Raw genomic sequence first — 72089 nt, forward strand, 5'->3', positions numbered from 1 at the left:
ATCATTTATTTGAAAAAAGTTTTCTCCCAAGATATATTGTTTGAACTTGGCATGATGAGACTGACTCTAAATCTACATTTACAAAGTGTTAAGACCATTCACATAGTCAAAGATTTAGATGTCATGATTATAGTAACATAATTGACATGGTCGAAGATGCTTACGAGCATTGTGATAGAGATCCTAGTTCTTTTAAGAATATGCTTGAAGATGCTAAAAAGCCTTTGTACCCGGGTGCAAGACATTCAAAGTTATCTAGTTTAATGAGACTTTACAATGTGAAAGGGAACTATGGGTGGTCCGATAAAGGTTTTTCTGCTTTGTTAGAAGTTCTTGCTGATATTTTGCTAAATAATAATACTCTACCTAAGTCAATGTACGAGGTTAAGAAAACAATGAAAGTGCTAGGCTTATAGTATGAAAAATATATGCATGTCCAAATGACTGCATTTTGTATAGGAATGAATTTGCTGATCTTGCTGAATGCCCAAATTGTGGAGCATCTAGGTATCAAAGAAAAAAAGATAGCTAAAAAAAATTTAGGAAAGGGGTTCCTAAAAAGGTATTATAGTATTTTCCACCTATTCCTAGGTTGAAAAGATTGTTTCAATCACCATAAACAGCTCAAAATTTAATATGGCATGCTAATAAAAGAATTAGAGATGGCAAAGTTCGCCACCTAGCAGACTCACCAGCTTGGCAACTAATTGAAAATAAGTGGCCAAAATTTGCACAAGAACCTAGAAATCTTTGTTTAGCTATCTCAACTGATGGGGTTAACCCACATAGTACACTTACCACTACTTAGAGTTGTTGGCCTGTTATGTTAATAACATATAATCTTCCTCCAAGGTTGTGTATGAAGAGAAAGTTTTTGATGTTGTCTCTTTTGATATCTGGCCCTAAACAACCTGAAAATGATCTAGATATATACCTAGCACCTTTGATTAAGGACTTAAAAACTCTATGGGATGTAGGTATTGATGTTTATGATGCGTATAGAAAAGAAACCTTTAATTTACGGGCTGTCTTGATGTGGACAATCAGTGACTTTCTAGCATACGGAAACCTTTCTGGTTATACTGTTAAGGGCTATTATGCTTACCCAATTTGTGGGATAGACACTTGTGGATGTTGGCTGCCACATAGTAGGAAAATGTCATATATGGGCCATCACCGCTTTCTACCACTTGGTCACCTATTTCAGAAATTGAAAAAGGTTTTTAATGGGAAGCAAGAGTGGAATGAGCCTCCTAAAACTTTGTCTGGTGAGGAAATCTTTAACATGGTGGAAGATATTGATATTAAATTTGGGAAAAAGAAGGCCAAAAAGCGGAAACATGATGACGGTGGCAGCGGTGATGGTGATGAGAACATAACTAAAAAATTGTACAAAAAAAAGTCAATCTTGTTTTACTTAGAATATTGGAAGCATTTATTAGTTCGCCATCAATTAGATGTGATGCACATTGAAAAAAATGTGTGCGAGAACATATATGGCACATTACTTCATCAACCAAGCAAAACAAAATATGGGATTAATGTTAGAAAAGATCTTGAGTCTTTGAAGATCAGGAGAAAACTAGTTCTTGATGAAACAAACAAAAAAAGACAAAGTCCTACTTCCAGCTCCATACACTTTGAGTAAAAAAGAAAAAAAAATTTATAAAACCTTGCTGAGTGTGAAAGTCCTTGATTGGTATTTTTCCAATGTCCAAAACCTTGTTTCAATAGATGATTGTCGGCTTCAAGGCCTTAAGTCTCATGACTGTCATACTTTGATGCAATAATTTCTACCATTAGCCATTCGAAACTGTTTGTCTATAAATGTGAGAAGGACCATAATTAGGATGTGCTTTGTTTTTAATACATTGTGTTGTAAAGTGGTAGATCCTAATACCCTTGACCAATTGCAAGAGGAACTTGTAATCACTTTATGCTTACTGCAGCAGTACTTCCCACCTAGCTTTTTTGACATAATGATCCATTTAACAGTCCACTTAGTTGAACAAGTTAGGTTATGTGGGCCTATTTATCTTCAATGGATGTATTCTTTTGAGAGAGAAGTGAAAACTCTCAAGGATTATGTTCGTAATCGCTACCGCCCTGAGGGTTGTATTGTAGAAAGTTATATTGCAGAAGAAGCACTTGCATTTTGTGCTGAGTATCTCTCAAATTGTGATGTTATTGGGCTGCCAACTGGTTGTCCAATTGATTTATCTGTCGAAAGGCCTTTGGGAGGTGCAAACATAAAGGTGGTTGATGATCCTTTGTTGGCACAAGCACACCGGTGTGTTCTAATGAACACCCCTGAAATCCAAATATAGATCGAGTAAGTTGTTAATTTTTCCAAAAAAATATTACTATTGTATTACAAGATTACTATACTAGTTTTTAAATCTTAATATGGTCTCACTGTAGAGAGCATATGCATTATTTAACATCAAGAAACCCCTATAAGGCAAAACAAAAATTTGTGGTTGCAAAATGAACACATACGTACATTTTCTAGTTGGTTACAAGCAAAGGTCAGAATTAGTTAACTAAATACAATATAGGATATAAAATTTAACAAGATTTTTCTACATGTAACTAATTACTATACTTGTTAATTTAAATTATAGGTAGCACATGATAAAGCAAATAATGTGCTGATTGACGAAATAATGTAGTGGTTGGCAAACAAACCACGCTCAAGCTGAAATATAAGTGTGCAACCCAAGAGGGGGGTGAATTGGAAATTTAAAAATTATCCTAGCAAATCCACACAACAAGCAATCTAATGTCTTAACAATAATTGAAAACAATAAGTTCAATAATAGCACAATAATTAAAGAGTAAGGGAGAAGAGAAACAAACACACGAATTTTTACGTGGTTCGGCAATCCCCGCCTACGTCCACGCCTCCAAGCGATCCAAGCTCGAGAATTTCACTATCCAAGCCTTTCCAAGGCTTCAACGATTACAATTGACTTCGAGGTGTCAATAAACCTTTACAACAAAGAGATTATCTCTCAATCTCTTCACTCAAGTGTCTCACACACTCAAACTCTTACAAATGAATTGAAGAAATGAAAGTTACAATCAAACTCACTCAATGAGTAGATATTCAAAGATGAAGAACAATGAATGATTCAATGATTTGTGTTTTGCAAGTTGTAAGCTCAAGATATCACGTATGCTTTTTGTTTTTGCTTGTTAGAGAACTTCAAAATGAGTTGGATTTGAGTTCTTATAGTTTGAGCTCAAAAACTAGCCGTTACTCACATACCAGGCGTATCCGGTTTGCCGTTTATGGAATCCAGTAAGCCGGATTTATGTTACCGTTAAGGAAAAATTCAAAATTTTGCCTAACTGGCTTGCCGGATTTGGAATCCAGTAAGCCGTTTTCGTTCTGGATGCTTACTGCCCCGTATCCGGTTTTTCAGTTTTTGATATCCGGTAAGCCACTTGGTACAGTAACTTGCTACAGTGAAATTTTTCCCATATTTTCAGTTTGATCCCAAAACTTTATAAAATTATAGTATGGCCCAAAAGGTTATGAGACTTTGCAAATAGGTTCAATTTCAGAATTTCTAAGTAATGTTTCGTTAATTCCAAAACTTTCTGAAATTATGATTTTGCCCAAACTTTGTGAAATTACAAAATGACCCAAAAATATTTAAATAGTTTCAAATAGGTCCAAATCCGAAATTTAAAGCATTATCAAAGATTTTGAAATTACTTTCATTTTAGTCCAAAATGCCTTAATTCCATAACATCATTTTCTTATTATAAAAGCACAATTCATAAATCTTTACTTAATAAATACATGTGGTTTGTTATCATCAAAATCAATATTTATAGCCATATAGGCTAACAATCTCCCCCTTTTTTATGATGACAAAGCACATTCAAAATTTAATCTTGTTATGAAAAAGCTCCCCCTTAATCAATGCAAGTTAAAAAATGATTTGAAAATTGTTTGACTAAAAACTCCCCCTGCATACATGCTCCCCCCAGATATATGCATATTTTCATAACACTTATTAAATCATTCTCCCCCTTCATCATAAAAAAGAATAAAATCTCCCCCTATCAATCATCAAAATAGCAACACAAGCACATTAGTAAAAAAAAAATCCATAAGCATAAAGAAATCCATATAATCCATAATGATCAACCAAAACAAATCCATAACATCAAACATAAATAGTCACAACAAATCCATATCATCCAAAACAAAGACATAAACCGAAAACCATAATAACCATCCATAGATTCGAAAATAAACGAACACACAATGCAGTAAATGAAATGTAGATGTGTCCAAGTACGAGCATAAGAACGGATGGGGATAAGGATTTATGGATTGATTTGCATCAAAAGCGAGTAGAAAAGGTGGATTTGGGAGTGAAAAATGAGAGAGAAAACGACTTCTAGTGAGAGAACAAGAAACGGTTTGCCGAAAGAGGAGAAGATGATGAACAACAAAAATAAACCACGAATCCGGCTTGCCGGATTTACTAACCGGCTTGCTGGTTAATGGGCAGCAACTCACAATTCTACAAACGGCTTGCCGGTTAGCTCGGGAAACAAGAAATCCGGAACTCCGGTTCTTGGGCAGAAACTTGAAAGCCGAAAACGGCTTTCCGAAAAAGAAATCTGGTAGACCGAATATGGACCCGAGAGCTATAACCATGAATTCGGCTTGCCGGTTTCCTTAACCGGCTGGCCGGTTTTGAGATCCTTCAAAAACAATCAGTTTTTCGGATGTCTTGAACCGGAAATCCGGTTTTGTTCCAGCAAAGCATGCACGCGAATTCGGTTTTCCGGTTTAGATAACCGGTAGACCGGTTATGAGGCAGAGATGAAGCTTAGCAAATCCGGTTATCCGAATGTTGTCCCGAGAGCAACCAAAGCTAATCCGGTTATCCGAATTGAGAATCCGGTTATCTGGAATTTGTCCCGAGAGAAATCAATAAGGAAAAATAATTTTCCGGATGAATGGAAAGTGAATATTTGCTAGCTCTTATACTTGTACTACACACACCATTTTATTTCCGGCCTTAAAAATTGATTAATTTTAAATCATTTTGAGAATTAAAATTTTTCAATAAGCCATTTAATGCATGAAACACAAAATCATAAAATCATAAATTTACAAGCATATCAAGTTATCTAATTCATAAAGCATAAATCCATATGATAACAAACATATCAAGCCATGTAGTAAAACATGAATTAAGATTCAACATTCATCATTCCATGCTCATGTCTTATCTTTATAAAATGCTCTTCTCTAAGAGGTTTTGTAAAGATATCCGCAAGCTGATTTTTAGTAGAAACAAATTTGATTACAACATCTCCTTTTTGAACATGATCTCTAAGGAAATGATGTCTAATTTCTATATGCTTAGTCCTAGAATGTTGAATGGGATTCTTGGAAAGATTTATAGCACTAGTATTGTCACATAAGATAGGAATTTGATCAAGCTTAATACCATAGTCTCTAAGGGTTTGTTTCATCCAAAGAATTTGTGCACAACAACTACCTGCGACAATATATTCTGCCTCGGTGGTTGAAAGCGCAACCGAGTTTTGTTTCTTACTAAACCAAGAGACAAGAGAATGACCTAGAAAGTGACATGTTCCACTCGTACTTTTTCTATCAACCTTATACCCAGCAAAATCGGCATCCGAATAACAAGTTAAATCAATATGAGTTCCTCTAGGATACCAAAGGCCAAGATTAATGGTGCCAATTAAATATCGAAAAATGCGTTTGACAGCAAGCATGTGAGACTCTTTAGGACAAGATTGAAATCTAGCACACAAGCATACACTAAACATAATATCAGGCCTACTAGCAATCAAGTAGAGTAAGGATCCGATCATACCTTGATAAGTCTTGATATCAACTTCCTTACCTTTCTCATCTTTGTCTAGCTTGATGGTAGTACTCATAGGAGTGCTTTTTGCCGTTCCATTATCATAGCCAAATCTTTTGAGTAGATCTTTCACGTACTTGGCTTGGTTTATGAAAATTCCTTCCTCGTTTTGTTTGATTTGAAGTCCAAGGAAGTACTTCAACTCTCCTATCATACTCATCTCAAACTCTTTACTCATACATGATGAAAAATCTTTACATAACAACTCATTAGTAGAACCAAAAATAATATCATCAACATAAATTTGAACAATAAGTATATCATACCAAGCTCTAGGAGCTTGTTTTAAACCATACAAAGCCTTGGATAACTTATACACATGATCTGGAAATTTTTCATTTTCAAAACCAGGAGGTTGTTTCACATAAACTTCCTCCATAATGTATCCATTTAAGAAAGCACTCTTGACATCCATTTGATACAAAATAAAGTCCTTATGACATGCATATGCTAACAACATCCTAATGGATTCTAGCCTTGCTACAGGTGCAAAAGTCTCATCAAAATCAATTCCTTCTTCTTGGTTGTAACCTTGAGTCACTAATCTAGCTTTATTTCTTACAACCACCCCGGATTCATCCATTTTGTTTCTAAATACCCATTTAGTACCTCTAATGGATTGATGTTCCGGATTAGGAACTAACTCCCATACATTATTTCTCTCAAATTGATTCAACTCCTCTTGCATCGCCATAATCCAAGATTCATCATTTTCCGCATCCGCAAAGGATTTTGGTTCAATTTGAGAAATAAATGCAGCATGCTCACATGTGTTCCTAAGAGATGATCTAGTGGTAACACCTCGTGAGGGATCTCCTAAAATTACATCCTTAGGGTGAGAAAATACATACCTCCACTCCTTGGGGAGTGTTTGTGAAGTACCTTCATTTTGCTCTGCATTTGTTTCCTCATGATGTTCTTCTTGAATTCCATGTGGCGCGTCTTCTTGGTTGTCATTCGATGCTTCTTCTTGTTGTTCTTCTTCTGCATTATCATCAACAACAACTTTCTCCGTAGAGGAGGGGTTAGACTCATCAAATGTAACATGCATAGATTCTTCCACAACTAAAGTTTTTTTGTTATAAACTCTATAAGCTTTGCTTGAATTTGAATAACCAAGAAAGATACCAACATCAGATTTTGGATCAAATTTACCAAGATTATCTTTTGTGTTCAAAACAAAACATTTGCATCCAAAAACTTTAAAATAACCAATGTTGGGTTTTATATCTTTCCAAAGCTCATATGGAGTTTTATTAAGATTAGGTCTAATCAACACCCGATTTAAAACATAACAAGCGGTGTTGACAGCTTCGGCCCAAAAATACTTAGGCAAAGAGTTTTCATTCAACATGGTCCTAGCCATTTCTTGAATAGACCTATTCTTTCTCTCTACTACTCTATTTTGTTGTGGAGTCCTAGGTGATGAAAATTGATGTTCAATGCCAAGGTCATTACAAAAATTTTCAAATGCATGATTTTCAAATTCTCCACCATGATCACTTCTAATACAAGTAATAGAATAACCTTTTCATTTTGAACCTTTTTATAGAAAATTCGAAATACATCAATGGCATCATCCTTATTCGCTAAGAACAATACCCATGTGTATCTAGAATAATCATCCATAATTACAAATGCATAATATTTGCCATTTAAACTAGCATACCTAGAAGGTCCAAACAAATCTATATGAAGCATTGAAGTGGTTTTGAAGTAGAGACATGATTCTTGCTTTTGAAGGAAGTTTTGATTTGTTTTCCAAATTGGCAAGCTTCACAGATTCTATCTTTTTGAAAACTGATTTTTGGAAGACCTTTAACTAAATCATTTTTCACGATTTTTGAAATTAAATCCATGCTTGCATGACCTAATCTTCTATGCCACAACCAACCATCATCATGCAATGCGAAGAGACATTTTTCATGTATAGATGCACAATCTATATTAATGGTATAGACATTAACACATCTATTTCCTACAAACAAGACTTTCCCATCACATGCATTCTCAATAACACATTTTGATTCATCAAAGATAACTCTATATCCTTTATCACATAATTGACTAATACTAAGCAAATTGTGTTTCAAGTTTTCAACCAAACATACATTCTCAATGAGAGTAGAGGATACATTACCGACATTTCCAATTCCAATGATTTTTCCTTTTGAATTATCCCCAAACGATACATCTCCACCATTTTCGATCTTGGTAAAGCTTGAAAACCAAGAATAATTCCCTGTCATGTGTCTTGAACAACCGCTGTCCAAGTACCACTTATTCTTCTTCTTCTTTGAGCCCTGTAGAAAAAATCTCAAGTTTTAGGTACCCAAACCTTTTTGGGTCCTTGAGAGTTAGCAATGGTTCCTTTCGGAACCCAAACACATTTCATACCATAATATGCATTTCTCTTCACTGCACATCTATTTTTCATATGACCATCTTGATTGCAATAATGACATACAATTTGATTGTTAATAGATGTATTCTTCACAAAATAACTCTTGTAAAATTTTTGTTTCAAATTAGGTTTATAACCTATGCCACTTTTGTCAAATACACATTTTTGTGAGTTTAGCAAGTTGTCCAACATCTTTTGCGCATTTGTGAATTTTAGCACGATTTCATTTAGTTCATTACTCTTCTTTCTAAGCATTTCATTCTCATTTTTCAAGTCATTCATGTGTGACTCTAAGTGCCCATGTGAAGTGCTAGAATTCTCAAATAATGCAATACTATCATGCAATGTTTTTTTTTTCTATTTCTAGGCATGTGATCTTTGCACTAAATGAATCATTTTCATTCTTAAGCTCTATCATTTCTTTTTAAGACATATATTCTTTTTACCAATCTTCATTAGCTCATCATGCAAATCCTTAAAAGCATCATGCAATTCATCATATGTAGGAAGAATACTTACCTCATCAAGTTCATCACATGATTCTTCCCCAACGGCCATGAGAGCTAAGTTTGTCATTTCTTGTTGCTCATCCTCATCACTTGTTTCCTCATCGCTATCATCCCATGTGGCCACCATAGCTTTCTTCTTGAGTTTGTTGAGAAGAGGACATTCCGGTCGTATGTGTCCGGGCTTCTTGCATTCATAACAAGTGATTGGCTCATTCTTCTCCTTCTTATTCTTGTAGCCTCTGAACTTTCTCTGCTCATTATTCTTCTTGTAAAATTTTCTGAATCTTCTAGCCAACATAGCCAACTCCTCATCATCCATTTCGCTTTCCTCATCACTCTCACGTTTTGAAGCCTTGAGAGCAATGTTTTTCTTCTTTTCCTCATGCCCTTTTTCAGCTGCCAAATCTTCTTCATATGAAATGAGAGAGCCAATTAAATCATCAATAGGTAACACATTTAAATCCTTGGCTTCCTCAATGGCAGTCCTTTTTGGTCTCCATTCCTTAGGTAGAGACCTAATGATTTTCTTGACTTTTTTGCTATTTGAAAAAGTCTTTCCTAGGGCTCCTAGAGTGTTCACTATGTCCGTGAATCTAGTATACATAGAGTACACATTTTCATTTTGTTCCATTTGGAACAATTCATATTGTCGAGTGTACCTACTTATTTTAGATTCTTTCACTTGGTTCGTACCTTCATAGACAACCTCAAGTTTATGCCAAATTTCATTAGCACTTTCGCAACTAGACACTCTATGAAACTCTTTCTTATCTAGTGCACAAAATTTAAGGCATTCATGGCCTTGGAATTTAGAGAAGCTTTTCTCTTTTTGAATTCATTCCAATCCCGTGAAGGTTTTGGAATATCTTCTCCTACTTCGTTTTTAGTTAAAGGCATGAATGGACCATCATTAACAATTTCCCAAATCTCATAATCTAAGGCTTGCAAGTAAATTCTCATCATAGTTTTCCAATATGGGTAATCGTTTCCATCAAAGTAAGGTGGTCTAGTGGTGGACTGCCCTTCCCTAAATGTGGAATCATTTTAAGTTGCCATTGATCTTTAACTCTAGATGGTTAAATCTAAATAAGAGCACCTCGTTCTGATACCAAATGAAATATAAGTGTGCAACCCAAGAGGGGGGTGAATTGGAAATTTAAAAATTATCCTAGCAAATCCACACAACAAGCAATCTAATGTCTTAACAATAATTGAAAACAATAAGTTCAATAATAGCAAAATAATTAAAGAGCAAAGGAGAAGAGAAACAAACACACGAATTTTTACGTGGTTCGGCAATCCTCGCCTACGTCCACGCCTCCAAGCAATCCAAGCTCGAGGATTTCACTATCCAAGCCTTTCCAAGGCTTCAACGATTACAATTGACTTCGAGGTGTCAATAAACCTTTACAACAAAGAGATTATCTCCCAATCTCTTCACTCAAGTGTCTCACACACTCAAACTCTTACAAATGAATTGAAGAAATGAAAGTTACAATCAAACTCACTCAATGAGTAGATATTCAAAGATGAAGAACAATGAATGATTCAATGATTTATGTTTTGCAAGTTGTAAGCTCAAGATATCACGTGTGCTTTTTGTTTTTGCTTGTTAGAGAACTTCAAAATGAGTTGGATTTGAGTTCTTATAGTTTGAGCTCGAAAACTAGCCGTTACTCACATTCCAGGCGTATCCGGTTTGCCGTTTATGGAATCCGGTAAGCCGAATTTATGTTACCGTTAAGGCAAAATTCAAAATTTTACCTAACCGGCTTGCCAGATTTGGAATCTGATAAGCCGTTTTCGTTCTGGATGCTTACTGCCCCGTATCTGATTTTTCAGTTTTTGATATCCGGTAAGCCGCTTGCTACAGTAACCTGCTACAGTGAAATGTTTCCCATATTTTTAGTTTGACCCCAAAACTTTATAAAACTGTAGTATGGCCCAAAATGTTATGAGACTTTGCAAATAGGTCCAATTTCAGAATTTCTAAGTAATGTTTCGTTAATCCCAAAACTTTTTGAAATTATGATTTTGCCCAAACTTTGTGAAATTAAAAAATGGCCCAAAAATATTTAAATAGTTTCAAATAGGTCCAAATCCGAAATTTAAAGCACTATCAAAGATTTTGAAATTACGTTCATTTTAGTCCAAAATGCCTTAATTCCATAACATCATTTTCTTATTATAAAAGCACAATTCATAAATCTTTACTTAATAAATACATGTAGTTTGTTATCATCAAAATCAAAATTTATAGCCATATAGGCTAACACAAGCGTGGTGACCTTCTCTGGCTATAAGATCAATGGCTTCAATTTTACAACGAGGGACCGGGACAATAATCGTGTGACCCAAAATAGTGGTGTTAGGGTTGTCGCTAACACTCTACAAATTTCAAGCTGAAAAGATAAAAGTCCTCATTCTGGAGACATGACGTTTTATGGAGTCATTGATGAGATTTGGCAGCTTGATTATCTAATGGTTAAAAAAACACTTTTCAAGTGTGATTGGGTAGATGATAGAGGGGTTTGCACTGACAATTTAGGTTTCACTGTAGTTGATTTAAATTGCTTTATTCTAGCTTGTCATGCAAAGTAAGTATTTTATGTAAAGGATCAGCTAGATAATAATAAATCAATAGTTTGTTCAGTGACTGACAAAGCTTATAAGTTAAATGGGGAAAGATGTGAAGACATGGATGTATTTTCTTCATTATCTAACAAACTTCCAGTATGTGAGTTGGATGAGAAAGATGACAAAGGAATTTATGACAGAAAAGATTGTGATGCTATTCCAATAGATATTGATTTAGAAAATCAGTGAATGCATTATTGTAGCTAGTTTCCAGCTCCAATTTTCACAGTTTTCCAGTAAGTGATTTATTTATTTCATTATATGCTATTACTCTTGTATTAAATTATTAATCTAAATGATGTACTTATTTATGTTAATCATTTTCAGGATTGTAGGAAATGGCTGAAGGTGTTGATTTCACTCTTCCGAAGCTCGAGGGAAGACCAAGGAGAAGAAAACAAACAAAAAAAAAGGCTTGCAAAAAGAAGAAGTTATTCATGAAGCTGTAATTAAGTACAATTCTTATGGTGTTCCAGTTGGAAAGGGAAGAAATGATCTTAGGAGTTACATTGGAGTCATTGTATGTGAAACAATTTCAATTTTACTTGATGATTGGAGGCGTGTGCCACTGATGATGAAGGAAACTTTGTGGCTTCATTTTTAGGTTTTATTTACTTGTTTCATAATATGTTTAAAGATTTTATATAACTTCCAGATTTTTTTAAAGCTGTTTCTAATCCATGTTATTGGTTTATAGAAAAAATTCAAATTGAGCTTGAAATGCAAAACCCAAGTGTTAAAGTGGATGGGGGTTGCATCAAGAAACTTTCGAAGTGAACTGGCAACTAAATTCGTTCTACCTAACAAAGATGATCGAAAGTCACTAAGGTTGCCTCGTATTGAATATCCGAGCATTAAAAAAGAAGATTGAAAACTTTTTGCTGACAAAGTTTTGTCTTAACAATTTCAGGTGTGTTGTTTGTTAATATTACCTGATTTATTTGTTGCTAGTTACTAATAATCAGTGGTAACCTTTTGTTCTTCGTCGTACTGTTTGTGCAGGAAAAACATAAGAAGGCAAAAGACAAAAGAGCAAAGAATGTCTACAACCATCGCTTGGGTCACACAGGATATGGTGGCATGTTGTATAGAAAAGTATGTGTACTAAATAATCTAATATGTGTAGCAAGTAATCTAATACATATAATTTAATAGAATCAATTATTTATGTTTTATGTCACCTTGTAACAGAAAAAGGAGAGTGGAGTTTCTGAGCAGGAGATTGACCGTAGTGAAGCTTGGTTAATGGCACGAGCAGACCGAGATGGCAAATATTCTGATGTGATGCCAATTGTTGAGAAAATAGTAAGTCACTTGTATACTTAATTCTTATGAATTTTCTTTATAACGTGTGTGTGTGTGTGGGTAGATATTTACGTACTTATATAATGCTTTTTGTATTAATTGTATGGTAACATTTACAAGTGACAGAAGCTCAGTAATACTTTATCAGAACTTATTTCTTCGCATATAAAAAGGTTAAAACTTGTGTGCATGTGTGTTTGTATGTGTAATGAAAGAGATGTCCAGGAGATTAAGCGCTTGTGTGAGGTGCTGTCTTGTAATATTTTCTGTAGTTTCAATTTGAACTGTTTATGGACTTGCTCTGTGTTGAAGATTCAAGAAGGATATTAGTTTAGTTTAGCTGATGTCTTGTACTCGTAATTGCAGATATACAATTTTTTTTTAGAATAAGCTAAAGAGCCAAGTTGAACAAGGAACATTCCAATCATAAGGGTCACATGACATTCTAGGTCAAGCTCTTCAGAAGCAGCCAAATGGAAGCAGGGTGCAAGCAGTGGGACAATTCATTACCCCATCTATGTACTTTCATGTTCCTGATGCCACTGAGTTAGCAAGAGAAAGAAAGATGTATCAAGAGAGTTTCCAATTCATGTCTGCTCAACTAAAACGCACGAATGCAAGGTTAAATGCGTACAGCAATACTGAAGTTGGAAGTTCTAACTTTCCTTAGCCCAAAACTTCCATTGGTGTTCAGATTGACAATGATGAACAATCCCCTAAAACTCTTGGAAAACAAAAGGTTAGTAGATGGCCTGTTACATGTCATTATTTTATTTCTACTGTATATGCATGTATTACTACTAATGGCATGTATTTTGACTATTGGATAGGCTGATTTCCCATCGGGTAAGTCGACTCTAAAATCTGTGAAGAGTAAAATGAAGGACACTCCCACCATAATTTCCTAACCAACTCCTCAACAAACTCCTAAAAAAGTAGAGTGTGAAATTACTTCAAAGCCCACACCGAGAAGATCTCCTAGACTAACTCCTAAAGTACTAGATGTGCAGTTCTCCTGTCATGACAAAGTACCCAAAAAAGAACCACTAGTCATCAGACTAGCAGAAGTATCAAAAAAAAAACCACTGGTCATCAGACCAGCAACAAAAGACCTCAAGGTACGTGTGAAGAATACACGGGCAACAGAACAATCAAGAAAGAATGATAGGAGTGAATATATGAACATGTTTACCATGTTTATCGAGAATTCTTTACCTCGGTTGATCAAGATTTCGCATGACACAGCAACCTTTGGTGAAATTTTGAAAACACACTTGGACAAAATGATTTGTGCTGAAATCATCGAGTTTAAAGAGATCTCAAACTGCATTATTAACATATGGATCAAGTACGGTAAATCATTGCTTATTTTTTAGTAAACTTGGAGCTATTCTTTTGTTTCCTTTATTCAAACTTACTTCGTTATATATGTTTGTTTCTTCTTAGACACTTGGATGAGGAGATAGAGAGCAATGGAAGTACTAAGCCGGTTCAGTTTGGGCTTTTTAAGAAGCTATATACAAGGGCCAGCTTCAAAGACAGAACTCAATACATTTCAAAACTTTTAGGCTTGGCAGAATTGGGACAAGTCATCGTATTCCCATATAACCCTGGGTATAACCTTTTTTATTTGCTAGCCATATTCTTTATTTAGTAGATTAATCACGAAGTTAAAAACTTTTACTTGTAATTTATGTGTGAGAACAATTTTTACTTTGTTTAGTGGCCATTGGGTGTTATTGGCAATTGACATGGTGAGACGTATGTTGTGCAAATTTTATTGAACTCGCAAATGCACGAATCTATTGTAATATAGATCAATGGTGACAAGTGTCGATCCCACGAGGAGGTGGATTTTAATTGTGGGTAGAATTAATTTTGTAAATGGGTGATTGGATTTGTGGTGAAAATGATTTGGAATATGCTAAAACTTAAATTAAAATGGCGAGAATAAATTGAAGAGAATTCTATTGAAATGACGTACTTGGGTATCTGGATCTGTATCAACATGCACCATGGGCTAAATATTCCTTATTAATGCCAATTAAATCATGAGGGGGGAATCCACACCTCATGAACCACGCTCTAATCAATATGGTGCTAAGGGCTTATCGTGCCAAATAATAATAACCTTGTACTAGAGAGCCGGTGTAACCAATGCGGTATCTAGACAAGATTATTATTATTTGTCGACGAAAAGTCAAATCATCCACAAAAATTACAGGGGAAAAGAATAATAACACGGTTTGACCACGTGGATGAATAGTAATACGGTTTGACCCGGGTTGAACAGTAACGCGGTTTGGTTGAAAATAATCCTGTGTGATGCATGTACCGTACGCGAGATTTTTGGTCCACTGATATGCTGCCACGTCACTATCAACAGTACATAAGAATTTTAGTCCAACAGGATCGTGACGCCTCATCAGTCAATGCCACATCATCGGTCAATGCCACGTCATCGTCCGTCTATGTGAACAGTAACGTATACAGTACCGTACACGTGAATAGTATCGTATATGTGAACAGTGCCATTTTTCCTTTTATGCTCCTCCTAAGGTTTTCGACCGTCCTGAGTTCAAAAGTGATGTCCGTTTTGCCATCTGATCTCTCGTTTATTGTGAAATGACTATGATGCCCCTAAAATACATAAAATACCTAATTAAAATAAAACAAACAGAATTAAATCAAAAGAAAGTTAAATTCATAAAAGTAAAGGTGTTAGTAAAACTTGTAGTGTAAAATGACGATTTTCTCCTTTATAAATATACATTTTCTAACACTCAACACACACCCCAACCAGCTTATTGCTAGTCCCTAGCAAATAAAGCGAAAACAAAATTCAAAACCAAAATGATTTTTTTTATTATTTAGAAACACTCGTGTTTATTCAATCAGATTAATGATAGCAATCAAATAAAAGTATAAGCATTATTTCCAGTCTAAAGCAACATCACACCCACATCAACCATCCACGTGAATCAGGCCAGTAGACTTTCTTATAGCTACTTTCAAGAATGACATGTCAAACCCCAAAATCTCATTGGAAGTAGTGACACTCTCACAAAGAAATTAAACCCAATAAAAATAGTCACTCCAATGAATGGTAATTGAGAGAAAATAATAAAGAAGTGATATCACATGCTCTCACCAAGATGAAATAAATATGCCCTCAGTTTAGAAATAATACGATCTCAAGTCAAATAAAAAAAATGTTAGTCAACCCAATTTATTTATTTTTTATATGCACCACTACATCTTTTCAGCCCATATAACTAACTTCTACTTCAGACTATAGTTCCCTAAAATCAAGAAAGACTTTTATTAGGATGTAATGTAGGTTAGGGACATGGCTAACAAAGAAGGGAAATAAGGAAAATAAAATGTATGTTTGAGAAAAATGTAGAGAATTTTTTTTTTTTTGTGGAAGTTGCAAGGTGGATTTCACCTATTACTGTTATTATTATTATTTTTTCTTTTTTTTAAACAATTTTTTTTTTGCTTTTGCTTGGCACAACGTCACTAAATAAAATAATTATTTACATTTTTCTCAAACATGAATAGGTGATGGAACTTATAAAACATTGGATAATACTCCAAATCGGAGTGGGTCAAGATGATAAGTTTGACAAAGAAAAGTTTTTTTTTTTTTAAAGGCTCAAAAGGGTTAACTATGGATATTTGATAAAAGGGATGGCTAGAAAGGCTCAAACGGATCAAAGATGGCATTTCCATCGTCTTTTAGGGCTCTAAATAATCTTCCATATCTACTAGTTAGATGGGCTTCCAAATGTAGCAACACACATTTTTTTCTTTTTTTTTTTTTACAATTTTTTTTTTAGGGTTAACTCAAAAGAAATCTAGAGATCGTGTATAAAATAGTAAACTGCTAAGCTGTATAAAGAATGGGCAAAAGGGTTACTCTCCAAGAAAAATGATAGGCTCAAAAACTCACTTGGCACTTATTTATGACATGTTCATTCCTTCAAGCAACTCATATTTGTCTCCGACATCAACATGTAGAGTAGCAAACATAATGTAACATCACTTAAGACCAAAGATAATACAAATACGAAAATTTGAAATTAATCATGTCATCTAATGTTAAAACAAATCACACAATTTTTTTTTAAACAACATTCTACCCCCCAACCTATTATAAACATGAAAGGAAAATATGCATGCAGAAATGTGAAAATGATGCATAAAAACTAATTAGAAAAGTTACACTTAAAATGATAGAAAACGAAAATTGTTTTTTTTTTTTTACTTAGAAGATGCGTTTCTAGAGGCACTACACTCCATATTCAGCCATCTTCGACTCAAAAATTTGAAAATATATATTTATAAGGAGAAATTAAAAAGAAGAGGAAAAAATGAACATCAAAACATAATAAAGAAAAAGAAAATGTCTGAATTTTTTTTTGTTTTTTAATTTTTTTTTAAACGATGAAGATACGTTTCTAGAGTCACTACACTCTATAGTCAGCCATCTTCAACACAAAAAGTTAGCAACAGTTAGTTTCTACAACAAAAAATTAGTAAAAACTTAACCAAAATTCTACAATTGTCGACTATTCCCTCCCCCCAACCAGAACGAAACATTGTCCTCAATGTTTGAAAGGAAAGAAATAGAGTTTAGAAGACATCACCTGGGTGGTGCAACACAGAAGAAAATATTTACAAGCGGAGAGTTAAATCTAATTTGTACTTCTTACTGCGGCTACTGTTACTATCATTATTTGGGCGCTCCAACACAAAGGTCCAGGGGTCTGGCTTCGGTTTATAAGCTTGTAACAGATCAAGTAGCTCATTAGCAGTGTGAGCACAAATAAAAAGTTTTTTTCACATTAGAAGGAATGAAATAGTTTTTTATTGCATGGTTAAGAAATGCGATAAAGCCATTATAAAAGTTATTGACATTTAACAAACCGATGGGTTTCTAGTGAATGTGCAGATGGGCTCAAGATGCTAGTGTGATAAATGCCTCTAGTGTTGCAAGATCTCCTGGAAGGAAAATAAAAGCATCAGCATTATTAAGCATTTCAGTTATTCTTTCTTGCATACCTGAGACGACTAACTCTTCTCCAGTTGATGAGTCAGACGAACTGCCCAATGGTTTTAGGACTCTATGCCTAACACTTAACTTCCTCTTATAAAAGCTGCTTTTGAGACCATTTTTGATAACCCTCGGTTACCTCCTCCATACACCAAGTGTAATTTTCTCGCTGCTATGATTCGACCAAGATCTATGGCTGCCTCCACGAACTCTTTATGTTTGCCATAGTTAAATCCAGAAAGCACACAAATGTTCTTGAATTGTCTATTGGGAGTAGCTGCCATTGTGATACTTCTCAAAAACAATTTGTGAGTGCTTGACAAAAAAGAAATCACATGTAAGAATCTTGGTGACAGTGGATCACAGTTGTGAATGAGGTAACATGTCAGTGTCAAATAACGCGTGAAGCACATGGCTCGCGAGTCAAAAAGGAAACAGTAAAAAGAAAAAAGCAAACAGTAATAAAATTATTAAAGACAATAATGCAAACAATAAAACAATAGTGAAATAAAATAACAGTAAAGTAAAAGGATATTTACAGGTAGTTGCGACTGTGGCTCACATCTTCCTCTGGTTTTACTTCCAGAAACGGCTTGAACGCCCTCTATGGGTCGAGGATGGGCTTCCCATATAGTTTTCTTATAAACTGGCAAACAAGGTCATTTATAGTCAGATTCCCGAGACTATATCGTGCATGCTCTTTCTGGAATAATGGCCATAACTGGAGAATCGCTCCTTGCACATATCCACTGGGATGCGTTTCTAGAGACAGAAGGATATCATCCAATGACTTCTTATTCAAGCCATCCCTAATGAATTGAATCCTATCTTCCCTATTGTCAGACACCATTCCTAAAGAACATGGGTTTTTATCGCATCTCATTCAGGCACACTTATGACAAGCAACAGAAATTCTTTGAGCTCGTCGTTTTCTTGCATAATTTCCTTTACCACAACCAAGCATGTATGCAATAAATTTTGGAGGTAACTCACCTGCCAATCGTACTTTAGCCTTGATTAACCAACGGATGTCAGCAGGTATGTTATTCTTCATGAGTAATCGCATGCGTTTGGACCGAGCTTTATAGATCGTAAGGAGGGCATTCTAAGGAAGTGAAGGGAATCGCTTGTGAAGCTTCGCTAGAATCCTGTTTCTGTCCATACTTTCACCTCAGAATGTCAGTTATTATGGGAAACTGAAGTAACCGACTTGATTGTCACGGAGTACTGTTATCCGCCACTTTACCGGGGTAACTAACTAAAGCACACAAACAGAAAAACAAATCAAAACACACAAAGAAAATTAAAATCGTCCTCTTATTGAATTTACCTCAAGCTCCAACTGGATGTCGTAAACACTTCTCTCAATATCTCGGAGTTGGCTTTCTAGATTCTCAACATAGGCTACTAACTCTGGTGGTTGTAGAGCCCAAATGCGATCTGTTTTACAAAATTGAATCTGCTTTTTTAGATGAGTTTTGACACGTTGAAGTGGTTTAAGAATGTTCAGGAGGAACGGTCTAAGTATGGTACTCATGATTAACAATGACAAGAAAAAACTCAATGGTAAAACAAACAAATTTATGCAAAAATAATTTCAATTAGCAAAAGAATAATAAAAAGAAAGAAAGAAAAATCAAATCAACGGAAAGAAAAAAAAATCAATTCAAATCTGGTGGGTCACTCAAATTTATTTCGGTGTCTTCTCCATATGGTTGGTACTCTAGATATGGCTTTAATCTTTGACCATTAACTTTAAACGTGACACTGTTCTTTGGATCCTTATTTTCAATTGCCCCATGTCAAAAAACAGTATAAACAATAAAGGGACCAGACTATTGAGAGCGTAACTTACCTGGGAATAGGTGCAAGCGAGAATTGAATAAAAGCACTTTTTGACCTGGAGTGAAAGATTTTCTCATAATTTGCTTGTCGTGAAAGACTTTCATTCGTTGCTTGTAAATCTTGGCATTGTCGTATGCGTCATTGCGAATTTCTTCAAGTTCTGCCAGTTGTAATCTTCTTTCTGAGCTGGCTTGCTGCATGTCAAAGTTGAATTTCTTGATGGCCCAATACGTACGATGCTCGAGTTCCACAGGTAGGTGGCAAGCTTTTCCATACACTATCCTGTAGGGTGACATCCCAATCGGGGTCTTGAAAGCCGTTCTATATGCCCATAAGGCATCATCAAGTCTTAATGACCAATCTTTTCTGTCCGGCCTCACCGTCTTTTCTAATATGTGCTTTATTTCTCGATTGGAGATCTCAACTTGGCCACTGGTTTGCGGATGATATGGGGTCGCCACTTTGTGTGTGATTGAATACTTTGTCAAAAGCGCTTTGAATGCTTTATTACAAAAGTGGGCACCACCATCACTGATTATTGCTCGAGGGAATCCAAAGCGCGAAACAATGTTGCTTTTCAAAAATCCTATCACCACCTTGTGATCATTGGTTCTACATGGAATTGCTTCTACCCATTTCAATACGTAGTCAACAGCAACCAATATGTATTGATGGCCAAAAGAAGGGGGAAAGGGATCCATGAAGTTGATACCCCATACATAAAAAATCTCAACCACTAAAATTGGATTTAGTGGCATCATGTTCCTTCGTGTAATGCTCCCCATTCGTTGACACCTATCACATGAAGAACATAAAGTGTAAGCGTCTCGAAATATAGTTGGCCAATAGAAACCACATTGTAAAACTTTAGTCGCTGTTTTCTTAACACTGAAATGGCCTCCACAAGCTTGTTCATGGCACAATGAAAGAATATTCTGAATTTCATTTTCTGGGACACATCGTCTAACAATTTGATCTGCACAATACTTGAACAAATACGGGTCATCCCAAAAGAAATTCTTTATTTCTGCAAAGAATTTAGCCTTGTCTTGCTTGGTCCAATGCTCTGGAAGTTGACCTGTAACAAGATAATTAACTATATCAGCATACCAAGGTAATAATTCCACACTCATTAATTATTCATCTGGAAATGACTCATTCAATATTAATGGCTCTGTAATTGTGTCAAAATGGAGACGAGAGAGATGGTCCGCCACAACATTTTCTGTGCCTTTCTTATCTTTAAATTTCAAGTCAAATTCCTGCAAAAGTAACACCCAACGAATTAGTCTAGCTTTTGCATCTTTCTTTGTGAGAAGATATTTAAGAGCAGCATGATCTGTGAATACAATTATTTTACAACCAATGAGATAAGACCGAAAATTCTCTAATGCAAACACTATTGCTAGCATTTCTTTTTCAGTAGTTGAATAGTTCAACTGTGCATCATTCAATGTCATACTAGCATAGTAAATAACATGGGGAATTCGATCAACTCTTTGTCCTAATACTGCTCCTACTGCATAATCAGATGCATCACACATAAGATCAAATGGTAAGCTCCAGTTTGGGGGCTGAATGATGGGTGATGATGTCAACAACTGCTTTAGTTTTTCAAAGGCCACAAGACATGAATCATCAAAGATAAAAGGTACATCCTTAGCAAGTAAATTGCATAAGGGTCTAGAAACTTTGCTAAAATTTTTAATGAAACGTCTATAGAAACCAGCATGCCCAAGGAAAGATCTTACTTCTCTGACTGTTTTGGGTGGAGGAAGATTAGAAATGAGATCCACCTTGGCTTTGTCAACCTCAATACCTTTGCTTGAAATGATGTGACCGAGAACAATACCTTGTTTTACCATAAAATGACACTTCTCCCAATTTAAGACCAAATTCTTCTCGATACATCTCTGTAGAACTAGTGTTAGATGATGTAAACATTGATCAAACGAGTCACCAAAAACAGAAAAATCATCCATCAAGACTTCAAGGAATCGTTCAACCATATCAGAAAAAATGCTTAACATGCATCGTTGAAATGTAGCAGGTGCATTACATAATCCAAATGGCATCCTCCTATATGCAAAAGTGCCAAAAGGGCAAGTGAAAGTGGTTTTCTCTTGGTCTTTTGGTGCTATGGGAATCTGATTATATCCTGAGTAGCCATCTAAAAAGTAATAAAATTCATGGCCTGCTAATCTATCAAGCATTTGATCAATAAATGGTAAAGGAAAATGGTCTTCACGTGTGACAGAATTCAACTTTCTATAATCAATGCATACACGCCATCCTGTAGTTACTCTAGTTGGTATCAATTCATTATCAGCATTGGTAACTACTGTAACTCCTGACTTTTTAGGGACAACTTGTACAGGACTGACCCATGAACTATCAGAAATTGGGTAAATGATACCTGCATCTAATAGTTTAAGGACTTCAGTTCTAACAACTTCTTTCATATTAGGATTTAACCGACGTTGCATTTCCCTAGTAGATTTAGCATTTTCATCAAGATGAATGTGAAATACTAACTAGGCAACCCAAGAGGGGGGTGAATTGGGATTTTAAAAATTATCCTAGGCAAACCACACAACAATTTAATCTAATGCCTTAATAAATTCGAAAACAATAAATTCAATAAAAGCACAATAATAAATGAGTAGGGGAAGAGAAAGCAAACTCAAGGATTTTTACGTGGTTCGGCAATCCCCGCCTACGTCCACGTCTCCAAGCACACCGGGCTTGAGGATTCCACTAAGCAAGCCTCCAAGGCTTCAAACGCTTACAATTGACTTCCAAGGTGTCAATGGACCTTTACAACAAGAGATTATCCCCAATCTCTTAACCCAAGTGTATCCCAACACTTACAATCTTTTAACTTGATTTTACAAAAAAGATTACAAATGAATCTCTCTCACACAATGTGTTTGATCACAAGTGAAAGCTCAATGTGTGAATGAATAAGATGAATACAAAGATTTAAAGCTCAATGAAAGTTGTATTCTCAATATTTTGCTCAATGATGATCGTTGGAATTCTTCTTGTTTGAATTAGATTGAGCTTATTTATAGTTGGAGCTGAAAAACTAGCCGTTATAGACTGTCTGCTCGAAAACGGTTCGCCGTTAACCATTAACGGTTAACTGTTTAGGCTGGTCAAAGTTACCGTTGGGCCAATTTTCAAATAAACGGTTAGCCGTTTAGGCTTACCCTTTCGCCGTTAATTTCCAGACACCTGCAAAACAAATTTGGTTTAACCGTTCTTACTAAACGGTTCAAGGTTAGCAATCTGGAAATAATCGGTTAACCGTTTTCAGTAAACGGTTCACCGTTAGTTTCCAGAAGTTTCCAGAATCATCATTTTAACAATACTTTGCAGAACATGCTTTCTGGAAATTATCGGTTAGCCGTTTTTAAATAAACGGTTAGCCGTTGCTACAGTGATTGCTACAGTAACTTGCACAGTACACTATTTTCTAAAATTATATTTGGACCCCAAAACTTTACAAAACTATACTATAGCCCAAAACGTTATGAAACGTTGCAAATAGGTCCAATTTCAGAATTTCTAAGTAATGCTTTGTTAATCCCAAAACTTTCTGAAATTATGTTATAGCCCAAAATGCTATGACACTTTTCAAATAAGTCCACCAAAATTTCAAGCAATACTTGTTTATTTCAAAGTTTTCAAAATGCTTTCAATTAAACCATAAACTTTGAAAAATAACCAATTTCATAAAATCATTTTTCCATTAAATATGAAACATTTATAATGTGAAAATAATGATTTATTTAAAAAGAATAAAAAAAATCAATTTCATAAAATCATTTTTCCATTAAATATAAAACCTTTATAATGTAAAAATAATGATTTATTTAAAAAGAATATTAAATAATTTGGGCTTAAAAGATTAATCATTCTTAATCTTGTTTTTTATCATCAAAATCAATATTATGGAAACATATATGTTAACAATCTCCCCCTTTTTGATGATGACAAACATTTCATGTATTTAAATAATGATTCCACAAATTGCTCCCCCTAAATATAATCTTCTTTTACAATTTGCCAATTAGCTAAATTAACATATTTAAATACATGGATTTTTCTCCCCCTCATCATCAAAAAGAAAAACTTAATTGGCAAAGAAAAAAATAGCAAATTTTTATAAATTTGAAAAACATGTATTCTTCTCCCCCTTCATCATAAAAAATAAAACGTAAAGGAAAAGAATAAAAGTAGCAAATTTTTTACCCATGATGTCTGAATAGAAATTTCAACAAAATCTCCCCCTAACAACAAGCATCACCTCAAAAACAAGATTAGTAATATCACATCCAAATTATTATAGATCACGATAAAAGCCAACTCCATACACAAATAATCACACCAAAATATCATGAACCATTATTCCATTAATTACCAAATCAACAACTCATAACATGAAATTATCATATAAAACACCCATGTAATCAAATCGTCATATCTCAAAATTATCAAAATCATCATCATAATCAAATATCAATTATCAAAATAATTACTCAAAATGCATATTATTCAAAATCATATTGTATGCTCCCCCTAAATATATGGCCAATTTAAAATTTTAACCGAAATGATTTTATCCAAAAACATATAATATTTATCTCCCCTTTCATCATAAAAAAAAAAGAAAAGATAGATAGATGCAATCGAAACAAAATCATTAAAAATAATTCAATGAAGATATTACCCATTTTGTGCAAAAAAAAAAAAATCGACAAAGTCTCCCCTTTAAAAATGAACAAATCCTCAAATACACAATATGATTAAAAATATATAAGCTTCAACAATTATAACAAACCAATAACTCCATCAATTTATCAAGCAATGCACATACAATCATTAATCATCAAAATCAATATGAATTCCCCCAACACTTGTAACAATTAAATCCGATGATTCCATAATCATATATCAACCATTAAAAGAATGCTCAAAATGCATGTTATTTCCCCCAATTTACATCATTAAAATGATTTATTACTTTGTCTCCCCCTTTGGACAATAAAAATGTTTAAAAAGCATATTATCCAAAATAGAACAAGTAATAAGCTAAGCAAGGGAATGCAAAAGTCATAAGAGCATAATGTCAACAATTCAAGCTCTGTAATTACTAATCACATTTTAGAAATCAAGACAACTAAACTCATCAAAGATCTAATGTGACATTTTAATATAACTTACACTCTCATATGCGCCAAGATCTCAATGATCATGTATTTCTCCCCTTTTTGATATCATTTAAAGCAAGTAATCCATATTCGACAATACATCAATAAAGAACAAAAAATGCATCCATTCACCAATCATAGATCCCATAAGATCAAATTTCATCAAATACAATGGAATCATCAAAGCACAAACTTTATCATCAAAACTTAAGCAAAGCATAAGTACATAATGACAATGTATAAATCATCAAAATCAACATATGCCAATATATGGATCATCAAAATTAACATAACTATTAAGAAAAGCCATAATTATGAGTTAAATAACAAGTGATCAAATCCATACTTACATATATTTTTAAATGATGATCTAGTAATTACATCTTGTGATGGATCTTTCAAAATTAAGTCATTAGGGTGAGAAGAAACATACCTCCACTCTTTAGGGAGTGTTTGAGAAGTACCTTCATTTTACTCCGCGTGTTGCTCCTCTTGATTTTCAAGTGGTGTGTTCTTTTGGCTATCATTTGATAATCTTCTTGTAGCTTTTCATCTACATTATCATCAACAACAACTTTCTCCATAGAGGAAGAATTAGACTCATCAAATATAACATGTATAAATTCTTCCACAATCAAAGTTCTTTTGTCATACACTCTATAAATTTTGCTTGTGATTGAATAACCAAGAAAAATACCAACATCAAATTTTGGATCAAATTTGCCAAGATTATCTTTTGTGCTCAAAATAAAACATTTGCATCCAAAAAACTTTGCAATAACTAATGTTGGGTTTTCTATAATTCCAAAGCTCATAGAGAGTATTATTGAGATGAAGTCTAATCAATGTGGTCCTAGCCATTTTTTTTTTTAATAGACCTATTCTTTCTCTCTACAACTCCATTTTGTTGTGGAGTCCTAAGTGATGAAAATTTATGCTTAATGGAAAATCATTAAAAAAATCTCAAATGCATGATTTTCAAATTCTCCACCATGATCATTTATAATACAAGAAATAACATATAACTCATCTATCATGCATATACCTCACACAATCATGAAATATGTAAGTATTCAAAGATTGAGAATTAAAGCATATCACTTATTTTTCATGCTTAGGCATTAAATAATCATTAAAATCAAAACAAATTCATCATGATGAGTGTTGTGCAAATTTTAATGTACTCGCAAGCGCACGAATCTGTTGTAGTATAGATTAATGGTGACGAGTGTCGATCCCACGAGGAGGTGGATTTTAATTGTGTAGAATTAATTTTGTGAATGGGTGATTGGATTTGTGGTGGAAATAATTGGAATATGCTAAAACTTAAATTAAAATGGAGAGAATAAATTCTAAAATTAGTATTGAAATGGTGAGAATAAATTGAAGAGAATTCTATTGAAATGACGTACTTGGGTATCTGGATCCGTATCAACATGCATCATGGGCTAAATATTCCTTATTAATGCCAATTAAATCATGAGGGGGGAATCCATACCTCATGAACCACGCTCTAATCAATATGGTGCTAAGGGCTTATCGTGCCAAATAATAATAACCTTATACTAGAGAGCCGGTGTAACCAAGGCGGTATCTAGACAAGACTATTATTATTTGTCGACGAGAAGTCAAAACATCCACAAAAATTAGAGGGGAAGAGAAAATAAATTTACCAAATTAAGCCCATGACACATGTTGAGACTTCACCTTCAACCCAAGCTTGAAAGAAAATTAGCCACTCATAATTGAACTAGGGGCAAAATGGGAATTTATTAAAATACGAAGAAAATACAAGATGGAGAAGGAATTACAGAAAATGGATCCCAAAAATAGATTCAGAGATATCAAATTAGGGGGGGGAGGCCCCCTTTTTATAGATACATGGAGTAAATCATGGCCATCGGATTAAAAATAGTTTGGACGCTCAGGATTGCGCCACATCATCAGTCAACAGTCCACGGTTTGACCACGCGGATGAACAGTAACACGGTTTGACCCGACTTTGAACAGTAACGCGGTTTGACCCGGATGAACAGTAACGCGGTTTGGTTGAAAATAATCCTGTGTGATGCATGCACCGTACGCGAGATTTTTCGTCCACTGATATGCTGCCACGTCACCATCAACAGTACATAAGAATTTTAGTCCAACAGGATCGTGACACCTCATCAGTCAATGCCACATCATCGGTCAATGCCACGTCATCATCCGTCTATGTGAACAGTGTCGTGAACAGTAACGTATACAGTATCGTACACGTGAATAGTACCGTACATGTGAATAGTGCCATTTTTCCTTTTATGCTCCTCCTAAGGTTTTCGACCGTCCTGAGTTCAAAAGTGATGTCCGTTTTGCCGTCTGATCTCTCCTTTATTGTGAAATGACTATAATGCCCCTAAAATACATAAATTACTTAATTAAAATAAAACACACGTAATTAAATCATAAGAATGTTAAATACATAAAAGTAAGGGTTGTTAGTAAGACTTGAAATGTAAAATGACGGTTTTCTCCTTTATAAATATGCATTTTCTAACACTCAACACACCCCCCAACCAGCTTATTGCTAGTTCCTAGCAAATAAAGCGAAAACAAAATTCAAATTCAAAATAATTTTTTTTTTGTTTTAATAGAAACACTCGTATTTATTCCATCAGATTAATGATAGCAATCAAATAAAAGTACAAGCATTATCTCCAGTCTAAAGCAACATCACACCCACATCAACCATCCACATGAATTAGCCCAGTAGACTTTGTTTTAGCTACTCTCAAGAATGACATGTCAAACCCCAAAATCTCACTGGAAGTAGTGACACTCTCACAAATAAATTAATCCCAATAAAAATAGTCACTCCAATGAATGGTAATTGAGAGAGAAAATAATAAAGAAGTGATATCACATGCTCTCACCAAGATGAAATAAATATGCCCTCAGCTTAGAAATAATACGATTTCAAGTCAAATAAAATGTTAGTCAACCCACTTTATTTATCTTTTTTTTTTTTAATTATGCATCACTACATCTTTTTAGCCCATATAACTAGCTTCTACTTCAAACTATAGTTCCCTAAAATCAAGAAGGACTTTTATTAGGACGAAACGTAGGCTAGGGACATGGCTAACAAAGAAGGAAAATAAGGAAAACAAAGTGTATGTTTGAGAAAAATGCAGAGAATTTTTTTTTTTTTTTTTTTGGAAGTTGCAAGGTGGATTTCACCTATTTTTATTCTTTTGAAACAACAACTTTTGTTTTTGTTTTTGTTTTTTTTTTTGTTTTTTTTTTTTTTGCTTTTATTTGGCATAACTTCACTGAACAAAATAATTATTTACATTTTCTCAAACATACATAGGTGATGGAACTTATAAGATATCAGGTAATACTCCAAATCGGAGTGGGTCAAGATGATAAGTTGACAAAGAAAATGTTTTTTTTTTTTTAAAGGCTCAAAAGGGTTAACTATGGATATTAAATAAAAGGGATGGCTTGAAAGGCTCAAACGGATCAAAGATGGCCTCTCCATCGTCTTTTAGGGCTCTAAATAATTTTCCATATCTACTAGTTAGATGGGCCTCCAAATGTAGCAACACACTCTTTTTTTTTCTTTTTTTTTTTCTTTTTTTTTTTTTTACCATTTTTTTTAAAGGGTTAACTCAAAAGAAATGTAGAGATCGTGTATAAAATAATAAACTGCTAAGCTGTATAGAGAATGGGCAAAAGGGTTACTCTCCAAGAAAATGATAGGCTCAACAACTCACTTGGCACTTATTTATGACATGTTCATTCCTTCAAGCAACTCATATTTGTCTCCGACATCAACATGTAAAGTAGCAAACATAGCGTAACATCACTTAAGACCAAAGATAATACAAATAATAAAATTTGAAATTAATCATGTCATCCAATGTTAAAACAAATAACACAAATTTTTTTTTTAACAACATTCTACCCCCCAACCTATTCTAAACATGAAAGGAAAATATGCATGCAGAAATGTGAAAATGATGCATAAAAACTAATTAGGAAAGTTACACGTAAAATGATAGAAAACGAAAATGATTTTTTTTTTTTTTTTTTTTAAAGAAGATGCGTTTCTAGAGGAACTACACTCCATATTCAGCCATCTTCGACTCAAAAGTTGGAAAATGTATATTTATAGAGGAGAAATTAAAAAGAAGAAAAATAAACATAAACACATAATAAAGAAAAAGAAAATGTCTAAATTTTTTTTTTTTTTTTTTTTTTTATAAACGATGAAGATGCGTTTCTAGAGTCACTACACTCCATATTCAGCCATCTTCAACACAAAAAGTTAGCAACAGTTAGTTTCTACAACAAAAAATTAGTAAAAACTTAACCAAAATTCCACAATTGTCGACTATTCCCTCCCCCCAACCAGAATGAAACATTGTCCTCAATGTTTGAAATGAAAGAAGTAGAGTTTAGAAGACATCACCTGGGTGGTGCAACACAGAAGAAAATATTTACAGGCGGAGAGTTAAATCTAATTTATACTTCTTACTGCGGCTACTGTTACCATCATTATTTGGACGCTCCAACACAAAGGTCCAGGGGTCTGGCTCCGGTCGATAAGCTTGTAACATATCAAGTAGCTCATTAGCAGTGTGAGCACAAATAAAGAGTTTTTTCACATTAGAGGGAATGAAATAGTTTTTTATTGCATGGTTAAGAAATGCGATAAAGCCATCATAAAAGTTATTGACATTTAACAAACCGATGGGTTTCTGGTGGATGTGCAGATGGGCCCAAGATGCTAGTGTCATAAGTGCCTCTAGTGTTGCAAGATCTCCTGGAAGGAAAACAAAAGCATCAGCATGATTAAGCATTTCAGTTATTCTTTCTTGCATACCTGAGACGATTAACTCTTCTCCAGTTGATGAGTCAGACGAACTGCCCAATGGTTTTAGGACTCTTGGGATGATGCCTAACACTTGACTTCCTCTGATAAAAGCTGCTTCGGAGACCATTTTTGATAACCCTCGGTTACCTCCTCCATACACCAAATGTAAATTTCTCGCTGCTATGCTTCGACCAAGATCTATGGCTGCCTCAACGAACTCTTTATGTTTGCCATAGGTAAATCCAGAAAGCACACAAATGTTCTTGAATTGTCTATTGGGAGTAGCTGCCATTGTGATACTTCTCGAAAACAATTTGTGAGTGCTTGACAAAAAAGAAATCACATTTAAGAGTCTTGGTGATAGTGGGTCATGGATGTGTATGAGGTAATATGTCAGTGTCAAATAACGCGTAAAGCACGTGGCTCGCAAGTCAAAAAGAAAACAGTAAAAAGGAAAAAGCAAACAGTAATAAAATTATTAAAGACAATAATGCAAACAATAAGACAATAGTGAAATAAAATAACAATAAAGTAAAAGGATATTTACAGGTAGTTGCGACTGTGGCTCACATCTTCCTCTGGTTTTACGTCCAGAAACGGCTTGAACGCCCTCTATGGGTCGAGGATAGGCTTCCTATCCAGTTTTCTTATAAACTGGCAAACAGGGTCGTTTATAGTCAGATTCCCGAGACTATATCGTGCATGCTCTTTCTGGAATAATGGCCATAACTGGAGAATCGCTCCTTGCACATATCCACTGGGATGCGTTTCAAGAGACAAAAGGATATCATCCAATGACTCCTTATTCAAGCCATCCCTAATGAATTGAATCTTATCTTCCCTGTTATCAGACATCATTCCTAAAGAACATGGGTTTTTATTGCAACTCATTCTGGCACACTTATGACAAGCAACAGAAATTCTTCGAGCTCGTCGTTTTCTTGCATAATTTCCTTTACCACAACCAGGCATGTATGCAATAAATTTTGGAGGTAACTCACCTGCCGATCGTACTTTAGCCTCGATTAACCAACGGATGTCAGCAGGTATGTTATTCCTCATGAGTAATCGCATGCGTTCGGACCGAGCTTTATAGATCGTAAGGAGGGCATTCCGAGGAAGTGAAGGGAATCGCTTGTGAAGCTTCGCTAGAATCTCATTTCTGTCCATACCTTCGCCTCAGAATATCAGTTATTATGGGAAACTGAAGTAACCGACTTGATTGTCACGGAGTACCGTTATCCGCCACTTCACCGGGGTAACAAACTAAAGCACACAAACAGAAAAACAAATTAAAACACACAAAGAAAATTAAAATCGTCCTCTTATTGAATTTACCTCAAGCTCCAACTGGATGTCGTAAACACTTCTCTCAATGTCTCTGAGTTGGCTTTCTAAACCCTCAACATAGGCTACTAACTCTGGTGGTTGTAGAGCCCAAATGCGTTGTGTTTTACAAAATTGAATCTGCCTTTTGAGATGAGTTTTGACACGTTGAAGTGGTTTAAGAATGTTCAGGAGGAACGGTCTAAGTATGAGACTCATGATTAACAATGATAAGAGAAAACTTAATGGTAAAATAAACACACTTATGCAAAAACAATTTCAATTAGCAAAAGAATAATATAAAGAACGAAAACAAAATCAAATCAACGAAAAGAAAGAAAAAAAAATCAATTCAAATCTGGTGGGTCACTCAAATTTATTTCGGTGTCTTCTCCACGTGGTTGGTATTCTAGATATGGCTTTAATCTTTGACCATTAACTTTAAACGTGACACCATTCTTTGGGTCCTTAATTTCAATTGCCCCATGTGGAAAAACAGTATGAACAATAAAGGGACCAGACCAACGAGAGCGTAACTTACCTGGGAATAGGTGCAAGCGAGAATTGAATAAAAGCACTTTCTGACCTGGAGTGAACGATTTTCTCATAACGTGCTTGTCATGGAAGACTTTCATTCGTTGCTTGTAAATCTTGGCATTTTCGTATGCATCATTGCGAATTTCTTCAAGTTCTGCCAGTTGTAATCTTCTTTCTGAGTTGGCTTGCTGCATGTCAAAATTGAATTTCTTGATGGCCCAATACGCACGATGCTCGAGTTCCACAGGTAGGTGGCAAGCTTTTCCATACACTAGCCTGTAGGGTGACATCCCAATCGGGGTCTTGAAAGCCGTTCTATATGCCCATAAGGCATCATCAAGTCTTAATGACCAATCTTTTCTGTCCGGCCTCACCGTCTTTTCTAATATGTGCTTTATTTCTCGATTGGAGATCTCAACTTGGCCACTGGTTTGCGGATGATACGGGGTCGCCACTTTGTGTGTGATTGAATACTTTGTCAAAAGTGCTTTGAATGCTTTGTTACAAAAGTGGGCACCACCATCACTGATTATTGCTCGAGGGAATCCAAAGCGTGAGACAATGTTGTTTTTCAAAAATCCTATCACCACCTTGTGATCATTGGTTCTACATGGAATTGCTTCTACCCATTTTGAGACGTAGTCAACACCAACCAATATGTATTGATGGCCAAAAGAAGGGGGAAAGGGTCCCATGAAGTCGATACCCCATACGTCAAAAATCTCAACCACTAAAATTGGATTTAGTGGCATCATGTTCCTTCGTGTAATGCTCCCCATTCGTTGACACCTATCACATGAAGAACAAAAAGTGTAAGCGTCTCGAAATAGTGTTGGCCAATAGAAACCACATTGTAAAACTTTAGTCGCTGTTTTCTTAGCACTGAAATGGCCTCCACAAGCTTGTTCATGGCAGAATGAAAGGATATTCTGAATTTCATTTTCTGGGACACATCGTCTAATAATTTGGTCTGCACAATACTTGAACAAATACGGGTCATCCCAAAAGAAATTCTTTATTTCCGCAAAGAATTTGATCTTGTCTTGCTTAGTCCAATGCTCTGGAAGTTTACCTGTAACAAGATAATTAACTATATCAGCATACCAAGGTAATACTTCCACACTCATTAATTGTTCATCTGGAAATGACTCATTTAATATTAATGGCTCTGTAATTGTGTCAAAGTGAAGACGAGAGAGATGGTCCGCCACAACATTTTCTGACCCTTTCTTATCTTTGAATTCCAAGTCAAATTCCTGCAAAAGTAACACCCAACGAATTAGTCTAGCTTTTGCATCTTTCTTTGTGAGAAGATATTTAAGAGCAGCATGATCTGTGAACACAATTATTTTACAACCAATGAGATAAGATCGAAATTTTTCCAATGCAAACACTACTGCTAGCATTTCTTTTTCAGTAGTTGAATAGTTCAACTGTGCATCATTCAATGTCATACTAGCATAGTAAATAACATGGGGAATTCGATCAACTCTTTGTCCTAATACTGCTCCTACTGCATAATCAGATGCATCACACATGAGCTCAAATGGTAAGCTCCAGTTTGGGGCCTGAATGATGGGTGATGATGTCAACAACCGTTTTAATTTTTCAAACGCCATAAGACATGAATCATTAAAGATAAAAGGTACATCCTTAGCAAGTAAATTGCATAAGGGTCTAGAAACTTTGCTAAAATCTTTAATGAAACGTCTATAGAAACCAGCATGCCCAAGGAAAGATCTTACTTCTCTGACTGTTCTGGGTGGAGGAAGATTAGAAATGAGATCCACCTTGGCTTTGTCAACCTCAATACCTTTGCTCGAAATGATGTGACCGAGAACAATACCTTGTTTTACCATAAAATGGCATTTCTCCCAATTTAAGACCAAGTTCTTCTCGATACATCTCTGCAGAACTAGTGTTAGATGATGTAAACATTGATCAAACGAGTCACCAAAGACAGAAAAATCATCCATAAAGACTTCAAGGAATCGTTCCACCATATCAGAAAAAATGCTCAACATGCATCGTTGAAATGTAGCAGGTGCATTACATAATCCAAATGGCATTCTCCTATATGCAAATGTGCCAAAAGGGCAAGTGAAAGTAGTTTTCTCTTGATCTTTTGGTGCTATGGGAATCTGATTATATCCTGAGTAACCATCTAGAAAGCAGTAAAATTCATGGCCTGCTAATCTATCAAGCATTTGATCAATAAATGGTAAAGGAAAATGGTCTTTACGTGTGACAGAATTCAATTTTCTATAATCAATGCATACACGCCATCCTGTAGTCACTCTAGTGGGAATCAATTCATTATCAGCATTGGTAACTACTGTGACTCCTGACTTTTTAGGGACAACTTGTACAGGACTGACCCATGAACTATCAGAAATTGGGTAAATGATACCTGCATCTAATAGCTTAAGGACTTCAGTTCTAACCACTTCTTTCATATTAGGATTTAACCGACGTTGCATTTCCCTAGTAGATTTAGCATTTTCATCAAGGTGAATGTAATGCATGCAGTCTACTGGATTTATACCTTTTATGTCTGCTATGGTCCATCCTAATGCTCCTTTGTGCTCTTTTAAAACATCCAACAACTTACCTTTTTGTCCATCATTGAGGGATGATGAGATGATTACCGGCAGAGAACTTTCTTCTCCCAAAAATGCATATTCCAAAGTGTTGGGTAATGGTTTGAGCTCGAGTTTCGGTGGTGATTCTGATGATGGGATGAGTTTCTTCTCTGATGGCGCTAGTTGTTCAACTCTTGACTTCCATTTATTAGTGTCCATAGATGGTGCTGAGTCAAGCAAGGCATTGACCTCATCAACCGATCTGTCAATATCAAAATCAAAACCAAAGTGAGTTAAACATGTTTGTAAAGGATCATCACTAAGGTTTGAAAGAAAAGTGTCATCAACTAATGCTTCGATTAAATCCACATCAACAATTCCATCATCTGCACTGTGAGGTTGTTTGGCAATGTTGAAGATGTTCAGCTCCATAGTCATGTTGCCGAAGGACAACTGCATATTTCCAGTTCTACATTGAATGTGAGCATCCGCAGTTGCCAAGAAAGGTCGGCCTAGAATAATGGGGATGTGCTTCCTTGAATCCTGTATTGGTTGAGTGTCAATTACAATGAAGTCAACAGGAAAATAAAATTTGTCTACCTGGATAAGCACGTCCTCCACAATACCACGAGGTATTTTTGTGGACCGATCTGCAAGTTGTAACACCACTGGAGTTGGGTGTAATTCTCCCAGTCCAAGTTTCACAAACACTGAATAAGGTAACAGATTTACACTAGCTCCTAAATCCAACAAAGCATTCTCAATTGTGTGGTTCCCTATACTACATGAGATAGTGGGGGAGCCTGGGTCTTTGCATTTTAAAGGAATTTTATGTTGGAGTATAGAACTAACGTTTTCTGTTAAAAATGCCTTCTTTTGAACATGCATGTTTCTCTTTTTAGTACAAAGGTCTTTAAGAAACTTGGCATAAGATGGAACTTGTTTAATAGCATCAAGTAAAGGGATGTTAACACTTACCTGTTTGAAGATTTCAAGAATCTCACCTGTAGATTTTCCCTTTTTTCCTTTCGCTAACCTCTGAGGAAATGGAGCTTTGGGAACGTATTCTCGTGGGTTGGTTTCTTCTTTCTCCTCCGGTGATGAGTCATCAACATTCACAGGTACAATTTGATTTTCCTTTGTCACCGGCATCTCCACTTTGTTGTCGATTTCTTTTCCTTTTCGCAAGGTCATTATTGCTTTGACCTCTCCATGCTGTTGTGGTGAACTGGTACTTGCTTCATGTACTCCTTTAGGATTAGGCACTGGTTGACTTGGAAACTTACCTTTCTCAACGGTCATTGCCAAGGTTTGAACTGAAGAAGCAAGTTGTCCCACCATCTTCTCGAGGCTTGAAACAGATTGAGCTTGTGAGTTGAAGCCTGCTCTCAACTCATTTCGTAGTCCATCAATGGTGCGGTTCTGTTGCTCAATCGTGGAGTGAGTAACATTCCTAAAATTCTGGAATGCATCCTCCCATGGTCTAGGTTGAGAGTGGTTCTGGTTCTAATTGTATGGTCTAAATGGTGGCTGAGAGGCTTGAGGAACTTGAGGAATTTGTTGCATTGGTGGAGCTGGAGCTGTTGGTCCATTCTGTTGGAATCCTTGAGACCATGAAAAATTGGGGTGGTCTCTCCATCCAGGGTTATATGTGTTGGAGTATGGGTTGTAATTTAATGGCTTTCTCATTACACCTATGGCATTGGCTTGATCTGAGTATGAGTCCTGGTCATGTGGTTCTGTTGATTTAGCAGTCGATAACGATGCTATTTGTCGAGCAAGACCTTCAACCATCTCCTTAACTTCTTTGATTCCCGAAGTTGACTCGCCAATTTGAACCTCATTTACTCCCTTAATTCGTCTAGTATTCCTGAGTGATCGACTCCGTTGTTGGGAATTATCCGCTTGTCGCTGGAAGAATTCCCAAATCTCTGATGCACTTTTTGACATTAGCTCTCCTCCACTTGTCGCCATTAGCCATTCTTGCACATTTGGCAATAATCCCTCCAAAAAGTATTGGCATTGGTGCCATTTCTCGTACCCATGATGTGGACACTTCAAGAGTAGCCCATTGAATCGCTCCCATGTTTCGAAAAATTGCTCGTCCTCTCTCTGGGTAAACTCCGAGATTTCCCTGCGAATAGCATTGGTTTTATGCACTGGGAAATATTTATTTAAAAATTTTGTAACCATTTGTTCCCATGATGAAATGCTATTGGCAGGTAAAGTATTTAACCATGAACGAGCTCTATCCTTTAAAGAAAATGGGAATAGTCTAAGTTTAACATCATCATCTGAAAAATTCTCATATTTGAATGTTTGACAAATGGCATGAAAATCATTCAAATGATTATATGGATCCTCATTTTCTAGGCCATAAAATGTGGGGAGACAATTTAGCACACTAGGTTTTAATTCGAAACTCCTAGCAGCTACATTTGGGTATCTTATGCATGATGTGCTCAAATTAGCTAAGGGACTGAAGTAGTCCTTAAATGGCCTCTCCTGTGGTTGCAAATCCATTTTATTTTTAACGTGTTTGTGTGTGCGAAGTGTTTTTTCTAATTCAAGGTCTATAGGTTCAAGATTAGGTAATAATGACCTACGACCATGCATGCAAAATAAATAAAATAAAAATAAAGATGCAAACAAAACAAAAAATAAAGATGGGAACAAAACAAATAAAAATAAAGAAGAGGGAGAAATTACGATACTAACCTTATTGCGCTATTACAACCTTTCTATAAAAATACACAAAAATAAATACGTGAAAGAAATTAACTAAAAATTAAATTAATAAGATAAACAAAAAAAAAATTACAAAGAAAAATAAATGGAAAATTAAATTACAGAATTTTAAAGAAGAGAAAAAGAAAAGAAATACTAACCTTTAAATGTAGATTCACTTTTTTTTTTAATAATAAAAAAAAATACAAGAAAACAAATAAAAGAAATTATTCACAAAAATTAATTCTATGAATTAAAATTACTTACCTCCCCGGCAACGGCGCCAAAAACTTGTTGTGCAAATTTTAATGTACTCGCAAGCGCACGAATCTGTTGTAGTATAGATTAATGGTGACGAGTGTCGATCCCACGAGGAGGTGGATTTTAATTGTGTAGAATTAATTTTGTGAATGGGTGATTGGATTTGTGGTGGAAATAATTGGAATATGCTAAAACTTAAATTAAAATGGAGAGAATAAATTCTAAAATTAGTATTGAAATGGTGAGAATAAATTGAAGAGAATTCTATTGAAATGACGTACTTGGGTATCTGGATCCGTATCAACATGCATCATGGGCTAAATATTCCTTATTAATGCCAATTAAATCATGAGGGGGGAATCCATACCTCATGAACCACGCTCTAATCAATATGGTGCTAAGGGCTTATCGTGCCAAATAATAATAACCTTATACTAGAGAGCCGGTGTAACCAAGGCGGTATCTAGACAAGACTATTATTATTTGTCGACGAGAAGTCAAAACATCCACAAAAATTAGAGGGGAAGAGAAAATAAATTTACCAAATTAAGCCCATGACACATGTTGAGACTTCACCTTCAACCCAAGCTTGAAAGAAAATTAGCCACTCATAATTGAACTAGGGGCAAAATGGGAATTTATTAAAATACGAAGAAAATACAAGATGGAGAAGGAATTACAGAAAATGGATCCCAAAAATAGATTCAGAGATATCAAATTAGGGGGGGGAGGCCCCCTTTTTATAGATACATGGAGTAAATCATGGCCATCGGATTAAAAATAGTTTGGACGCTCAGGATTGCGCCACATCATCAGTCAACAGTCCACGGTTTGACCACGCGGATGAACAGTAACACGGTTTGACCCGACTTTGAACAGTAACGCGGTTTGACCCGGATGAACAGTAACGCGGTTTGGTTGAAAATAATCCTGTGTGATGCATGCACCGTACGCGAGATTTTTCGTCCACTGATATGCTGCCACGTCACCATCAACAGTACATAAGAATTTTAGTCCAACAGGATCGTGACACCTCATCAGTCAATGCCACATCATCGGTCAATGCCACGTCATCATCCGTCTATGTGAACAGTGTCGTGAACAGTAACGTATACAGTATCGTACACGTGAATAGTACCGTACATGTGAATAGTGCCATTTTTCCTTTTATGCTCCTCCTAAGGTTTTCGACCGTCCTGAGTTCAAAAGTGATGTCCGTTTTGCCGTCTGATCTCTCCTTTATTGTGAAATGACTATAATGCCCCTAAAATACATAAATTACTTAATTAAAATAAAACACACGTAATTAAATCATAAGAATGTTAAATACATAAAAGTAAGGGTTGTTAGTAAGACTTGAAATGTAAAATGACGGTTTTCTCCTTTATAAATATGCATTTTCTAACACTCAACAATGAGTTGACAAGCTATCATCTTATATATAACCATGCATCATGATAAAGCACTAAATGTTAAACACAATGATAATTCCATCATGTAAACATACAAGCATACTTTCGTAAATTCATTTGTCATGATTCACTCAATATAGTAAATAGGCAAGATAAACTTATCTACTTCATGTTAATGCACTCAATGTTATGATACCAAATGAAATGTTAAATATTTACTAAGATTAAAAGACCATAACTTATAATCAATAAGGCAATAATAGTTACCAAAACAATTAAATCATTTTGCCTCATTATTTTTGCTTAGACCATGATCAAGTGATTATCCTCATAAGCTTCATCAAGGAACTCTCCACCATTCCTTGATTGTGGTACCTACAAAGAGAACATTCACGTTGTGCCCTTTGGTACCCAAATACTCTTGGGTCCTTGAGTGTTAGATTTAGTTCCTTTCGGAACCCAAATACATTTGACTCCATAATACACATTTCTTTTAATTTGACATCTATTCTTCATATGACCATTTTGATTGCAATAATGACATACAATTTGATCATTTGTGGAGGTAGCCTTAACAAAATAATTCTTATAATATTTTTGTTTCAAGTAAGGCTTATACCCAAGTCCTCCTTTATCAAACACACATTTTTGTGAATTAAGCATGTTATCCAACATCTTTTGCCCATTTGTGAATTTCAAAACAATCTCATTCAACTCATTGCTCCTTTTCTTAAGCGTTTCATTTTCATTTATTAATTCATCAACATGTGATTTCTCATACTCATACAAAGTACTTTGTTTACATGTGAATGATGCAATTCTATCATGTAACATTTCATTATCTAATTCCAATTCTTTGATCTTTTCATTTAATGAAACATTGGATTTTTGCAAGGCATCTTTTTCATTTTTCAAGTCATTTACATGTGATTCTAGATGCTTGTGTGAAATGTTAGGTTTCTCATTTGATAATGCAACTCTATCATACAATGTTTTATTCTCTAATTCTAGGCATGTAATCTTTGCACATAGAGATTCATTTTCATTTTTGAGCTCTACCATTTTCTTTTTAAGACATGCATTCTTTTTACCAATTTTCATCCACTCATCATACAATTCTTTAAACGCATCATGTAATTCATCATAAGTAAGAAGATCATTTACCTCATCAAGTCCATCATCCGAGTCATCTCCAATTGCCATAAGTGCCAAATTCGACACTTCATGAAATTCCTCCTCCTTTGTAGTCTCCTCATACACAATTTCAAGTTTTCTCCAAATTTCATAAGCATTAGAACAATTTGAAACTTTATGAAATTCCTTTTTATCTAAGGCACAAAATAAAGCATTCATAGCCTTGGAATTTAATGACATCTTTTTCTTATCCAATTCACTTAAAACATTCTTCCTAGGAATGAATGAATCATCACAAACTATTTCCCATAGTTCATAATCTAAGGCTTGTAAAACACTCTCATCCTAGTTTTCCAATAAGGATAGTCATTACCATCAAAGAACGGTGGTCTAATTGTGGATTGTCCTTCCCTAAAAATTGAGTCATTATGGGTTGCCATGGATCTTTAACTCTAGACGGTTAAGTCTACACAAGAGCACCTCGCTCTGATACCAAATGAAATACTAACTAGGCAACCCAAGAGGGGGGTGAATTGGGATTTTAAAAATTATCCTAGGCAAACCACACAACAATTTAATCTAATGCCTTAATAAATTCGAAAACAATAAATTCAATAAAAGCACAATAATAAATGAGTAGGGGAAGAGAAAGCAAACTCAAGGATTTTTACGTGGTTCGGCAATCCCCGCCTACGTCCACGTCTCCAAGCACACCGGGCTTGAGGATTCCACTAAGCAAGCCTCCAAGGCTTCAAACGCTTACAATTGACTTCCAAGGTGTCAATGGACCTTTACAACAAGAGATTATCCCCAATCTCTTAACCCAAGTGTATCCCAACACTTACAATCTTTTAACTTGATTTTACAAAAAAGATTACAAATGAATCTCTCTCACACAATGTGTTTGATCACAAGTGAAAGCTCAATGTGTGAATGAATAGATGAATACAAAGATTTAAAGCTCAATGAAAGTTGTATTCTCAATATTTTGCTCAATGATGATCGTTGGAATTCTTCTTGTTTGAATTAGATTGAGCTTATTTATAGTTGGAGCTGAAAAACTAGCCGTTATAGACTGTCTGCTCGAAAACAGTTCACCGTTAACCATTAACGGTTAACCGTTTAGGCTGGTCAAAGTTACCGTTGGGCCAATTTTCAAATAAACGGTTAGCCGTTTAGGCTTACCCTTTCGCCGTTAATTTCCAGACACCTGCACAACAAATTTGGTTTAACCGTTCTTACTAAACGGTTCAAGATTAGCAATCTGGAAATAATTGATTAACCATTTTCAGTAAACGGTTCACTGTTAGTTTCCAGAAGTTTCCAGAATCATCATTTTAACAATACTTTGCAGAACATGCTTTCTGGAAATTATCGGTTAGCCGTTTTTAAATAAACTGTTAGCCGTTTGCTACAGTGATTGCTACAGTAACTTGCACAGTGCACTATTTTCTGAAATTATATTTTGACCCCAAAACTTTACAAAACTGTACTATAGCCCAAAATGTTATGAAACGTTACAAATAGGTCCAATTTCAGAATTTCTAAGTAATGCTTTGTTAATCCCAAAACTTTTTGAAATTATGTTATAGCCCAAAATGCTATGACACTTTTCAAATAAGTCCTTCACCAAAATTTCAAGCAATACTTGTTTATTTCAAAGTTTTCAAAATGCTTTCAATTAAACCATAAACTTTGAAAAATAACCAATTTCATAAAATCATTTTTCCATTAAATATGAAACATTTATAATGTGAAAATAATGATTTATTTAAAAAGAATAAAAACAATCAATTTCATAAAATCATTTTTCCATTAAATATAAAACCTTTATAATGTAAAAATAATGATTTATTTAAAAAGAATATTAAATAATTTGGGCTTAAAAGATTAATCATTCTTAATCTTGTTTGTTATCATCAAAATCAATATTATGGAAACATATATGTTAACAGAATGTAATGCATGCAGTCTACTGGATTTATACCTTTTATGTCTACTATGGTCCATCCTAATGCTCCTTTGTGCTCTTTTAAAACATCCAACAACTTACCTTTTTGTTCATTGTTGAGGGATGATGAAATGATTACCGGCAGAGTACTTTCTTCTCCCAAAAATGCATATTCCAATGTGTTGGGCAATGGTTTGAGCTCAAGTTTCGGTGGTGATTCAGATGATGGGATGAGTTTCTTTTCTGATGGTACTAGTTGTTCAACTCTTGACTTCCATTTATTAGTGTCCATGGATAGTGCTGAGTCAAGTAGGGCGTTGACCTCATCTACCGATTTGTCAATATCAAAATCCAAACCAAAGTGAGTTAAACATGTTTGTAAAGGATTATCACTAAGGTTTGAAATAAAAGTGTCATCAACTAATGCTTCAATTAAGTCCATATCAACAATTCCATCATCTGCATTATGAGATTGTTTGGCAATGTTGAAAATGTTTAGCCCCATAGTCATATTGCCGAAGGACAACTGCATATTTCCGGTCCTGCATTGAATATGAGCATCCGCAGTTGCCAAGAAAGGTTGGCCTAGAATAATGGGGATGTGCTTCCTCGAATCTTGTATTGGTTGAGTGTCAATTACAATGAAATCAACAGGAAAATAAAACTTGTCTACCTGGATAAGCACGTCCTCCACAATACCACGAGGTATTTTCGTGGACCGATCTACAAGCTGTAACATCACTGGAGTTGGGTGTAATTCTCCCAGTCCAAGTTTCACGAATACTGAATAAGGCAACAAATTTACACTAGCTCCTAAATCCAACAAAGCATTCTCAATTGTGTGGTTCCCTATGCTACATGAGATAGTAGGGGAGCTGGGTCTTTGCATTTTAAAGGAATTTTATATTGGAGTATAGAACTAACGTTTTCTGTTAAAAATGCCTTCTTTTGAACATGTATATTTCTCTTTTTAGTACAAAGGTCTTTAAGAAACTTGGCATAAGATGGAACTTACTTTATAGCATCAAGTAAAGAGATGTTAACACTTACCTGTTTGAAGATTTTGAGAATCTCACCTGTGGATTTTCCCTTCTTTCCTTTAGCTAACCTCTGAGGAAATGGAGCTTTCGGAACGTATTCTCGTGGTTTGGTTTCTTCTCTTTCCTCCGGTAATGAGTCCTCAACATTCACAGGTACAATTTGATTTTCTTTTGTCACCGGCATCTCCACTTTATTGTCGACTTCTTTTCCTTTTCGCAAGGTCATGACTGCTTTGACCTCTCCATGCTGCTGTGGTGAACTGGTACTTACTTCATGCACTCTTTTAGGATTAGGCACTGGTTGACTTGGAAACTTGCCTTTCTCAACAGTCATTGCCAAGGTCTGAACTGAAGAAGCAATTTGTCCCACCATCTTCTCGAGGCTTGAAACTGATTGAGCTTGTGAGTTGAAGCCTGCTCTCAACTCATTTCGTAGTCCATCAATGGTGCAGTTTTGTTGCTCAATCGTGGAGTGAGTAACATTCCTGAAATTCTAGAATGCATCCTCCCATGGTCTAGGTTGAGAATGGTTCTGGTTCTGATTGTATGGTCTAAATGGGGGCTGAGAGGCTTGAGGAATTTGAGAAATTTGTTGCATTGGTGGAGCTGGAGCTGCTGGTCCATTATGTTGGAATCCTTGAGACCATGAAAAATTGGGGTGCTCTCTCCATCCAAGGTTATATGTGTTGGAGTATGGGTTGTAATTAGATGGCTTTCTCATTACACCTATGGCATTGGCTTGATCTGAGTATGAGTCATGGTTGTTGAGTGTTAGAAAATGCATATTTATAAAGGAGAAAACCGTCATTTTACATTTTAAGTCTTACTAACAACCCTTACTTTTATATATTTAACCTTCTTGTGATTTAATTACATGTGTTTTATTTTAATTAAGTATTTTATGTATTTTAGGGGCATTATAGTCATTTCACAATAAAGGAGAGATCAGACGGCAAAACGGACATCACTTTTGAACTCAGGACGGTCGAAAACCTTAGGAGGAGCATAAAAGGAAAAATGGCACTATTCACATGTACGGTACTATTCACGTGTACGGTACTGTATACGTTACTGTTCACGACACTGTTCACATAGACGGATGATGACGTGGCATTGACCGATGATGTGGCATTGACTGATGAGGTGTCACGATCCTGTTGGACTAAAATTCTTATGTACTGTTGATGGTGACGTGGCAGCATATCAGTGGACGAAAAATCTCGCGTACGGTGCATGCATCACACAGGATTATTTTCAACCAAACCGCGTTACTGTTCATCCGGGTCAAACCGCGTTACTGTTCAAAGTCGGGTCAAACCGTGTTACTGTTCATCCGCGTGGTCAAACCGTGGACTGTTGACTGATGACGTGGCGCAATCCTGAGCGTCCAAACTGTTTTTAATCCGATGGCCATGATTTACTCCATGTATCTATAAAAAGGGGGCCTCCCCCCCTAATTTGATATCTCTGAATCCATTTTTGGGATCCATTTTCTGTAATTCCTTCTCCATCTTGTATTTTCTTCGTATTTTAATAAATTCCCATTTTGCCCCTAGTTCAATTATGAGTGGCTAATTTTCTTTCAAGCTTGGGTTGAAGGTGAAGTCTCAACATGTGTCATGGGCTTAATTTGGTAAATTTATTTTCTCTTCCCCTCTAATTTTTGTGGATGTTTTGACTTCTCGTCGACAAATAATAATAGTCTTGTCTAGATACCGCCTTGGTTACACCGGCTCTCTAGTATAAGGTTATTATTATTTGGCACGATAAGCCCTTAGCACCATGTTGATTAGAGCGTGGTTCATGAGGTGTGGATTCCCCCCTCATGATTTAATTGGCATTAATACGAATTATTTAGCCCATGATGCATGTTGATACGGATCCAGATACCCAAGTACGTCATTTCAATAGAATTATCTTCAATTTATTCTCGCCATTGCAATTCCAATTTTAGAATTTATTCTCGCCATTTTAATTTAAGTTTTAGCATATACCAAATCATTTCCACCATAAATCCAACAACCCATTTACAAAATTAATTCTATACACAATTAAAATCCACCTTCTCGTGGGATCGACACTCGTCACCATAGATCTATACTACAATAGATTCGTGCGCTTGCGAGTACATTAAAATTTGCACAACAAGTTTTTGGCGCCGTTGCCGGGGAGGTAAGTAATTTTAATTCATAGAATTAATTTTTGTGAATAATTTCTTTTATTTGTTTTCTTGTATTTTTTTTTATTATTAAAAAAAAAAAAAGAAAAAAAAAGTGAATCTACATTTAAAGGTTAGTATTTCTTTTCTTTTTCTCTTCTTTAAAATTTTGTAATTTAATTTTCCATTTATTTTTCTTTGTAATTTTTTTTTTGTTTATCTTATTAATTTAATTTTTAGTTAATTTCTTTCACGTATTTATTTTTGTGTATTTTTATAGAAAGGTTGTAATAGCGCAATAAGGTTAGTATCGTAATTTCTCCCTCTTCTTTATTTTTATTTGTTTTGTTCCCATCTTTATTTTTTGTTTTGTTTGCATCTTTATTTTTATTTTATTTATTTTGCATGCATGGTCGTAGGTCATTATTACCTAATCTTGAACCTATAGACCTTGAATTAGAAAAAACACTTCGCACACACAAACACGTTAAAAATAAAATGGATTTACAAGCACCACAGGAAAGGCCATTTAAGGACTATTTTAGTCCCTTAGCTAATTTGAGCACGTCATGCATAAGATACCCAAATGTAGCTGCTAGGAGTTTCGAATTAAAACCTAGTGTGCTAAATTGTCTCCCCACATTTTATGGCCTAGAAAATGAGGATCCATATAATCATCTGAATGATTTTCATGCCATTTGTCAAACTTTTAAATATGAGAATTTTTCAGACGATGATGTCAAACTGAGACTATTCCCATTTTCTTTAAAGGATAGAGCTCGTTCATGGTTAAATACTTTACCTGCCAATAGCATTTCATCATGGGAACAAATGGTTACAAAATTTTTAAATAAATATTTCCCAGTGCATAAAACCAATGCTATTCGCAGGGAAATCTCAGAGTTTACTCAGAGAGAGGACGAGCAGTTTTTCGAGACATGGGAGCGATTCAATGGGCTACTCTTGAAGTGTCCACATCATGGGTATGAGAAATGGCACCAATGCCAATACTTTTTGGAGGGATTACTACCAAATGTGCAAGAATGGCTAATGGCAACAAGTGGAGGAGAGCTAATGTCAAAAAGTGCGTCAGAAATTTGGGAATTCTTCCAGCGACAAGCGGACAATTCCCAACAACGGAGTCGATCACTTAGGACTACTAGAAGAATTAAAGGAGTGAATGAGGTTCAAATTGGCGAATCAACTTCAGGAATCAAAGAAGTCAAGGAGATGGTTGAAGGTCTTGCTCGACAAATAGCATCGTTATCGACTACTAAATCAACAGAACCACATGACTATGACTCATACTCAGATCAAGCCAATGCCATAGGTGTAATGAGAAAGCCATCAAATTACAACCCGTACTCCAACACATATAACCCTGGATGGAGAGACCACCCCAATTTTTCATGGTCTCAAGGATTCCAACAGAATGGACCAGCAGCTCCAGCTCCACCAATTCCTCAAAATCCTCAAGCCTCTCAGCCCCCATTCAGACCATACAATCAAAACCAGAACCACTCTCAACCTAGACCATGGGAGGATGCATTCCAGAATTTCAGGAATGTTACTCACTCCACGATTGAGCAACAGAACCGCACCATTGATGGACTACGAAATGAGTTGAGAGCGGGCTTCAACTCACAAGCCCAATCAGTTTCAAGCCTCGAGAAGATGGTGGGACAACTTGCTTCTTCAGTTCAGACCTTGGCAATGACCGTTGAGAAAGGTAAGTTTCCAAGTCAACCAGTGCCTAACCCTAAAGGAGTGCATGAAGCAAGTACCAGTTCACCACAGCAGCATGGAGAGATCAAAGCAGTCATGACCTTGAGAAAAGGAAAAGAAGTCGACAACAAAGTAGAGATGCCGGTGACAAAAGAAAATCAAATTGTACCTGTGAATGTTGAGGAATCATCACCGGAGGAGAAAGAAGAAACCAACCCACGGGAATATGTTCCCAAAGCTCCATTTCCTCAGAGGTTAGCGAAAGGCAAGAAGGGAAAATCCACAGGTGAGATTCTTGAAATCTTCAAACAGGTAAGTGTTAACATCCCTTTACTTGATGCTATTAAGCAAGTTCCATCTTATGCCAAGTTTCTTAAAGACCTTTGTACTAAAAAGAGAAACATGCAGGTTCAAAAGAAGGCATTTTTAACAGAAAACGTTAGTTCTATACTCCAACATAAAATTCCTTTAAAATGCAAAGACCCAGGCTCCCCCACTATCTCATGTAGTATAGGGAACCACACAATTGAGAATGCTTTGTTGGATTTAGGAGCTAGTGTAAATCTTTTGCCTTACTCTGTATTCGTGAAACTTGGACTGGGAGAATTACACCCAACTCCAGTGGTGTTACAGCTTGCAGATCGGTCCACGAAAATACCTCGTGGTATTGTGGAGGACGTGCTTATCCAGGTAGACAAGTTTTATTTTCCTGTTGATTTCATTGTAATTGACACTCAACCAATACAGGATTCAAGGAAGCACATCCCCATTATTCTAGGCCGACCTTTCTTGGCAACTGCGGATGCTCACATTCAATGCAGGACTGGAAATATGCAGTTGTCCTTCGGCAACATGACTATGGAGCTAAACATTTTCAACATTGCCAAACAACCTCACAGTGCAGATGATGGAATTGTTGATGTGGATTTAATTGAAGCATTAGTTGATGATACTTTTGTTTCAAACCTTAGTGATGATCCTTTACAAACATGTTTAACTCACTTTGGTTTTGATTTTGATATTGACAGATCGGTTGATGAGGTCAACGCCCTGCTTGACTCAACACCATCTATGGACACTAATAAATGGAAGTCAAGAGTTGAGCAACTAGCACCATCAGAGAAGCAACTCATTCCATCATCAGAATCACCACCGAAACTCGAGCTCAAACCATTGCCCAACACTTTGGAATATGCGTTTTTGGGAGAAGAAAGTACTCTACCGGTAATCATCTCAGCATCCCTCAATGACGAACAAAAAGGTAAGTTGTTAGATGTTTTAAAAGAGCACAAAGGAGCATTAGGATGGACCATAGCAGACATTAAAGGTATAAACCCAGTAGATTGCATGCATTACATTCACCTTGATGAAAATGCTAAAACTACTAGGGAGATGCAACGTCGGTTAAATCCTAACATGAAAGAAGTTGTTAGAACTGAGGTCCTTAAGCTATTAGATGCAGGTATCATTTACCCAATTTCTGATAGTTCATGGGTCAGTCATGTACAAGTTGTCCCTAAAAAGTCAGGAGTCACAGTAGTTACCAATGCTGATAATGAATTGATACCCACTAGAGTGACTACAGGATGGCGTGTATGCATTGATTATAGAAAATTGAATTCTGTCACACGTAAAGACCATTTTCCTTTACCATTTATTGATCAAATGCTTGATAGATTAGCAGGCCATGAATTTTATTGCTTTCTAGATGGTTACTCAGGATATAATCAGATTCCCATAGCACCAAAAGATCAAGAGAAAACTACTTTCACTTGCCCTTTTGGCACATTTGCATATAGGAGAATGCCATTTGGATTATGTAATGCACCTGCTACATTTCAACGATGTATGTTGAGCATTTTTTCTGATATGGTTGAACGATTCCTTGAAGTCTTTATGGATGACTTTTCTGTCTTTGGTGACTCGTTTGATCAATGTTTACATCATCTAACGCTAGTTCTGCAGAGATGTATCGAGAAGAATTTGGTCTTAAATTGGGAGAAGTGCCATTTTATGGTAAAACAAGGTATTGTCCTCGGTCACATCATTTCGAGCAAAGGTATTGAGGTGGACAAAGCCAAGGTGGATCTCATTTCTAATCTTCCTCCACCCAAAACAGTCAGAGAAGTAAGATCTTTCCTTGGGCATGCTGGTTTCTATAGACGTTTCATTAAAGATTTTAGCAAAGTTTCTAGACCCTTATGCAATTTACTTGCTAAGGATGTACCTTTTATCTTTAATGATTCATGTCTCATGGCGTTTGAAAAATTAAAACAATTGTTGACATCATCACCCATCATTCAGGCCCCAAACTGGAGCTTACCATTTGAGCTCATGTGTGATGCATCTGATTATGCAGTAGGAGCAGTTTTAGGACAAAGAGTTGATCGAATTCCTCATGTTATTTACTATGCTAGTATGACATTGAATGATGCACAGTTGAACTATTCAACTACTGAAAAAGAAATGCTAGCAGTAGTGTTTGCATTGGAAAAATTTCGATCTTATCTCATTGGTTGTAAAATAATTGTGTTCACAGATCATGCTGCTCTTAAATATCTTCTCACAAAGAAAGATGCAAAAGCTAGACTAATTCGTTGGGTGTTACTTTTGCAGGAATTTGACTTGGAATTCAAAGATAAGAAAGGGTCAGAAAATGTTGTGGCGGACCATCTCTCTCGTCTTCACTTTGACACAATTACAGAATCATTAATATTAAATGAGTCATTTCCAGATGAACAATTAATGAGTGTGGAAGTATTACCTTGGTATGCTGATATAGTTAATTATCTTGTTACAGGTAAACTTCCAGAGCATTGGACCAAGCAAGACAAGGCTAAATTCTTTGCAGAGATAAAGAATTTCTTTTGGGATGACCCGTATTTGTTCAAGTATTGTGCGGATCAAATTGTTAGACGATGTGTCCCAGAAAGTGAAATTCAGAATATCCTTTCATTCTGCCATGAACAAGCTTGTGGAGGCCATTTCAGTGCTAAGAAAACAGCGACTAAAGTTTTACAATGTGGTTTCTATTGGCCAACACTATTTCGAGACGCTTACACTTTTTGTTCTTCATGTGATAGGTGTCAACGAATGGGGAGCATTACAGGAAGGAACATGATGCCACTAAATCCAATTTTAGTGGTTGAGATTTTTGACGTATGGGGTATCAACTTCATGGGACCCTTTCCCCCTTCTTTTGGCCATCAATACATATTGGTTGGTGTTGACTACGTCTCAAAATGGGTAGAAGCAATTCCATGTAGAACCAATGATCACAAGGTGGTGATAGGATTTTTGAAAAACAACATTGTCTCACGCTTTGGATTCCCTCGAGCAATAATCAGTGATGGTGGTGCCCACTTTTGTAACAAAGCATTCAAAGCACTTTTGACAAAGTATTCAATCACACACAAAGTGGCAACCCCGTATCATCCGCAAACCAGTGGCCAAGTTGAGATATCCAATCGAGAAATAAAGCACATATTAGAAAAGACGGTAAGGCCAGACAGAAAAGATTGGTCATTAAGACTTGATGATGCATTATGGGCATATAGAACGGCTTTCAAGACCGCGATTGGGATGTCACCCTACAGGCTAGTGTATGGAAAAGCTTGCCACCTACCTGTGGAACTCGAACATCGTGCATATTGGGCCATCAAGAAGTTCAACTTTGATATGCAGCATGCCAGCTCAGAAAGAAGATTACAACTGGCAGAACTTGAAGAAATTCGCAATGATGCATACGAAAATGCCAAGATTTACAAGCAACGAATGAAAGTCTTTCATGACAAGCACATTATGAGAAAATCTTTCACTCCAGGTCAGAAAGTGCTTTTGTTCAATTCTCGCTTGCACTTATTTCCAGGTAAGTTACGCTCTCGTTGGTCTGGTCCATTTATTGTTCATACTGTTTTTCCACATGGGGCAATTGAAATTAAAGACCCAAAGAACGGTGTCACGTTTAAAGTCAATGGTCAAAGATTAAAGCCATATTTAGAGTACCAAGCACATGGAGAAGACACCGAAATAAATTTAAGTGACCCACCAGATTTGAATTGATTTTTTTTTTCTTCTCGTTGATTTGATTTTTCTTTCTTTCTTTTTATTATTATTCTTTTGCTAATTGAAATTGTTTTTGCATAAGTGTGTTTATTTTACCATTAAGTTTTCTCTTATCATTTTTAATCATGAGTCTCATACTTAGACCGTTCCTCCTGAACATTCTTAAACCACTTCAACGTGTCAAAACTCATCTCAAAAGGCAGATTCAATTTTGTAAAACACAACGCATTTGGGCTCTACAACCACCAGAGTTAGTAGCCTATATTGAGGGTTTAGAACGCCAACTCAGTGACATTGAGAGAAGTGTTTACGACATCCAGTTGGAGCTTGAGGTAAATTCAATAAGAGGACGATTTTCATTTTCTTTGTGTGTTTTAATTTGTTTTTCTATTTGTGTGCTTTAGTTTGTTACCCCGGTGAAGTGGCGGATAACGGTACTCCGTGACAATCAAGTCGGTTACTTCAGTTTCCCATAATAACTGATATTCTGAGGCGAAGGTATGGACAGAAACGAGATTCTAGCGAAGCTTCACAAGCGATTCCCTTCACTTCCTCAGAATGCCCTCCTTACGATTTATAAAGCTCGGTCCGAACGCATGCGATTACTCATGAGGAATAACATACCTGCTGACATCCGTTGGTTAATCGAGGCTAAAGTACGATCGGCAGGTGAGTTACCTCCAAAATTTATTGCATTCATGCCTGGTTGTGGTAAAGGAAATTATGCAAGAAAACGACGAGCTCGAAGAATTTCTGTTGCTTGTCATAAGTGTGCCAGAATGAGTTGCAATAAAAACCCATGTTCTTTAGGAATGGTGTCTGATAACAGGGAAGATAAGATTCAATTCATTAGGGATGGCTTGAATAAGGAGTCATTGGATGATATCCTTTTGTCTCTTGAAACGCATCCCAGTGGATATGTGCAAGGAGCGATTCTCCAGTTATGGCCATTATTCCAGAAAGAGCATGCACGATATAGTCTCGGGAATCTGACTATAAACGACCCTGTTTGCCAGTTTATAAGAAAACTGGATAGGAAGCCTATCCTCGACCCATAGAGGGCGTTCAAGCCATTTCTGGACGTAAAACTAGAGGAAGATGTGAGCCACAGTCACAACTACCTGTAAATATCCTTTTACTTTATTATTTCACTATTGTCTTATTGTTTGCATTATTGTCTTTAATAATTTTATTACTGTTTGCTTTTTCCTTTTTACTGTTTGCTTTTTCCTTTTTACTGTTTTCTTTTTGACTTGCGAGCCACGTGCTTTACGCGTTATTTGACACTAACATATTACCTCATACACAACCATGACCCACTATCACCGAGACTCTTAAATGTGATTTCTTTTTTGTCAAGCACTCACAAATTGTTTTCGAGAAGTATCACAATGGCAGCTACTCCCAATAGACAATTCAAGAACATTTGTGTGCTTTCTGGATTTACCTATGGCAAACATAAAGAGTTCGTTGAGGCAGCCATAGATCTTGGTTGAAGCATAGCAGCGAGAAAATTACACTTGGTGTATGGAGGAGGTAATCGAGGGTTATCAAAAATGGTCTCAGAAGCAGCTTTTATCAGAGGAAGTCAAGTGTTAGGCATCATCCCAAGAGTCCTAAAACCATTGGGCAGTTCGTCTGACTCATCAACTGGAGAAGAGTTAGTCGTCTCAGGTATGCAAGAAAGAATAACTGAAATGCTTAATTATGCTGATGCTTTTATTTTCCTTCCAGGAGATCTTGCAACACTAGAGGCACTTATGACACTAGCATCTTGGGCCCATCTACACATTCACCAGAAACCCATCGGTTTGTTAAATGTCAATAACTTTTATGATGGCTTTATCGCATTTCTTAACCATGCAATAAAAAACTATTTCATTCCCTCTAATGCGAAAAAACTCTTTATTTGTGCTCACACTGCTAATGAGCTACTTGATATGTTACAAGCTTATCGACCGGAGCCAGACCCCTGGACCTTTGTGTTGGAGCGTCCAAATAATGATGGTAACAGTAGCCGCAGTAAGAAGTACAAATTAGATTTAACTCTCCGCCTGTAATTATTTTCTTCTGTGTTGCACCACCCAGGTGATGTCTTCTAAACTCTACTTCTTTCATTTCAAACATTGAGGACAATGTTTCGTTCTGGTTGGGGGGAGGGAATAGTCGACAATTGTGGAATTTTGGTTAAGTTTTTACTAATTTTTTGTTGTAGAAACTAACTGTTGCTAACTTTTTGTGTTGAAGATGGCTGAATATGGAGTGTAGTTACTCTAGAAACGCATCTTCATTGTTTGAAAAAAAAAATCAAAAAAAAAAAAAAAACAATTCAGACATTTTCTTTTTCTTTATTATGTGTTTATGTTTATTTTTCTTCTTTAATTTCTCCTCTATAAATATACATTTTCCAACTTTTGAGTCGAAGATGGCTGAATATGGAGTGTAGTTCCTCTAGAAACGCATCTTCTTTTAAAAAAAAAAATCATTTTCGTTTTCTATCATTTTACGTGTAACTTTTCTAATTAGTTTTTATACATCATTTTCACATTTCTGCATGCATATTTTCCTTTCATGTTTAGAATAGGTTGGGGGGTAGAATGATGTTTAAAAAAAAAAAAATGTGTGATTTGTTTTAACATTGGATGACATGATTAATTTCAAATTTTAGTATTTGTATTATCTTTGGTCTTAAGTGATGTTACGCTATGTTTGCTACTTTACATGTTGATGTCGGAGACAAATGTGAGTTGCTTGAAGGAATGAACATGTCATAATAAGTACCAAGTGAGTTTTTAAGCCTATTATTTTTCTTGGAGAATAACCCTTTTGCCCACTCTTTATACAGCTTAGCAGTTTATTATTTTATACACGATCTCTAAATTACTTTTGAGTTAACCCTTAAAAAAAAAAATTGTAAAATAAAAAAAAAGAGAAAAAAAAAGAAAAAGAAAAAAGAGTGTGTTGCTACATTTGGAGGCCCATCTAACTAGTAGATATGGAAGATTATTTAGAGCCCTAAAAGACGATGGAGAGGCCATCTTTGATCCGTTTGAGCCTTTCAAGCCATCCCTTTTATTTAATATCCATAGTTAACCCTTTTGAGCCTTTAAAAAAAAAAAAAAAACTTTTCTTTGTCAACTTATCATCTTGACCCACTCCGATTTGGAGTATTACCCGATATCTTATAAGTTCCATCACCTATTTATGTTTGAGAAAATGTAAATAATTATTTTGTTCAGTGAAGTTATGCCAAATAAAAAAAAACAAAAACAAAAACAAAAACAAAAGTTATTGTTTCAAAAGAATAAAAATAGGTGAAATCCACCTTGCAACTTCCAAAAAAAAAAAAAAAAATTCTCTGCATTTTTCTCAAACATACACTTTGTTTTCCTTATTTTCCTTCTTTGTTAGCCATGTCCCTAGCCTACGTTTCGTCCTAATAAAAGTCCTTCTTGATTTTAAGGAACTATAGTTTGAAGTAGAAGCTAGTTATATGGGCTAAAAAGATGTAGTGATGCATAATTAAAAAAAAAAAAAAGATAAATAAAGTGGGTTGACTAACATTTTATTTGACTTGAGATCGTATTATTTCTAAGCTGAGGGCATATTTATTTCATCTTGGTGAGAGCATGTGATATCACTTCTTTATTATTTTCTCTCTCAATTACCATTCATTGGAGTGACTATTTTTATTGGGATTAATTTATTTGTGAGAGTGTCACTACTTCCAGTGAGATTTTGGGGTTTGACATGTCATTCTTGAGAGTAGCTAAAACAAAGTCTACTGGGCTAATTCATGTGGATGGTTGATGTGGGTGTGATGTTGCTTTAGACTGGAGATAATGCTTATACTTTTATTTGATTGCTATCATTAATCTGATGGAATAAATACGAGTGTTTCTATTAAAACAAAAAAAAAATTATTTTGAATTTGAATTTTGTTTTCGCTTTATTTGCTAGGGACTAGCAATAAGCTGGTTGGGGGGTGTGTTGAGTGTTAGAAAATGCATATTTATAAAGGAGAAAACCGTCATTTTACATTTTAAGTCTTACTAACAACCCTTACTTTTATATATTTAACCTTCTTGTGATTTAATTACATGTGTTTTATTTTAATTAAGTATTTTATGTATTTTAGGGGCATTATAGTCATTTCACAATAAAGGAGAGATCAGACGGCAAAACGGACATCACTTTTGAACTCAGGACGGTCGAAAACCTTAGGAGGAGCATAAAAGGAAAAATGGCACTATTCACATATACGGTACTATTCACGTGTACGGTACTGTATACGTTACTGTTCACGACACTGTTCACATAGACGGATGATGACGTGGCATTGACCGATGATGTGGCATTGACTGATGAGGTGTCACGATCCTGTTGGACTAAAATTCTTATGTACTGTTGATGGTGACGTGGCAGCATATCAGTGGACGAAAAATCTCGCGTACGGTGCATGCATCACACAGGATTATTTTCAACCAAACCGCGTTACTGTTCATCCGGGTCAAACCGCGTTACTGTTCAAAGCCGGGTCAAACCGTGTTACTGTTCATCCGCGTGGTCAAACCGTGGACTGTTGACTGATGACGTGGCGCAATCCTGAGCGTCCAAACTGTTTTTAATCCGATGGCCATGATTTACTCCATGTATCTATAAAAAGGGGGCCTCCCCCCCTAATTTGATATCTCTGAATCCATTTTTGGGATCCATTTTCTGTAATTCCTTCTCCATCTTGTATTTTCTTCGTATTTTAATAAATTCCCATTTTGCCCCTAGTTCAATTATGAGTGGCTAATTTTCTTTCAAGCTTGGGTTGAAGGTGAAGTCTCAACATGTGTCATGGGCTTAATTTGGTAAATTTATTTTCTCTTCCCCTCTAATTTTTGTGGATGTTTTGACTTCTCGTCGACAAATAATAATAGTCTTGTCTAGATACCGCCTTGGTTACACCGGCTCTCTAGTATAAGGTTATTATTATTTGGCACGATAAGCCCTTAGCACCATGTTGATTAGAGCGTGGTTCATGAGGTGTGGATTCCCCCCTCATGATTTAATTGGCATTAATACGAATTATTTAGCCCATGATGCATGTTGATACGGATCCAGATACCCAAGTACGTCATTTCAATAGAATTATCTTCAATTTATTCTCGCCATTGCAATTCCAATTTTAGAATTTATTCTCGCCATTTTAATTTAAGTTTTAGCATATACCAAATCATTTCCACCATAAATCCAACAACCCATTTACAAAATTAATTCTATACACAATTAAAATCCACCTTCTCGTGGGATCGACACTCGTCACCATAGATCTATACTACAATAGATTCGTGCGCTTGCGAGTACATTAAAATTTGCACAACAATGGTCATGTGGTTCTGTTGATTTAGCAGTCGATAACGATGCTATTTGTCGAGCAAGACCTTCAACCATCTCTTTGACTTCTTTAATTCCCGAAGTTGACTCGCCAATTTGAACCTCATTTACTCCCTTAATTCTTCTAGTATTCCTGAGTGATCGACTCCGTTGTTGAGAATTATCCGCTTGTCGCTGGAAGAATTCCCAAATCTCTGATGCACTTTTTGACATTAGCTCTCCTCCACTTGTTGGCATTAGTCATTCTTACACATTCGGCATTAATCCCTCCAAAAAGTATTGGCATTGGTGCCATTTCTCGTACCCATGATGTGGACACTTCAAGAGTAGCCCATTGAATCGCTCCCATGTTTCGAAAAACTGCTCATCTTCTCTCTGGGTAAACTCCGAGATTTCCCTGCGAATAGCATTGGTTTTATGCACTGGAAAATATTTATTTAAAAATTTTGTTACCATTTGTTCTCATGATGCAATGCTATTAGCAGGTAAAGTATTTAACTATGAACGAGCTCTATCCTTTAAAGAAAATGGGAACAATCTGAGTTTAACATCATCGTCTGAAAAATTCTCGTATTTAAAAGTTTGACAAATAGCATGAAAATCATTTAGATGATTATATGGATCCTCATTTTCTAAGCCATAGAATGTGGGGAGACAATTTAGCACACTAGGTTTTAGTTCAAAACTCCTAGCAGCTACATTTGGGTATCTTATACATGATGTGCTCAAGTTAGCTAAAGGACTGAAGTAGTCCTTCAATGGCCTCTCCTGTGGTTGCAAATTCATTTTATTTTTAACTTGTTTGTGTGTGCGAAGTGTTTTCTCAAGTTCAAGGTCTATAGGTTTAAGATTAGGTAATAATGACCTTTGACCATGCATGCAAAACAAATAAAATAAAAATAATAATGGGAACAAAACAAATAAAAATAAAGATGAGAACAAAACAAATAAAAATAAAGAAGCGGGAGAAATTACGATACTAACCTTATTACGCTATTACAACCTTACTATAAAAATACACAAAAACAAATACGTGAAATAAATTAACTAAAAATAAATTAATAAGAAAAACCAAAAAAAAAATTTACAAAGAAAAATAAATTGAAAATTAAATTACAGAATTTTAAAGAAGAGAAAAAGAAAAGAAATACTAACCTTTAAATGTAGATTCAATTTTTTTTTCTTTTTTTTAAAGAAAAAAAAATACAAGAAAACAATTAAATGGAATTATTCACAAAAATTAATTCTATGAATTAAAATTACTTACCTCCCTGGCAACGGCGCCAAAAACTTGTTGTGCAAATTTTATTGAACTCGCAAGTGCACGAATCTATTGTAATATAGATCAATGGTGACAAGTGTCGATCCCACGAGGAGGTGGATTTTAATTGTGGGTAGAATTAATTTTGTAAATGGGTGATTGGATTTGTGGTGAAAATGATTTGGAATATGCTAAAACTTAAATTAAAATGGCGAGAATAAATTCTAAAACTGGAATTGAAATGGCGAGAATAAATTGAAGAGAATTCTATTGAAATGACGTACTTGGGTATCTGGATCTGTATCAACATGCACCATGGGCTAAATATTCCTTATTAATGCCAAGTAAATCATGAGGGGGGAATCCACACCTCATGAACCACGCTCTAATCAATATGGTGCTAAGGGCTTATCGTGCCAAATAATAATAACCTTGTACTAGAGAGCCGGTGTAACCAAGGCGGTATCTAGACAAGATTATTATTGTTTGTCGATGAAAAGTCAAATCATCCACAAAAATTAGAGGGGAAAAGAAAATAAATTTACCAAATAAAGCCCATGACACATGTTGAGACTTCACCTTCAACCCAAGCTTGAAAGAAAATTAGCTACTCATAATTGAACTAGGGGCAAAATAGGAATTTATTAAAATACATAGAAAATACAAGATGGAGAGGGAATTACAGAAAATGGATCCCAACAATGGATTCAGAGCTATCAAATTAGGGGGGAGAGGCCCCCTTTTTATAGATACATGGAGTAAATCATCGTCATCGGATTAAAAACAGTTTGGACACTCAGGATTGAGCCACGTCATCAGTCAACAATACGCGGTTTGACCACGTGGATGAACAGTAACACGGTTTGACCCGGGTTGAACAGTAACGCGGTTTGGTTGAAAATAATCCTGTGTGATGCATGTACCGTATGCGAGATTTTTGGTCCACTGATATGCTGCCACGTCACCATCAACAGTACATAAGAATTTTAGTCCAACAGGATCGTGACACCTCATCAGTCAATGCCACATCATCGGTCAATGCCACATCATCATCCGTCTATGTGAACAGTAATGTATACAATACCGTACACGTGAATAGTATCGTATATGTGAACAATGCCATTTTTCCTTTTATGCTCCTCCTAAGGTTTTCGACCGTCCTGAGTTCAAAAGTGATGTTCGTTTTGCCATCTGATCTCTCGTTTATTGTGAAATGACTATGATGCCCCTAAAATACATAAAATACTTAATTAAAATAAAACAAACGGAATTAAATCAAAAGAAGGTTAAATTCATACAAGTAAAGGTGTTAGTAAAACTTGTAGTGTAAAATGACGATTTTCTCCTTTATAAATATACATTTTCTAACACTCAACAACATACAGTCTATTATCTTGATCCCTTGGAAGGTAGTCCTGATGAAGAGCTAATGCAGATAGATTGTCAATCAGTTAAGTTTGTTATTTGTATCTTTGATCATGCTATTTTATTTTTATGTCTTATGCTAATTATTTGCTAACGTTAGCTATGTCTCTTAATTGTAGTGGGATTCGAATACATCAGAGTTTAAATTCTTATACAAAGGCAAATGTTCAATGGATACCTGTCAAGGTAAAAATCAGACAAACCTAAATAATTATCGTTAACTAATAGTAAAAAAAATTAATGTAATTTTGATCTTGTAGTGTCCGAGGCAGCCAAGTAGCTTTGAATATGGTTACTGTGTGATTAAATACATGCAAGATATCGTCACAAATGTGAACGTTCTGAAAAATAATGTAATTATTGAAAACTATTTTTACAATACTGCATCATATTGTTTTAATTTATTGTGAAATGAATCAGCTCAAAGACTTATTAGGTGCTTCTTTATATTTATTTTTTTACTACGTATTGTATGTATTTTATAAACTGTAAGGGTACTTATAATGGTGAGTATGTTACATATTGTTGAATAGATTATATGAATATCCATATAGACATGAATTATGATTTGGGATATACACAATGCACTGTATATGTTGTGCAAATTTTATTGAACTCGCAAGTGCACGATCTATTGTAGAATAGATTAATGGTGACGAGTGTCGATCCCACGAGGAGGTGGATTTTAATTATATGTAGAATTAATTTTCTATGAGGGTGGTTGGATTTGTGGTGGAAATGATTTAAATTATCCTAAAATTTGAATTAAAATGGCGAGAATAAATTGAAATGAAAATCTATTGAAATTACGTACTTGGGTATCTGGATCCGCATCAACATGCACCATGGGCTAAATATTCCTTATTATTGCCAATTAAATCATGAGGGGGGAATCCACACCTCATGAACCATGCTCTAATCAATAAGTGCTAAGGGCTTATCATGCCAAATAATAATAATCTTGTACTAGGGAGCCGGTGAAATCAGGGCGGTATCTAGACAAGATTATTACTATTTGTCAACGTAAAGTCAAAACATCCACAAAAATTAGAGGGGAAGAGAAAATAAATTTACCAAATAAAGCCTATGGCACATGTTGAGACTTCACCTTCAACCTAAGCATGAAAGAAAATTACCTACTCATAATTGAATTAAGGGCAAAATGGGAATTTATTAAAATACGTAGAAAATATAAGATGGAGAAGGAATTACAGAAAATGGAGCTAAAAAATGAATTCAGAGATATCCAATTAGGGGGGAGAGGCCCATTTTTTATAGATACATTGAGTAAATCATGGTCATCGGATTACAAATAATTTGGACGCTCAGGATTGTGCCACATCATCAGTCAATGGTACGCAGTTTGACCGCGCGGTTTGAACAATCAACCGGCATGAACAGTAACGCGGTTTGGTTGAAAATAATCCTGTGTATATGCATGTACCGTACACGCGATTTTTGGTCCACTAACATGCTGCCACGTCACCGATCAACAGTGCATAAGAATTTTGTCCAATAAAATCGTGACACCTCATCAGTCAATGCCACATCATCGGTCAATGCCACATCAGCATATTTTGGTCCAATAGGATGCTGTCACATCATCTAGTCAATGCCACGTCAGCTGGGCCCACCAAAATCTCAAAATTATGATTTCTTCCTTTATGTCCTTCCAAGGTTTTCAGCTATTCTAAGGTCAAAACTGCTATCCATTTTGTTTTCCGACTTCTCGTTAATCATTAAATAACCAAAATACCCCTGAAATACATAAAATACTGAAATTATAACAAAACGCATACAATCAAAAGTTTAAAGGACTTAAATCTATAAAAGTAGAAATGTTAGTAAGGCTTGGAGTACAAAATGATGATTTCATCTTTTGTAAATATACATTCTCCGGCACTCAAAAACTGCACTTGGAAATTTTGGGTGTTGTTTCGCTGTAATTTTGCTACTAAAAGTGACCCTAAAAAATTTCAAGTGTTGTTTAGATGATGTTTTGAACCTTTTTTAGTTGCTTTTCGTTTTGTTTATACTTAATCTTTTTTTTCCTTTGGTAATTAGCACATACAGTTTTTGCAGGTAATATCCAGACTCACTGATAATTCTTTGGTTAAGAGCTAGTAATCTATATTGTAGTTATCAATTTTTATTTTCCAGTGTATAATTGATTGGTAACGTATGTCATACAGATGACGTACTTCAAAGCATTTTTACTGTCTATATTTAAGAAAATGTATTGTCATTTAGTATCATATAGTTATTTTGTATTTTTGTTCATAAATACATACTAGATTTAGCAATAATATCATTAGTATGTGCTTACTAGCATAAGCAAAAATATGATTATAAGGTATAGATCCTAACTTCAATCTCTTGGTCTGAAAATAGCCACATATTGCCCGCCTAACCCACAAAAAATGCATCAAATCCTGATTGGGACTGGCTAGATAATTCCTGACTTTATCATATCTATATATTCACCTAGTATCAAGTATCAACATAATGAAAATGCTCTTATTTAAGTCAAGTCACATCTAGAACATTGGAAATTATCTAAAAAGAAAACAAAAATCTTATATTTTTAATTTTTCAATATTTGAGAAAAGAAATTGTAATCAAGGTCACGATTGTCTTGATTTAGTAGCTTGTCAAGAACAATTGAATCATCAACTCTAGTACTGGAAACAATCGAGTGCGAGGGCAATTGCAAATGTGGGTGGGTTCAAATTAGTAGTAGAAACGGTTGGCATAAATATCTATGCATGATACTAAGTGTCTTTCATTACGAAAAGCATCAATAAGCCTAATGCCTCATAAAATTTGTGGCATGGTTTGCATTTAAGTATTGTTAGTAATATGCCCTAAAGGCCAATCAAATGGTGTTTGTTTTTAAGGGAATTATTGTATTTGAATAGCATTTTGATATTTATAAAATGGCAAAGTTATCGACATTCATAAATTAATTTAATGAATATAGTCCAAGAAGTAAAATAGTTAAGGAACACATTCTCGAGTTTGTCGAGAATATGAAACGTGTATCCTTTGTACTATACTTCTAAAATAGTTCCTAGTGGTGGATTTATGATTGGACATTATAAATTCCTATAAACACTAGTATGTGTTATGACTTGTTATGGTATGTGATACTAAAATAGATGGTGAGTTTCATATCATTGACATGAGATATCAAGTCAAACACATAGGTACTTGTTGAGAGAACGAGTTTACTGAACTTGACCAAATATAGTAAGCCATATGGTTTTGAGTGTTAATGGCTTATTATACATTGTGATAGACACTATGTTTAGTAATGGTCTTTAGACCTAAGGAATCACAGATGTCTTGTACATAGACATCTCTGATATGTGAAAGCATAATGATTGATTCCTAATCAAGGAAGAGATCTAGCAATAGCTGTCATGTTTCGCCATGTATGGAGACAAGTGTATGACCAATATGGAATTCATCACTTTGTAATATACAAAAAGGATGTTCCTGTGAGATAAGATGAATTGGCATGAGAAATCCTTGGCCAAGGTGAAATATGTTTGAAGGAGTTCAAATTATATTTTCATGCCAAGTTCATTTAGATTTATTTTGAGATAAAGCATAAATGCTTAACATAATAAACCATAAGCCATGCTTTTCTCTGGACATGGATGATGAAGAGGCCAAGACATAGAGATACAATGGAATATGTTTTGAATTGTTGTGTGGTTTGTTTAGCTTAATTTTTAAAACCCCAATTCACCCCCTCCCCCTCTTGGGTTGCCTAGTTAGTATTTCATTTGGTATCAGAGCGAGGTGCTCTTGTGTAGACTTAACCATCTAAAGTTAAAGATCCATAGCAACCCAAATTAGCTTAACCTTTATGGAAGATCAATCTACCACTAGACCTCCATTCTTTAATGGTAATGACTATCCTTATTGAAAAACTAGGATGAGAGTCTTTTTACAAGCCTTAGACTATGAAATATGGGAAATAGTTTGGGATGGTTCATTCATTCCTAGGAAGAATGCTTTAAGTGAGTCGGATAGGAAAAATATGTCTTTAAATTTCAAGGCTATGAATGCTTTATTTTGTGCCTTAGATAAAAAGGAATTTCATAGAGTTTCAAATTGTTCTAATGCTTATGAAATTCGGAGAAAACTTGAAGTTGTGTATGATGAGACTACAAACGAGGAGAAATCTCATGAAATGTCAAATTTAGCACTTATGGCAATTGGAGATGAATCGGATGATGAACTTGATGAGGTAAGTGATCTTCCTACATATGATGAATTACATTATGCTTTTAAAGAATTGCATGATGAGTGGATGAAATTTGGTAAAAAGAATGCATGTCTTAAAAAGAAAATGGTAAAGCTCACAAATGGAAATGAATCTCTAAGTGCAAAGATAAAATGCCTAGTAGTAGATAATAAAACATTGCATAATAAAGTTGCATTATCAAATGAGAAACCTAGCACTTCACATGAGCATCTACAATCACATGTAGATGGCTTGAAAAATGAAAAAGATGCCCTATAAAAATGCAATGTTTCATTAAATAAAAAGATCAAAGAATTGGAACTAGATAATGAAATGTTACATGATGGGATTGCATCATTTACATGTAAACAAAGTACTTCATATGAGCATGAGAAATCACGTGTTGATGAATTTATGAAAGAAAATGAAATGCTTAAGAAGAAGAGCGATGAGTTAAATGAGATTGTCTTAAAATTTACAAATGGGTAAAAGATGTTGGATAACGGACTTAATTCACAAAAATGTGTATTTGACAAAAGAGGTATTGGCTATAAGCCAAATTTGAAACAAAAGTATTATAAGAATTACTTTGAGAAGAGTACCTCCATTAATGATCAAATTGTATGTCATTATTGCAATCAAAATGATCATATGAGTTTTAGATGTCCAGTTAAGAGAAATGTATATTATGGAGCAAAATGTATTTGGATTCCAAAAGGAAGCATTGCTAACACTCAAGGACCCAAGAGTATTTGGGTACCAAAGGGTACAACGTGAATGTTTTCTTTATAGGTACTACAATCAAGGAATGACGGAGAATTCCTTGATGAAAACTTATGAGGATAATCATTTGATCATGATTTAAGAGAAAATGATGAGTAAGATGATTTAATTGCTTTGGTAACAATTCTTGCCATATTGATTTTGTTGAGTGGATTATAATAAATGGATAATAGCTTGAATTTACAAAAGTATGCTTGTATGTTTACATGATGGAATTATCATTGTGTATAACATTGAGTGATTTATCATGATGCATTTGCTTGATTTTGATGATTGTATGGTCTTTGATTTCATCTTCTTAATTGTTTATCATCATTGTCCATCTCTTATGTATGTGTGAATTCATATGCCATTAATTGTGTTATATCATTTATAAAATTCGCACAAATGACTTATTGCACTTATGAATTTGATCACTTATTCTTTACTTATAATGATGACTTTTCTTAATAGTTATGTTGATTTTGATGATCTATATATTGTCATTATGTACTTATGTTTTACTTAAGCTTTGATGATAAAGAATGTGCATTGATGATTACATTGTATTTGATGAAGCTTTGATCTTATGCAATCTATGATTAGTGAATGGATGCATTTTTTGTACTTTATCGATGTATTGTTGAATATGCCTTACTTGTTTTAAATGGTATCAAAAAAGGGAAAAATACATATACTTCGAGAATTTTAAGCATATAAGATTTTTTAAGTTATATTGAAATGTCACATTAGATCTTTGATGAGTTTAGTTGTCTTGATTTATAAAATGTGATTGGTAATTATGGAGCTTGGATAGTTGATAATATGCATGCCAATTTGGTAAAGAAATCAAAACCTCTTTACGAAGAGTAATTTTCAAAAATTTGGCATAAACTTGTGATGATTTGATTTCTTGATGATTTTGATGATTGATGATTATATGTGCGTTGCTTGATGAATTGAAGGAGTTTTTGGTTTGTTATAAGCTTATATAGAAGTGTTTTTAACCATGTTGTGTATTTGAGAATTTGTTTATTTTTAAGGAAAGACTCTACCGAAATTTTTTGCTCGCACAAAATGGGTAATATCTTCATCAAATTATTTTTTGATGATCTTGTTTCGATTACATCTATCTATTTTTTTTTATATGATGAAGGGGGAGATAAATATGATATGTTGTTTTGGTTAAAATTTTAAATTGGCCATATATTTAGGGGGAGCATACAATATGATTTTGGATAATATGCATTTTGAACTTTTTGGTTGTCCAAAGGGGGAGACAAAGTAATATACTATTTCGATGTTGTCAAAAGGAGGAGAATAATATGGACTTTTGAATATTGTTTTGATGATTAATATGTGTTTATGGTGATGCTTTTGAGATATGATGATGATTTGATTACATGGTTTGTATGATGATTTATGATAATTTGGGAGTGATATTACTAAACTTGTATTTAAGGTGATGCTTGTTGTTAGGGGGAGATTCTGTCGAAATTTCTACTCAGACAATATGGGTAACAACTTTTCCACTCTTTTTCTTTTCCACTAAGTTTTCTTTTTGATGATGAGGGGGAGAAGAATACATGTATTTATTTAAATTTGTTATTTTAGCTAAATTGTAAGAGAAGCTTACATTTAGGGGGAGTAATTTTTGTAATCATTCTTTAAATACATGCAAGGTTTGTCATCATAAAAAAGGGGGAGATACTAAGCAAACCACACAACAATTCAATCTAATGCCTTAATGGAATCGAAAATAATAAATTCAATAAACCACAATAATAAAAGAGTAAGGGAAGAGAAAACAAACACAATGATTTTTACGTGGTTCGGCAATCCCCGCCTACATCCACGCCTCCAAGCTCACCGGACTTGAGGATTTCACTAAGCAAGCCTTCAAGGCTTCAAATGCTTACAATTGACTTCCAATGTGTCAATGGACCTTCACAACAAGAGATTATCTCCAATCTCTTAACCCAAGTATATCCCGATACTTACAATCTCTTAACTTGATTTTACAAAAAGGATTACAAATGAATTTCTCTCACACGATATGTTTGATCACAAATGAAAGCTCAATGTGTGAATGAATAAGATAAATACAAGGATTTAAAGCTCAATGAAAGTTGTATTCTCAATATTTTGCTCAATAATAATCGTTGGAATTCTACTTGTTTGAATTGGATTGAGCTTATTTATAATTGGAGCTGAAAACTAGCCGTTATTGACTTTCTGCTTACTATCGGATCGCCGTTAACTAGATGTCGGATCGCCGTTTAACTGGTCAATATGACCGTTAGGCTGAATTTTCAAATTGTCGGATCACCGTTAGTGTCCAGAGGTAACTCTTCAATTCTGTTCGATGTCAGATCGCCGTTTTCTACGGTGACTTCTATAGTGAACTATTTTTATAAAACAACCAATTTTATAAAATAATTTTTCATTAAATATAAAACCTTTATAATGTGAAAACAATGATTTATTTAAAATGTATAAAAAATAATTTGAACTTTTAAAAACTTAATCATTCTTAATTTTGTTTGTTATCATCAAAATCAACATTATGGATACATAAATACTAACATGTTCTATAGATCCAATAATTCTTGTTATTTGGATGGCTGTGAAATACTGTTAGGTGTCACTCATGACTTGTAGAAACCTTAAGATCATTGTTGGTAAAGCGTATTAGCAATGCATCTTAAGGTCATTAGAAAAGTTCTAATTGATGACTAAAGAGTTTGGCATCATTTAATGAATAAAGAGTTATTATTAAAATAGTTCTACTACCTTATAACAAAGAACCTAAAAGGTCACACACCTAATAGAAATAAAAAAGGAGTTACTAGAAAATGAGAAGTTAAATTTCCTAATTTTAGGAAAATCGGTATTTATATTATAATTCATTAAGAATTAATATATAGATATATATATATCTTAAATATGATTTAAGATAGAAATTTAGATGCTCCATAAATAGTTTAAGAAACAAAATAAATTTCATAAATCCTCAATTAAACATTATGTATAATATCGAGCACGTAAAATGACCATTTTGGACATGTTTCGGTTCATAAATGATTATGGACTTTTAGACCAATTTTGGGTTTAGGATTTTGGGCTTTTATTGGACCTAATATGGATTAAAAGAAAGCATTAGAATATGTCACAAAAGAAGCCCACAATTAACTATTTGATTTGATCAAAATGTGATTAATTAATTAAAGACAAAATTAATTAATTTAGCTATTTATTTATTCAAAATAATTTGATTAAATAAATTATTGAAATGATAAGATCACATTCAATAAATAATGGCTTAGTGGGTGGGTCTAGCACATGATAATGTTTGGTGCCATTATTGAAAAGATAATGGTGGCTTTATTTGGTAGAATGAATCATCATGAACTAGCATTCATGTTTCTTCATTATCTCTCTCATTTCTAAACGACATTTGGTGATTCCAAATCCTATGAACTCCTAGAACATTTCTAAGTGTGGACTGATTAGAGGCATCACAATTGGGGTGCTTTAAGGATCTCAAATCGTGGCAAAACAGAAGTTGTTCGTGCAGAGGTCTATTTTCTGGACAGTGTTCGTAGCTTGCTGTTTTCAGTCATTTTCTCCTTCTTCACGAAGTCATTTTTGAAACTACAAGTGAGGTAATTAAACTTAAATCTTTCCTTTTGATTTTCGTTTTTGAATGAAGCCGATCCGAGATTTCTAAAGCTTCCGCCATCCGTTTTAATTTTATTGCGCAAAAGTTACGTTTTTAGGAATCTCATGGACAAATGTCGTCTTTCAAGTATTACCCTGACAAAATATGAAGGGAAAAAATTAATCATTTTAACATGGAATCAATGCGAATTTAAGCTTCTGACCTATAATTAAATACTCTAAAAACCATCAGTTCTATTAAATAAATTATTAGATTACACAGTCACACACGTTAAAAAAAGACTTAAGACTTTCGAGCTTAAATAATGTTGGGTCAAGTACTATAGTTAAAGGGAAATCCACACTTACCCTACCCTGTGGCTTGGGGAAATGACGGATAAACGAAAAGTTTGGGAAAAGTTACTCATATCTGCCCACGACATGAATATGCAGGTTACTATTGACTGTTACTTCACTTATGAAATGCAATTAAATGACTGAAATATTTTATTAAGTCAAACTCATCAAGAAACCCACTTTTCTAACTTTAGCTTACATTAAAACCTTCTCTCTTTTCATCCACAATTTGTTTCCTTCACAACAAACTGCAACTCTTGCCTTTTCTTTTCTAGGTCCTTTTCGTTTCTAGGTCCTTTTCGTTTCATTTGTTGGCTGCTGCTTTTGTTTTAAAAGCTTGTGCTAATCATCACCATATTGAACAATAATGATAGAAGCATAAGTTGACATTCGGCTATTAGCTACAAGGTTTTGAAAACGGACGGCCAATCTGGTTTCAGTTGCACGAGATTGCTTTCGAAGCAAGCATTGGATTCAATGGTCATCAATTTATCATGAGCATTAGCTGTATGACTGTGATAGAGTTGCATGTATGAAGTTGTTTTTCACTGTTATTTTGCTGTAGCTTTCTTTTGAACAAGAAGAATGAGGGAAGCTAGGTGATGAACTACTTTTTGTCAAAAGGAGATAAGTGATTTTTGGGAAACCTGAAATCTGTGTAATTCCTCCGAACCACAACATGTATTCCCTTGACATTCAACAAGTGTAACATTGTGCAACTAGTGATGAATTGTCCCAAATGCTTGCGCACTTGCGACTTCATATAGGATTTTGTTAAATACGTATATGATTTTTCACTTTTGAACAAAACTCGATCACAATTTTGGGAAATCCATTAAAGGTTATGGCCATTTTGAGTTAATAACTTGACACTAGAGAAACGAACAATGGAAAGAACGAAAGAAAATTACCTTAGGGCCATGTTTGGTTTGAAGAAATGGGAGGAGAGGAAAAGAGTGGAATGGAGGGAAAGGGAAAAGAAAGGAGAGGAGGGGAGTAGTGAAATTAGATTTCATTGTTTGGTTTGATATAAAATTTGATAAGAAAATGAATTACAATTTTTTTTCTTTAGACAAATTTATTTTTTACCATAAATATTAAACTATTTATATTAGTAATCAAATATAATCTAATATATATATAATAAAATGGTGGTCCGGTGACTTTCAGACAACATCCAAAGGCGGTCCGACGAACGTCTGGCAGAGTTCTGGCAACTTTTTGACAACGTCCGGCGAAGTTCCGGCGACTTTCCAACAACGTCCGGTGGCAGTCCAGCGACGTCCGGTGGAGTTCCAACGACAATTAATTTATATTTTTATAGTTTCATATTAAATAAATAAATTAATAAATAAGTTTATTTATTTTGTTAAGTATCTTAAATCATTTATTAAATTTAATTAATATATAATTATTTATAATATTAAATTAATAAAATAATAATTATAAATAATAATTATTAATGGCATTAAATAAGTTAAAAAATTAAGGGGTAATTTTGCTGACTTTAGTTTTGCAACATAAGAGGAATTTAAATTCTTTACTACTTGGTGTGAAATTCAAATTCTACATCATGATGGATATTAAATTCTAATGGAAATTAAATTCTTATATATTTTGTCCAACCAAACAATAGAAATAAAAATATAATTTAAATTACTTTTCTCTCCTCAATTCTCTACTTCCAATCAAACATCACCTAAGAGCATTCTGGAGAAGTTGAATCCCAATCTTTTCATGGGAGTTTGTGGTTTGCAAATTATCCAACTCTTTTGAGGAATATAAAAGTGCAACACCATCACCTGCTAATAATGAAAGCCATAATTATTAGGTAAAACAAAATGTGATGCATCAATTCAAATGTGACGCATCAATTCAAAAAGGTGTCCTTAAAATTCTAATTATAAAAGCCATAATTACCAGGTAAAACTCCATTTTTCATTGCACTCGAATAAAGTCTCACTGCTTTCTCAACCCTATCCTTTTTTCCTTCACTTCTACTTCAGTAGCACCAACAACCTGCATTAATATATGCTTTCATTTAGAGAGGAAGCTCCATATGCTTAAAACACTTGAACTGAGCATTTGTAGAATTAAATATACAAAACCAAATAACCTATCCTTCAAAATAGCAGCACTTCTTGAAAGCTGTTGAATACGGCTTTCTAAGTCCCAACACATTTCTAACTCATACAAGGTGTTTTCAATGTGGATTTCAGCTATACCAAGAAAGAACAGATATCATGTATGAAATAAACACTGTGGAGAGGCGGATTAATTATTGGGAAACCAATGAAATAGCCAAAATAAACCTGTTCACACCTACAATGAATGTCTGTCCAGTCACCGGACCCACCACGGACAGTGATTTTTGGCGATAGAGTAAACTAAAACAATAAAGATTTAAGTTACCTCCTTAAGACAAAACCTGCACTTGATGTGCTCGGGCAAATACTGGGCTTCAGCACCAACAGTACAGATTTACACGACATATCATTGATATATCTTACCTTTTTGCATGAGCCAAGCTCTAGTGGCATGCTGTGTGAAATTCATATTACAAACTCCGTCTAAGACCTAAAAGTGAAGAGGAATTTTATCAAAGGAACCTACCTGGCCTCTTGTGAGAATGGCAAGGTCCTCCACGAAACCGTTCCTATCGTTTAACCTACCAGGTGCTGTGACACAAACCTTCAAACACGATTCCGAACCACAATTAAATGATTCTTGAAACAACGGTTTTTAAAATAAAGTAACAATCAAGTATGAGACAACACTTTGAAAATCATAAAAATCTTTTGTTCCTGATTTTTTTAATTTTTAAATATTTGTTTTGAGTAACATCATATATACAAAGTAGATAAAAAGTAACTTTGTGAAAAGTAATAATCGAATGACAATTTTGTGTTAAATAAAAGATTAACATGGATAGAGAATAAGTAGTTGTAAATTACAGAGACTTATCCTTTATCCTTAGCAGTAATCTAACGGATGGGTATTTTTCTAGTATAAATATTTTTTTTTTGAGAGAGTATAAATAATTTAATTAAAAGGTGGTATATGGGTTTTTTTTTTTATGGTTCGAATATCCTCACCCTTTAATTGTTTTCTTCTTTTTTTTTTTTTTTTGTGAGGATAAAAATGAAGATTCGACATCAGTTAAAACTTCCTTACGAACAAGACTTAAGTGTTAAAATTTAGAAACACTTTTTGGTTAGTTTATTTTTAGAAAACAACATGGATCGTAGTGCAATACACACACTTGGTTTTTAGTTCCTATAACTTATATAAGGAAATGAATTTTTATTTCTTACATTTCTTTTTAACAACAGTTACAAAGAACTAAGCAAATAAATTTATAAATTGTATTTTTTTTATGGACTTATATATGCAGATAAATGATTATGACGTTGGTGGTTTGATCATTGGCGTCCTAATGGTTAGGGAGTACGATGTCACACGCACAGATTTGAGAAGGGGTAGTCGTATAAAAATGTTTAATTTAATTAACTCATCTTTTCAAGCATATATTCATTTCAATTTTCTTTTTCTTTATTTTTCCATTTTATTAGGTCAATGATACCAAGAACTTCATGATATATTTTGATAAGTATATCACGACAAGCTCTTGCAACCAAAACAAGACAAATTCTAGTAGAAGTTCTAAAAATACATCGGCAGATTTTGAGGTAGCTTGTCAAAAGCCCTTCGTGGACGAATTTTCGTCAATGAGCATAATGCTTTTGTGATAGGGGCGTCATTGTGAGAGGACGGAGGATTTAGTTTGGTAGAAATGAAGATGAAATAAAAACTGATAACGAGATTGATGATATTTGTGGGTATTGTCGCTGCAAATCTAGGACTACCTAAAAATTTAAAAACTTGTTACATATGATAAATGCAATCACGATTACCTACGAAAATAATTTAGTTAGAATTTACTTTATTATATTCTTTACTTTTAATTGAAAACTTTGTAGTGGCATTTGAATTGACTAGTGCTTCAATTGATTGACAATAATACACTTTCTAAGTGATAACGTGTTATAAATCTACATGTTATGTATTTATACATTTACATAATACTGTTAACTATTTAATTAGAAACAAAGAAAAGAGAGGAAGAAGGATATTCAACCGGAAATCTGAGCGCTTCAGCTCTTCATTTATTTCATTTATATAGAGAAGATGCAGGGGTATAATGGTAATTTCACAAATAGGTGGTGAATCCACCCTTCACAATACTATTCACGACACTTCCTAATTAATGTCTTTTATTAATTGGATAATGAAATTTCAG

General features: G+C 34.8%; 2 non-coding genes across 2 annotated transcripts; both read left to right on the plus strand.

The window, feature by feature from the left end:
• Window positions 1–36249: 36249 nt before the first annotated feature.
• LOC127900502 (small nucleolar RNA R71) lies at window positions 36250–36353 on the plus strand. The gene has a single exon (XR_008052685.1). It is a non-coding gene; the product is annotated as a small nucleolar RNA R71 (small nucleolar RNA).
• A 20017-nt stretch (window positions 36354–56370) lies between these two features.
• Window positions 56371–56474, plus strand: LOC127900471 (small nucleolar RNA R71). The gene has a single exon (XR_008052654.1). It is a non-coding gene; the product is annotated as a small nucleolar RNA R71 (small nucleolar RNA).
• The last annotated feature ends 15615 nt before the right edge of the window (window positions 56475–72089 follow it).

This window comes from Citrus sinensis, chromosome 2 (assembly GCF_022201045.2).
Source record: "Citrus sinensis cultivar Valencia sweet orange chromosome 2, DVS_A1.0, whole genome shotgun sequence".
NCBI classification, from domain to species: domain Eukaryota; kingdom Viridiplantae; phylum Streptophyta; class Magnoliopsida; order Sapindales; family Rutaceae; genus Citrus; species Citrus sinensis.